Raw genomic sequence first — 60,948 nt, forward strand, 5'->3', positions numbered from 1 at the left:
CTGTATCCCCTCATAATACCTTCTTCCTACTTCTGTATCCCCAGGAGTATCATCTTCCTATCTTCCCCCCAGTAATACCTCTTCCCACTTCCTGTTCCTATGATTTTTTTAAATTACTATAGTTCATAAGTGTGAAATCATACAATACATATTCTTTTTTTGGTTTTTCAAGACAAGGTTTCACTGTAGCTTTGGAGCCTGTCTTGGAACTCACTCTGTAGTTCAGGCTGGCCTTGAACTCACAGAGCTCTGCCTGCATCTGCCGCCTGAGTACTGGGATTAAAGGCATGGACCTGGCACAATACATATTTTTGTATGTGTTTACTAAGCTTGATTAGTTAGTGTTCATGTATTTATGCATTGTAATCTTTAAGAATTGCGTAATGTTCTGCATATATATACACATACATACATATATACGGATGTGGATATGGATATACATATATGTAAATGGGCTTTCTTCTAGCCACCAACCAGTTCCCAAATCATGATATGGAGTCCTTTTATTAGTTTTGAATGCTTGGCCTTACCTTAGATCTTATTTCTTGCTAGCTCTTATAACTTAAATTATAATGTTTCCCGTCATCTACATTTTGCCTTGGGGATTTTTACCTTCCTTCCTTCCTTCCTTCCTTCCTTCTTTCTTTCTTTCTTTCTTTCTTTCTATCTTTCTTTCTTTCTTTCTTTCTTTCTATATGTCTTACTTTCCTGCTTCTCATGTCTGTCTTTCTGGCAGCTGCTTAGTTTCTGGCCCCAAGTATGTCCCTCTCTTTCTCCCATTCTCCTCCTTCTTCTCCTCTCTTCCTAGACTTCTCTCCTATGTAATCTCTCTGTCCCCCAGCCCCACGTAGCCCTCTCTTTCCTGGCTATGGGCCATTCAGCTTCTTAATCAAATCAATCAGGTGCCTTAGGCAGACAAGGTGTAACAAATGCAATACATCTTTACATCATTAATAAATGCAACAGAAACAAATGTAACACACCTTCACATAGTTAAAGCATAAACAACTTTAACACATTTTACATAGTTAAAATAATATTCCACAGCCGGGTGGTGGTGGCGCACGCCTTTAATTCCAGCACTCGGGAGGCAGAGGCAGGTGGATCTCTGTGAGTTCAAGGCCTCCAAAACAATACAGAGAAACCATGTCTCGTAAAAAAACCAAACAATAATAATAATATTCCACAACACATATACGTGCACATGCTGCATGCGCATGCGTGTGTGTGTGTGTGTGTGTGTGTGTGTAGACAGAGTAAACAGAAATTATGGGTGGGCAAGGAGCTCTTCAAGTTCTGTTCTCAGGAAATGCTCGTCTTCGTGTTTGGCTGCAGGGAACAGCAACAATAGGCAGGTGGAAGCAACAGTCTGTGTCACCCCTCACATTTACCATCTACAAAGGACTGAAGTTATCAATGGTCTTTATATCATTAAACACACCACAGCCACTGCTCTGCTAAAGCGTGTTTTCCAGGCTTGAGTAGCAGGACCCTTAGATCTACGTGTTAAAGCTTCATTGTAGGTGTAGTAAGTTGAGATCCTTCAGCTAGCATCACAGCTTCCAAGTAACTCTAGGTATCAGGATTCCTCAGCCCTTGTTGGCAGCCCTGACTGATACATCTACTCCTGTGCCTAAGACTCAGGGAACATGGTAGAAGAGGCAGGCAGAAGGATTATAAGAGCCAGAGGACTGGAATTCTAATATGAGTCTGTGTCTCCTTAAATGACAGGGAAGTTGCACCCATGATACCTAAACAAGACTCAAACAATGGCAATATTAATAAGCATGCCAGCAGGAAAGAGAACAGTTTCACAGGGTCCCATGCTTAAAATAGTTTTTGTTTACCTTTACTAGTTCTTATCAGTGTTTTTTCAGAATGTTCGTTTCCTAAATATAAAAGTGTCTGCTCTGACCAATGATAACCTTGTTCTTTTCTTTTTTTGCAGTCTGATCTTTCTTTTTTCCTTTCTAACTTCTCTGACTAAAATTTGTAGCACTGTGTAGATAGGATGGTGTCTGTGAAACTTGACAGTTTCTGTTTTGTTCTGGCCTAAACTTTGAGTTGTTTCCAACTGAGCATTGTTTACTGTGACGTTTTGTCCATTACTGCTTCCTTAGGGTGTCTTCCTCCTATTCAGAAGTGGAGTGTTTTTCTTGTAAGGGGTGTTGGCTTTGTCAAATGCTTGCTTCCAGTTAGTTGGAATGTGTCATGTCTCTTTGTCCTCTATTTTGTTAACACGGTGCCCCACACTGACTGATGTTCACACGTCAGATCATCTTACTATCCCAAGCGGAATCCCCTCCCCTATCATGTGTCATCCTTCTACCGTCTTGCTGGGTTCAGTTTTCTAGGGAAGACCTGAATATATGTGTATCGGGGAAATGGCCATTAGTTTTCTTCCTCTGTTAAGTCCCTGTCTAGCTTTGTGTCTGGGTGAAGCTACCCTTCTGAAGTGAGTTGGGGGGTGCTTCCTCCTCTTCTGTTCATTGGAAGAATTTAAGAAGGATTGATGTTAATTCTTTCAACATTTGGTGGTATTTCCTGTGAAACCAGCTAGTCTTAACATTTGTTTATCCGAAAGTCTCACTGTCCTTCCAGTTATAAGTATGTTTTGAAATTTTTTTATTTCTTCCAAATTTAACCTTAATAGGCTGTATATTTTCAGAAATTTCTCAGTGTTTTCAAAATTATAGAAGAGTTATAGATTTTTAAAGATTGCATTTATTTTTTGTGTATAAGTGTTTTGTCTGTCTCTATGCATGTGCACCATGGATGTGCCTAACGTCAGGAGAAATGGGATCCCCTGAACTGGAGTTACAGATGGTTGTGAGCCTCCATGTGGGTGCTTAGAATTGAACCTGGGTCCTCTGCCAGAGCAGCCAGTGCTCTTTACTGAAACTCAGAACATAACTGTTTGTAGTCATTCTTCACTGGCCCTGTTTCTGTGACATCAGTTCTAATGTACTCTTTTCTGTTTCTAAGTTTTGTGTTCTCTCTCTCTCTCTCTCCTTTAAAAGGTTTCATTGTTGTTGTTTACATTTCCAGCAAAAGCAACTTACTGTCTTGAGCTTTCTATTGTGTTTATTCTACAATCTATCTCATTGGTCTCTCTCCTAAAGTGTTTTCCCGTCCTTCTGCTTACTTGGCTTTAGTTTGTTCTTTGTCTAGTTCTTTGAGGTGTGAAGTCAGGTGGTTGACTGTCACATCTCCTGCTGGGAGTCTCCCTTTCTATCTCTTTCATTCTGCTCCATACACTTTGGCATGCTATGGTTTCATCTTTATTTGTCTCCAGATAGTTTTACAATTCCCTTTTATTTTCCACCTTGACCCATCAGTTGTTTAAGAGTGCACTATTTAAGTTCTACATATCATGAGATGTTTTTTCCTTCTGCTATTGATTTCTAGTTTTGTTTCACTTCATTGTACAGAAATGGGTTTTCAAAAAAGGTTTGATAATAACAGTAAAGAATATGTCTATGAATTCAAATGGCTTTCTCAAGTCATTATATGTTAACAGCAAAGTCAATATCTACTGTAACCTAAAGCTATCACTCCAAGGGTAGAACACTAGGAGCTATTTAGATCCCATGATGTCTTTTAAAGGAATAAATAAGAAGCAAGTGACTTAAAAGTCAGGAGTTCTCCACTATCAGTTCTCTGGATAGCTTTTTAAAAATTCAGCAAAAAATTAAACTATCACTACATTATTGATTGGTTGATTGACTGATTATTGATACAAGGTCTCTTATAGACCAGGCTGACCTCAAACTTGTTATGTAACTGAGGATGACCTTTAGACTCCTGACCTTCCTTCTGCCAATTCCTGAATGCTGGGACTACAAGCATATGCCACCATGGCCTGAATGCTGGGACTACATGCATATGCCACCATGGCCAGCTTATGTGGCATTTATGATCAAACTAGGACCTCACGCCTGTTAGTCAAGCAGCCTTTCAACTGAGCCATTTTCTCAGGTTATGCTAGATTTGTTTTTGAAAAACACCCAAATATTCTAACAAAACATGAAAAATATTATCTAAAGAAAAATGTAAGCAAACATCATTATGGTATAGGAGCCCTTACTGCTGTGGCTATTGATCCTTCGGAATAGGACCTGGGATCCTGAAGAATGATTGAATTGTGTTTTAGTATTAATAATGACATGTGACTATCACATGATACAGCATAAATATAGAGGAAGAGAAGTAATAGTTATTCTGGGATGACTTAAATTAGAGCATGCAGGTTGTTAGGGTGAGATATGGGGTCTGTAGAAGGTCTATTATAAGTGAGTTAGAGAAGCTCCAGAAGAAACAGGGTGAGGCAAGTAGAAGTCATATCCCATCAAAACCCTGCTGAAGGAACCTGAGGAGACCTTAGTATGAAGATGAAAACACAATGTTTGAAAGACCAATGAGGTTTATACTCTCTATAAGCATAAAGTATAAACTCTCTACTAGACAATGAGATCTAATACTCTCAACTGAAGCTTCCTCTGGGGAGAATAAGAATCAATCAGGAGCTCAATACAGAGCAAATTCTGAGGTGCTTGGGAGATCCTTAATTAGTAAAGTACATGTTTTTGCAAATGTGAGGACCAGAGTTCTATTCCCCAAGATCCTTCTGTTTTTAAAGGTGTAGTGGTGTTTTAATTGGTTTAATGGTGTAGTGGCCTACAATTCCAGTGATGAGATGGCGCACGCCTTTAATCCCAGCACTCGGGAGGCAGAGGCAGGCAGATCTTTGTGAGTTCGAGACCACCCTGGTCTATAAGAGCTAGTTCCAGGACAGCCTCCAAAGCCACAGAGAAACCCTGTTTCGAAAAACAAAAAACAAACAAACAAAAAAAAAAGAAATGACTGGAAGCTTAACCATATCAAAAGCAGAAAATGGAAGGCACCTGAAAAACACCCAAGGTGCTGTTTGACTTACACACACACACACACACACACACACACACACACACACACACCATGATAAAGGGAGAAGGGAAGGGAAGGGAAGGGAAGGGAAGGGAAGGGAAGGGAAGGGAAGGGAAGGGAAGGGAAGGGAAGGGAAGGGAAGGAAAGGAAAACAAGACCCAGAGGACATGAGTTTAGTTCCTAGCCTAACATCTGGCAGCTCACACCCACCTGTAATTCCAGCTCCAGGGGATCTAATTCCCTCTTCTGACTTCATTGGCATGTGCATTCATATGTACATACCCATAACCCCACCCACACTATTAAAAATAAAATCAATCTGAAAGAAATTTTGATTTTTATATTTTTATTGTGAGTTGTTTAGAGTCTAGTCCATCTTATAACATTATAATTTTACTTCTTTTCACTCACAAATACAACCCAAACTTGGTAATTATCCTGAATAAAATATACCAAGTCTTGAGAAGTAGACAATTATGTTTTCTGCCAAGAGAAAGATTCTAGGATGAAGCTTATAAAGTCTTTCTGAGGTCCCTGGAGGGACTCCCCTATTAGACTTCTTAGGTCAGCTAGAATCAGAAGCAAAGTTGATTTTACTCAGTGAGTCTGTGGGCTTTGGATTATGGCTACTAAATCACAGGGGAATCTAAGCAACAGCTGGTTATCAAATCTTAAGGAATTTTTCTAAGCAAGATGACGCTCTCATGGTCCTGAGAATTTTTCCTCTATGCATTACATTTTCTCTGAACAGATCACTTAAGCTATGTGTTTCTGGGCTGCACATTCCTTCAAAGTAAGAATAATGGTGGCTAGAGGGGTGAGTCAAGGGTTAAGAGCACTTCTCACTCTTTCAGAGAACCAGAGTTCAGTTCCCAGAATCCATCTTGGACAAGTCACAACCTGTAGCTCCAGCTCCAGAGGACCTGAAGCTCTCTTCTGGCCTCTGCAGGCATTTCCAAACACACCTGATGTTCACTAACAGACACACTCACAAATACACATAAATAATAAAAGAACATTTAATCCCAGCACTCTGGAGGCAGAGGGAGGTGGTTCTCAGTGAGTTTGAGGCCACTCTGGTCTACAAAGCAAGTTCCAGGACAGGCTCCAAAGGTACAGAGAAATCCTGTCTCAAAAAAACCATAAATAAATAAATAAATAAATAAATGATAGTAGTGATTTGCTATGTAAACATCAAGCTGAGAAGTGGAAACACCCCTTTAAATACATATCCCTCTTCACAGCCTTGTGATAGACAATGCCCAAAAGACAAAAACAAATTAAATGTTCATCAACAAATAAACACAAAAACAAAGTGCAATACATACACAGAAAGAAACTATATTCACTCTTTAAAAGGGAGTACATTCTCATGCATTTGACATGGGTGAACCTTAAAGACATTGTGCTAAGCAAAATAAGCCAGACCCAAATTCACATGAATTTTATTATTTCATTTATATGAGGTGTCTAAAAAGTCACTTTTACAGAAGCAGAAAGTATAGTTGTAGATGTCGGGGGCTCTGAGTCAAGGAAAGTGGTGAGTGGTTATTTAATTAATAGGTTTGCTATTTCTATTTGGGATGAAGAAAATGATCCAAAAATGGATTATAATGATAGTGGTATGGCATAGGACTTCATTTAGCACCAGTCACTTGTAGGATAAAAAATGGTTTGAAGGGTAAATTTTATGCTATGTACATTTAATTACAATTCTCAATATTCATTTATTCATAAATGTAAATGGAAGTTTCTGTCCTGCCGGGTCCAGCAGCCATTTAGTCCCAAATAAACACACAGAGGTTTATATTAACTCTAAACTGTTTGGCTGATGGCTCAGCCTATTGGCTAGCTCTCTCTTAATTGCTAACCTATTTCTACTAATCTATGTATCTTCACATGGTCTTGGCGTACCAGAGAATGCTTGGGTGTCCTACCTTCCTGGTAGCTTCATGGTGTCTCCCTAATTCCCTCTACTGCCTTTCTCTATCCCTGTTTTGATTTCCTGCCTGCCTAAACCCTGCCTTTGCATTGGCCAAAACAGCTTTATTCATCAACCAATAAGAGAAACATATATTCATAGCATACAGAAGGACATCCCTCATCATCTCCTCTTTTCTGTCTAAATAAAAAGGAAGGTTTTTAACTTTAACATTGTAAAAGTATATGTAACAAAACAGTTATCAAGCAAGAACTATAGTTAACAATATTTAGTTCACTAACACTAGGCAAAATTTAAAGAAAATATTCTATCATCTATCCTATCTTTGCGAGTCTAAAGTTTTATATGTAACTTATCTTTTATCATAACTAAGGAAAGCCATAACTATCTGTCTTCAACTCCATCAAAGACCCCAGAAGGTATAGACTCTAGACTATAGACTTACAGACTTCTGTAATGTTGGGGCATCCCTCTTTAGCCTATAGGCTCAGAATGTCTGGCAGAATTTTTGATGAAGTAAGAACCTTGTTCAGCAGTCACTTTTCTTTGTAACCTAATAATTAAGAGAGAGCTAGACAATAAGAAGCCTGAGCCACTGGTCAAACAATTTTAAATTAATATAAACTTCTGTGTATTTATTTGTGACTAATGGCTGTTGGGCCGGGCGGAACAGAAACTTCCATCTACACATAGATTGTGTTGTCTATGTGGTACATTTGAGATTGGAGAGAACAAGAGTAGAGAGGGCTAGAGATGTTTTCTACACCTTAAGAACCTCTAGCAAATGTAGTTTAAGAACATGGCAATCTGACTTTCAATCACGCTGTTAGGTGGGTGGACATCCTCACTGCGATATGCAATTGTCATGTCCCAAGCATCAATAATACCCACATTAAGATCCCTGAAAATGTCTCTTAAAATAAGATTCTGAATGCTGCCATGGAAGTCACTGAATATCTCTGCATTTTCATTTACTTCTCTGATATTTTCGGTTTTAATTATCACCTTGGTGTCCGGGCTTCGTAGGAACAGTCTCTCTATGGCCTTTTTGACGTTGATGGCCCTACGGATGAAAATGTTGATGGGAAAGGGTCTGAAGTGTTGGCCAAAACTAATGACAATTGCTGTGCCGCTGTCTCCTGCCACCTGGTCAATTTCCCGTGGGATATAGTTGTCATCTTTCACTGAGAACAGCTTTTTAGTAACAAAGGGATGGCCGTGTTTTTTCCATTGTACCAAAATATGTCGGTTAGTATCCAGAAGTACATGAGTGTGAAACATTCCAGTTCCATGATCGTCAAAAAATGTTAGAGCTGATGGGAAACAAATCAACAAATCTCTTAACAAAAAGAAGTAGCATATTTTAAAATGTACACAATCTGCAAAACTTTGACCATGATGAGTTTTAACTAAACAATTGCTATTTTTACAAGGCAGAGCATTTCTGTCAAATGACTTAAAACCTTCACAAAATTTTGACATTTGCATCAGAATACATGAATAGAAAAGATAGTGCTAGTATCTATGACTAAATAACTAAAATATAACTTTTATTAAAACTTAAAGCCTGGGGCTAGAAAGGTGACTCAGCAATTAAGAGCCCTGGTTGTTCTTCCAGAGGACCCAGGTTAGATTTCCAGAGTGTGTGTGTGTGTGTGTGTGTGTGTGTGTGTGTGTGTGTGTGTGTGTATTCCATAGAATAAATAAAAAGAATTAATAAAACTTTCATAAAAATAAAAACAGCCTAAACCAAAAGGTTGGCATATTGGAAGTAGTAATAAAATAAAGATCAGAGGAGAACAAAGAATTCTAATTGTTATTACTTAAAACTCCTTAACAGTTGACTGTAATTTCAAACTAAAAATAAAACATACTTTTCACAACTTTATTTAGGTAGTACACCCACTGGCGCAGTGTGGAATCACCCATGAGGTAAATCAGTTTTCTTGTCAAGCAGTTATTTATATCTTTTATGTCACTGAACATATTCTGCTGGCAAAATGTTGAAATCCACTTTCCTTTGAAAGTATAGCCACTGGGGAAAGGAGTCTTCATTCCAATTTGACATTTCCTTTTCTTGGTTTCAATCCCTAGAAATACAAAATAAAAATTCCAGACTCAGTAATTTTTACTATCACAAACTATTTTAAATATTTAAAATACACCCCTCATCCTCCTCTCCCTCTTTTTCTCCCATCCTTGTTTCTTCTCTATGTCTGCCTCCCTTTCTTCTACAAATATTTATTTAATGAAATCATGTTCAAGGGATGAATAAAAAGTTCTCAGTAGGTAGTTCTTTGTAGAGCAAGGATCTGTTTTCTCTTGAGCTTCTGTAGTATTTCCTTGTTCCCAGAGCCATTTAGAGTCGAGACAGCAAACCTAAGTTGGGAAGAAACTGTAAACAGGGCTCAGAAACCCAGATGAATATTTCAACAATTACATTAGCCTTGGTGAAACTTCAAGTCTCCTTATTCTCAAGCTGTTAACTCAAGAAAGAGCTTACATACACTGTTTGTGCCAAAATTATATTCTCTGCTTAATAATAATAACCCTTTTATTCCCTGGTGTCTAAGACTAGACATAATATTCTCACTGTGATCTGCCTTCTGTGGAGAAGTAACAGGACAGTGATCTCCTTGTTCTTAACACTCCACTACTGACACAGCCTAAGTTGTCTTCATCAACTCATACTGTGTGCTCCACCCAGGTAGGTGACTAGTTAGCTTTAACTATCAACTTGACACAGAGTAAAATCACCTGAGAAGGGGAGTCTCAACTGAGGAGTCACTGGGATCTTATTAGCCTGTGGGCACGTCTGTGTAGGATTCCCTTCATTATTAAGTGATATAGGAGGGACCAGTCCACAGTGGGTGCCACCATTCCATGGACAGATGGTCCTGGGCTGTGTATGAAAGCTAGCAAGCAGATTCCGCCATAGCTCAGGCTGTACGTCCTTGGATGAGGAGTGAGTTCCTTGGTCAGGGGTAATACTTTGCAGAATGTTAAGCAGGCCTGATTCCAGGTTCCTACTTTAGTTCCTGCCCTCTCTTCTCTCAAAGATAGACTGGAACCTAGAGGTGTAAGCCAAATGAACCTTCCTCACCTAAGTTGCTTTTGGTCATGGTGTTTGTCACAGGAACAGATGAAACTAGAATAGGAAACTTTATATTTGCTACCTGAAAATCATATTTTCATTATCTACTTCCATCTCTGGGGTTGAGGGAATACGTTTGGGAACTTACATTTACCCATATTAAATTACATATATCAGATATGTTAGTGACTCTAATAATTATTAATGCAGTGATGATGATAATGACAACAACGGGCTGGCATTATTTTGTGAGAAACTTCTGATTTTAATAGACATCACTGTCAAGGCAAAAAATGAGATGTGATCTCATCTATGGTGGCAACTGGAGTTGCCTCGTCTCAGAACTTTCTTTCATATAAAAATTGGTCATGATCAGTATTTATCCCTACTGTACAAATGGACTTTAGGAGCCCATTCCCTATGGAGTGATACTATTTAATCCCAGATGTGCAGAGGAGGGCCTAGGCCCTCCCCAAAATAATGTGACAGACTTTGTTGATCCCCCACGGAAGGTTTCACTGTCCTTGGGGAATAGGTGGGTTGGGGGATTGGTAGAGGGCATGGGGAGATGGGGGAATTGATATGTAAAATGATTGTTTCTAAATAAAAAAGAATAAAAAGAAAAAATTGATCATGGCTAGTGGATGTCCAAGTAGAGAAGTCTCTCTCACAGACTGAACAGCAGATCTGGACCTATGGTTTATTTCCATCTATGCTCTCCCCAAGATTTAGCACAATTACTTCTATACTGTAAGTCCTCCCTTACTGAATATTTGCTGAGTGAATGAAGAGGGGGTAATAGGTCAATATATACCTATTGATTGGTATAGAAGCCATTAGCTTTGCTGAAATTCACTTGAATTCCAAGGCAACAGAATCACTTTATGAGCTAACTTGATACCAGCCACAGAAGTCCATGTGATAACAGGTGAGTCACAGAAATTGCTAGTTCATAGAATCTTAAGGGAAATTATTTGACTGAAAGGGAAAATTAGAATCCAAGGGAGAAATAGCCTGGTTTTTTCAGCTCTTTGGAAATTCTTTAGCACAGTACCAGCACCCAACTGTTGACTTTGGAGGATAGCCCTCAGTGTAAATGCATAGAGTCTGAACATTTTGAGTAGGGACAACTACAATTCCCTAGATTTTTATATCTTAATCATGATGAAATTTGCCATGAAAATATTTTTTGAGTGGTTAAGGGAATTTGATCCTCTTGCAGACAACCTGGGTTCAATTCCAGCAACCACATGACAGCACACAACCATCTTCTAGTTCCAAGAGATCCGATGTCCTCTTCTGGTATTGTACACACATGCATACATGCAGGAAAAACACACAAAGTTGGGCTGGAGAGATGGCTCAGTAGTCAAGAGCACTGGCTGCTCTTCCAGAGGACCTGGGTTCAATTCCTAGCACCCACATGGCAGCTCACAACTGTCTGTAACTCTAGTTACAGGTGATCCAACACCCTCACACAGACACACATGTAGTTAAGACACCAATGCACATAAAACAAAATGAAATCATAAATAAATAAATAAAACATATAAAGTAAAATAAATCTATTTAAAAATTTAAAAATATTTTCCAAACATAAAATCCGATCTTTAAGATACAGCATAGCCAGCACTCAAGAGGCAGATCTCAATGAGATCAAGGCCAACCTGGTCTACAGAATGAGTTCCAGGACAGTCAAGGCTACATAGGTAAAACCTGTCTCAAAAAACAAAACAAGACAAAACAGAGTAGCTCATTTGTCCCAGAAAACAAGAGCTCAAAATGTTTTTAAGGTAGAATCAAGATGTCTCAAAACAAGGCAGTTGTTAATTAGCAAGCTGTGAATACCATACCAAGAGCTCACTGGACTTACTGTTACATGGTGAGACTGTGATGGTCAAATTCTTCACCATTTCAACTGCCATGTTGAACCTTCAAGAAATGAGAAAATAAGTTAGCCTAACATCTGTCCAGATCTTTAAGAATGAGTCTCTGCTTTAGATGGGTTGACGGACTCTTAATTCTCAGCAAGAGACTGCTGTTATTTTTGATACACTTAAGGCATTCTGATGAAATTAATGGGTCATTCTTTTAGGACATGGTTTCTCTGCTGACGGTGAGGAAATCTGCAAATCCATGGTGTCACTTATCTATTTTCAATCAACCAAATCTATCTATGTATCTATGTATCTGTCTAGGTAGCTAGCTCTCTGTCTCCTCAGCCTCTAATTTTAGCTGTCAAGGATGGCCCACTTGATGCTTCATGAATCCCAGGACAGAAATGTGACCCAACATATTTGAAGGCCACAACACTATGTCACAATATCCCAGGTTTTGGCACTTCTGTATAATTGTCTAATGCCAACTACCTTCTTTACCTTTGCCACCTGTAGTAATCCAGGGCCTCACCAACCTTGTTCTGGGATAGCACTTCTCCCATTGAAGAGCCTCACTCTCAGAACTTCTGATTCAGTTCAACTTTAAGAACTTGGTTTTTGGGACTGGAGAGATTGCTCAGTGGTTAAGAGTATTGACCACTCTTCCAGAAGACCCGGGTTCAATTCCCAGGGCCCACAAGGCAGCTCACAACTGCCTAACTCCAAGATCTGACACCCTCACAGAGACATACATATAGGCAAAAACAACAATGTATATAAGGCAAAAATAAATTAAAAAAAATAAAACTTGTTTTTTTTTCACTTCTTGGGTGAAGCTGAAGCTACTGGTTCAAGGATATCACTTTGGCAGCAGTAACCTAAGTTATTATATTACCTTTCTGATCCTTTGGTTGAGCCCAGCCTATTTTATTATCCTATATAAAACCTTTATATGATTTTTCCTCAATGGTCTATAGAATAAAGACCAGGCCACATACAGCCTCCTAAACATATCTACCTCTCCAGCTTCATCCTCACTCCCTTTTCACCTTCCCAAGTCTACCAGGAGTCTGCCTTCCATGGTCTGATATATCTTTGAGAGTGGGAATGAGCTCACTCTCATTTTCTCCAATATTCCAAATGTCTAGCCTAATAAGAACCACCTCCAGGTAACTGATGACTGTATCTCATGAAATCAAGTTTGTTTGAAAAAGAATGAATTTTAGCTTCTGGCAGGTAGGACTCTGCAGAGCCAGAGCTGAGGGAAGGTAGGAATTGCAGAACCAGAGCTGCAGAATCCCACAAAGAAGACAAAGGTGATGTTTTCCAACACTGAAAGGGTGTTGCTCAAATCCCAAGAAAGGGGTTTTCTGGCCAAGTGAGAATAATGTCTATTACAGTCCAGCATGTATTATCCTTCATCTAGCCCAAGGAAGGTTAAATATAGTAAGAGAACAAGACTTGGCCACCTTGTCAATTTGGTTCCAAAGGCCAAATTTGATAGCATCTTAAAATTATGGTTAAAATATATATTGTTTATATAAATTTGTTCATTTCAATGTGTCTTTTTTTAAAAAAAAACCTGTAATATTAGATATAGGCTTGCAAGTCACTTGGGAACTCTGAGACATAACCAGGAGACTGTGCCAGGATGGGTTTTCCTATCTAGGCTTGATGAAGTCTACCTTAAGAGAGCTTGAGATGTACTAAGTGAGAAAGACAGGAATTACACACAAATGACCCCTACTCTGGGAATAAGAGATGGTTCTGGGATAGCCAAGACAAAAAAGAGCTCGTCCTATGTCCTCACGGTCACTTGGCTTTTTAAATTTTCAGTTTGCAATTTTAACTTTTGCTTTATTGTATGTGTGTGTGTGTGTGTGTGTGTGTGTGTGTGTGTGTGTGTGTGTGTGTGTGCTTTGCCTACATGTATGTTTGTGTCCGTGGAGGCCAGCAGATAACATTGGATTCCTGGATCCGAAATTCTAGATGGTTGTAAGCCACCTTGTGGGTGCTGAGACATGAGCCCAAGTCCTCTGATGAGCATTAACTGCTCTTCACCACTGAGTCATCTCTCCAGTCGCATTAATAATCATTTTTTCAAATTAAAAAAATATTTGAGAAGGCCCAGCCTCTTTTAGCTGACCTATAAGATAAAGGTGCGGGTTTTTCCATGCTTTTGGGAGGGGGGGAGTATCAAGTGAAGGTGAGGGAGGGAGAAAAAGGGAGTCTTGTTTAAAGAAAGAGTCAATTGTCACATTTGAACTTGAATTTCCAGGGCTCTATTCTGTCCAGTTTGCTCTCCTGGACACATATCATGAAAACAAGGCCTTCCAACAGCAGCAGTTCCCAGACTATGGACATAAAGGCTCTTAAAATAAGTCATCAGTTCAGCCTGGGAACCACTCGAATCTGGTCTGAGGAACACACATTCAAGTTTCTGAGGGAAAAAAACCCATTCTATCATTTTCAGGTTACATTCACTTGTTCTTTCCTTCAACGCAGTCACGGAGACCCTCTAAGTGTCACTGAACTAAGTCTGTGGCTCTCAGTGGCTCCCTGCCCCACAGGTGACTTCTGGGGTTCGGCCTGCCCTACTAACAGTTCCTGAAGTCCCCAGCATGCTCTGGCCCTGGATGCCCCTCCCTCTCTTGAGAATATTTTCCCCCATGCTCACATGGCTTGCCCCCTTTATTTCATTTGGGTTGCTGCTCTAGACAGGCCTTATTTTATTACTTATTAGTAAAATTTTTATTTGGAAAAGACCAACCTCTTTGGCCAAAAATAAGGTAAAGGGATTTTTTTTCCAGACCTTGATGAGAAAAATAAGAAATGAAGTTGAAAAAGGGTTGAAGGGGAAACGTGATCATGGAGACATGGGGCCCAGAGTCTGACCGGATTATTATTTTAAAATAGTGTCAATGTCACATTTGGGTTTCCTGCTACAGATTCCCTTACTTGTTCATTGTCTTTCTGTCTCACGAGAATGACCATTCCCTAGAACTCTGCGTGGGACACAGAAAGTGCTATTTATAGACTGACTGAATGAATGGATGAATGGACATGGAAAATATATTCCCACAATTCTTGCTTCTCAGAACATGAACAGTATAATGTCATATTGGGAAAGAACAGCACGCTATTGGAAGACAGGACTAGAGCCCTTCTCCTTGTGACACAAAACACTTCCTGGAAACAACAGCAGCTAAGCCAAGGCTTAGAACTGCAAATGGTGAAATAAATATTCAGCTTGACTGGCAGAAAGGAAAACAGCATGAAAGTTAAAGAAGAAGCTATAAACAGGTTAGAGTCTGAGTTCATTCTTAGAGCTGTACAGCCATAGCAACGCTCTTGAGCATAGAAGAGTTAATATATTAATATATATGTATATACATATATATGCATTTTAGAACATGAATGAGAGCACAGAGAGCAGCCCCTGAGATCACTGACACAGTCTAAATGAATTCTGATGAGAGCTCATCCAAGAGAGAGGCAACAGTGACTGACAGAAATGAGTGGGTTCAGGAGACAGTTCAGAGGTACAATTTATAGGATTTAATGATTGGTTGGATTAAAGGGTAGAGTAAATGAGTAATGATCCTACTCATTTAATTAATAGTATGTGGGACAGCATTTCATGATTATGTTACAGGCAATACTGGCACATAAAAAAGAATTACTGAATCTGGAATTACCATTCACCGTGGAAAACAAGATGATTACACTGTGTTAGGCACTTTCCGGCTGTATTCCTTTCAGCCGATGGTCCCAGAGGTAACCCAGAATGCCAGCTAAGCTACCTCTGGAGTTTGGACCTAGTTATAACTTAGTCAACACCAACATGACAGTTTGATTAGTCAAAGTAATGTATTCAACAGTTTGGTCAGATCCAAAGTCTACCTTTTGGTAGCCCTTAATGTTTACCTCCGGAAAAGGAGATGTTCCTTAAGACTGAGGTAGGAGACATTATTATTATTGGTTCTCATGTGCGTCAGGGCCTCGCAGGGAACATGTGTAGGCTTTATGCAGTAGAAGGCTTCATGATCCCGAGCATCCAGGTATTGACACTGCTCAGTATTTGCGTTTAAGGTCAGGCTACATTCAGTGAAGACAGGGGAGGTGCCGTTAAGAAACTGGCCAGTGAAGATGATTCTGTCATAGCCTTGGTTCCTAGCTCTCCAGAGAGCTGACACCCCTTCACTGGGATGCATGAGTAGGATAGACGGGGAGACTGGGCCTTCCCAGAACAGAGTGAAGCTGACAACATAGGTGCCATTGTTGAAGTCTGTCACCTTTCCAGAAGCGCCAGCCTTCAGGGCTGGAGAAAATATCCTGGCCCTCAGGAAGTCCCCACCATACTTCTTCTTGTGACCAAAGTAGTCCTTGGCTACCAGCAGGACATCCAGTTGGTCGCCTATGCAGTATGTGCCCCGAGGGTTGAGGATGGTGGCTCTGCTCTCTTTGGCGCTGGTGGTGGTGTTGAGGTGGGTGAAGGGTCTGGGTGGGATCTGCCGGTTTAGCTTCTCCAGGATCTCTGTGACCATCATCAGGTCTGCCTCTACTGGTGAGGCTGATGTGGTGTTCTGAAGCCGCCTTTCGGAGTGCAACAAATCCTTGAAGATGTGCCATCGTCTCAGGTTGATAGGGTTGTTAATGTGAAGCAAAAACTGAAGTATTGAAAAGAACACATTTACTAACAGCAGTTAAGAAAGCTTGCTTTCAATATAAATTAGGATGACCCATTTTATACCTTTCAGTATGATGAGGTTACCTGTTAGAAATCAATTCTAATTCGCTTTCAGTTAGGGAATGAGAGGAATTGATTTCCACATAGTATGACTACTGCTGCCGGCAGATGCTTTCTTTTGGAATCATTCATTGGCTTAACATTAAGTAGGTATAATAAATATGTATTTCATTGTTGAATCTAAGATTTTAACCTTCCCATCCCTTCATCTATCTTTTCATTGTGAAAAATCTTCTCACTATATTATACAAAATCTGGAAAACAAAGCAAATATTTAAAATTATATTCTTGCCTAAATTTTATTTTACAGCACTGTAGTCTTAACATTTTTTTTGCACCTGGACAATATACTATACCTATTTGATTGCTGAATAATTTTTGTGATATTTATTTTTGTTAACTTTGTTGCAGCCCATCAAGAAAACACCATGAGCCATGGCCCTATGACATTAAACAGCTGAAATATATTTACTTGATATTTTATATAACACTTGGATATTTCCCAGTTTTTCGATGCATATCATTACCTCTTTATGGAGGGTTCCTGGGAATGAAATTACACATTCACACATTATTGAAGTAAGTACCAACCAGTCAATGAAGGTGACATTTTTGACTGCCAAATATGTTCTTTCTTTTTCTGAGACAGGGTTTCTCTGTGTAGCCTTGGCTGTCCTGCAAGTCACTCTATAGACCAGGCTGACTCAAACTCACAGCTATCTGCCTGCCTCTGCCTCCCAGATACCAGGATTAAAGGCATGAGCCACCAAGCCCAGCTGCCAAATATGTCCAAAGGTAAATCTTTAAATTGTCACCAGGAACATGTAAGATGAACTTTCATGCTACACCTGTCTCATCGGTCATTATAGCAAACAAATTAGAAGGTTATAACTAATGACCGTTTTCTAGAATGCCAAGAGAAAGACTTGATTGAATGAAATATTTACTTACCAGTCATTAAATGGCACTGTATGCATATGGATAATGAATTAATGGAAAGAAAATGTAACCCCCAGTTACCCATCCTTTGAGGTTCCAGGAGTCTCTCCTGCCTCCAGAGGCATATATTTACCCAATGGGTCCCCGCGACAGCAGGTTAAAATCTACTGTGTTTGTCCAATGGTTTATTTGAGTTTTGCTTTTTGGTAGCCTCAACGTGTTATTTCATGTTTTCAAATAGTTCTGGTACAAAGTAATTGTGTAAAAATAATTGTATGACATCATGGATATCATAGAATTAGATAGCTGCCTGGTTGAAAGAACCATGCAGACATCATCTTTGATGACTTTGGATGGCAGCATGCTCAGTCAGAGAAGGGGATTATTCTCACATATCTCAGAAGACTAAATCTCCCTCCCAAAAGCCATCAGCTTAAACATTTCTTGGTTAGTTTTGGAGTATTGTCAACACAACTACTTGAAGATTTAACAGATGAAGTCAGAATTTTGCTGCTGTATAGAATTATACTAATTCTAATATCAGTGTGTTTCAAATTTATTTTATTTAAATACTGTTTTACTGGTACGTTTTCTCTTTTAAATTGTCTATTTTCTGCATCTAATTTTTTCATTTAAATTGTAATTCTTTATTTCTCAGTTGATATAAAATTGTCTTATGATAGCCATTTTAACATGTCGTCCCTTCAGGGTTTGGGTTTTGGGGTTTGGTTTTTTTTTTTGACATTTTCAATTTGATATAATAGTTTGTGTATGAAGAGTATCTGAGGCATGCAGAGGTCAGAAGACAACTTCCTGGAGGCAGTTCCCTCATTCCTCTTTCAAGTAGATTTCCTGGGTTGAACTCGGGTCATCCAGTTTGTGCAGCAAGCACCTTTCCCCACTATCTTCTCAATGGCAGTCTCTCAGTTTTACAGAAAATATTGTTCCTTTTCTAAAATTGTTTAACATTTTTAGAAAAAATTAATATTCATATTTGAAGCTTTGAACAACTCTTTCATGATTTGTTTTTAATCTTTGTTCCTTCATAGTTTCATTTTTAAATATTAAATTCTATTTTTAGATATTGGGTTCTTTCAGCCATTTAGATTCAGCTGTGTGTATTAAAAGGTCTATCTGTACTAGCAAGATGGCCAGACAAGTGTAGGCACTTGCTGACAACTGAGTTCGAGCCCCAGAGAGCCCACTGTGCAAGGACAGAACTGTTTCCCACAAGCTGTCATCCCACTGCCGCATGCACAAACACACTAAAATGTAAGAGGCAAAAGGCAATTTGTAAAGTATGCTTGCCAAAATAAGTTTACTCTACTGGCTATTAAAATAAAGATGATATAATATTTTAATCGATCTCAATAATAATATAATTAACTATTGCTAATATTACAAAAGGAAGATGCAAAAATGTTGTTTACAACAATTTTCTCAGGAAGCCAATGTACAGAAAATGACATGTAAACTTACTCTATAAGAAGCAATTTTAAAAAATATACAAAGACCCCATGGACACAGAAAAGAGATTGCAACAAATTTGCCTGGGACAGTTAAGAATGGTTTCCTAGAGAGAGGGAGGTGAAGATTGATTGCTTAAAGTTTACTGAGGTAGCAAAAACATTTAAAAATAATTCACTGTTTTTAATTGGCAAAAGGTATGTGTATGTTGATAATGGATAATGTGATGTTTTGATATATGTATATGCTGAGAGATAATTAAATCAAGAAAACTAACATATCCATCATCTCTCATTTATTGTTTTTGTAAGAACATTTAAAATCTTTCTTAACTATTTCAGTTACACAATATATCATTGTTATCTGGTTACCTGCTAGAAAACTGACTCTCTGGAATGTATTTGTGTAGATACTTTGTACTCTATGACCAAAGTCTCCTCATCCCCATTAGCATCTTGGTTGTAGTCCTGGCTCACAGCCATTCTACTTTCTATATCTAAGTTAGGTTTTTTAAAATTTCTCTTGCGGTAAAGAAGAAGATGAAGAAAACTACCTCAAAGGGGCAGAAAACATATTCAACAAAATCATAGAAGAAACTTTCCCAACTGAAAGAAAGACATGCCAATGAAAATACAAGAAGCCTACAGAACACCAAACCAAATAGAGTGAACCACAAAAGGAAGTCCCCTCGCAACATAACAGTTAAAAAACCCGAACATACAGAATAAAGAAAGGATATTAAGAGCAACAAAGAAAAAGGCCAAAGTAACATACAAAGGCAAACCTATCAGAATCACACCTGACTTCTTCATGGAAACTCTGAAAGCCAGAAGGTCCTGGATAGATACTCTAACAACACTATGAGACCACGAATGCCAGCCCAGACTGCTATACCCAGCAAAGCTTTTTAATCACTATAAATGGAGAAAACAAGATATTCAATAACGAAACCAGATTTAAACAATATGTATCCACTAACCCAGCCCTACAGAAAGTTCTGGAAGGAAAATTCCAACCCAAGGGAGTTAACTACAACCTGAAAATCTTAGGCAGTAGATAGTCCCACCTTACCAACAGCCAAAAGAAAAAAGAGGTGGAAATCCACATATAATTCCACCACAATCAACCATTCCAAAACAAACAAGAATGAGCAATCAATGGTCATTAATATCCCTTAATGGTCTTAACTCACCTATAAAAAGACACAGGCTAAAAGAATGGATTCAACGACAGAACCCATCCTTCTGCTGCATACAAGAAACACACTTCAGCCTCAAAGACAGACATTACCTCAGAGTTAAGGATTAGGAAAAGATTTTCTAATCAAATGGGCCCAAGAAACAAGTGGGGTAGCAATCCTAATACGTAACAAATTAGATTTTAAAATAAAATCAATCAAAAGAGATGAAGGAGGTCATTTCATACTCATCACAGGAGAAATCCACCAAGATGAGGTTTCAGTTCTAAGCATCTATGCCCCAAGTACAAAGGCATTCACATTCATAAAGGAAACATTACTAAAAATCACATATAAAGCCCCACACACTTATAGTGGGAGACTTCAATACCCCACTCTCACCACTAGACAGGGCTACCAGACAGAAACTTAAAAAAAAGCAAAGGAACTAATAAAAGTTATGACCCAATTGGGATAAACAGACATCTATAGAACATTTCATCCACATTAAAAAGAATATACCTTCTTCTCAGCACCACATGGAACCTTCTCAAAAATCGACCACATACTTGGCAACATATCACACCTCAACAGGAAAAAAAATGGAATAACTCCATGCATCTTATCAGACCATCATGCTTTAAAATTAGAATTCAACAACACAAATTGCAGAAAGCCTACAAAATCATGGAAATTGAATAATGCACAATTGCACCATTCTTGGGTCAAAGAATAAATAAAAAAAGAAATTAAAGACTTCCTAGAATTCAATGAGAATGAAGACACAACATACCCAAACATATGGGACACTTTGAAAACAGTGCCACGAGGGAAGTTCATAGCACTAAGTACCCACATGAAGAAACCGGAGAATAGTTACATTAGAGAGTTAACAGCACAACTGAAAGCTCTAGAACAAAAAGAAGCAAACTCACCCAGGAGGAGTAGATGCCAGGAAATAATCAAATTGAGGGCTGAAATCAATAAAGAAGAAACTAGGAAAACAATACAAAAAATTAATGTAAGAGCTCTTTGAAAAAATCAACAAGATAGACAAACCTTTATCCAAACTTACCAGATGGCAGAATGTGAACATGGAAATTAAAAAAAATCACAAATGAAAAGGGGGACATAACAACAGACACTGAGGAAATCCAGAGAATCATCATGTCATACTTTGAAAACCTGTACTCCACACAATTTTCTGGATAGATATCACTTGTCAAAATTAAATCAAGAATAGATAAGCAATTTAAATAGACCTATAACCCCTAATGATATAGAAGCAGTCATCAAAAGTCTCCCAATCAAAAAAAAAGCCCAGGGTCATATGACCTCAGTGCAGAATTATGGTATGGAAAAGAGTACTTTGTATTGGTATGGTTTTTCATTTATTGATACAAATTCAAGGTCAATTTTGTAATATGTATATTTCTCCTCTTGATTAAGTATTGTGTTTATACTAATCTTTTAAAACATAATGCATAACTACAGACTATAGATAGTTACTTATAATAGTCAGAACTTATAGTTAGGTTAGTTAGGTTTTCTAGATATACAGAGATATATTTGAGATAGATAGTCTTCAAACCTTTCAAAGACCTTCAGAAAATGGCATTTAAAATGGTTTAGGGTTTTTCTTGACAATGAGAAATGTCTGCTCATGGCACATCAGTTATATCTGAGAGGAAGATGAGCATCGAAGAAGCTCGTTATGGAGTTTGCTTTCAACATGGCAAGATTAGCCATTTGGGCAAGAAACTGCTCTTGCCTAGACTGTTTGACTGTTGCTGCATAAACTGGACATGCACGGCCAACAGAAAAGTGACGGCTGAACTCAAACAGTCCTTCAGGGTTTGTGCTTCATGGAAGAGTCTGACAGACTTTCTGCAGTAATCAGAAAAATGACTGACGGACTGCCAATGCAGATGTACAGCTTGAAATTTCCTGCTTTTCTGAGAAGTCTTCCAGACACACTGTGGCCTATGGGCTGAAGATGGATGCCCCAACATTACAGAAGAACTTCGGGTGACTGTCCAGGAAGCGAGATGTCTCTCTCAGTCCTAGTGTTTATATATTATGCTTCTGTGGTCTTTGATAGAGTTGAAGACAGATAGTTATAATCATAGTTTTCCTTAGTTATGATAAAAGATAAGCTACATATAAGACTTTAGACTCACAAAGATAGGATAGATGATACTTTCTTTAAATCTTACTAAATGTTAAGGAACAAAATATTGTAACTGTGTTCTTGCTTGATAGCTGTTCTGTTATATGTGATTTGACTATGTTAAAGTTAAGACCTTTCTTTTTATTTAGACAGAAAAGAGGAGATGATGGGAGATGCCATTCTGTAAATCTGTCTCTTATTGGTTGTGGAATAAAGCACTGTTGGCCAATAGGGAAGCAAGACATGTGGGACTAGGATTCCAGGAGGACTCTAGGAAGGAGAAACACAGAGAGTTACAATGTAGCTGCCATAGGGGTAAGAAGTCCAGACCCTTTCTCCGGTAAGAGAAATACTTAGATTAACAATTATGAAGTAAATACTTAAGTCAGAGATAGCCAGTAAGAAATCAAGCAAACAGCCAACAGCTTCATAATTAATACAGTGTCTTGTGTGTTATTTGGGGACTACAACGTGGCAGAGCCCAGGCGACTGGTGGAGAAAAACCAAAGCGGCTGGCAAGGAAAAGGCTTCACTCAACACAGAAATTCAAAGAACACTTATACCAATTCTTCTTAAAGTATTCCACACAATAGAAGTAGAAGAGTCTTTGCCAAACTCTTTCTAGGAGGCTTCAATAACCTTGATACCCAAGCCACATGAAGACACAACTAAGAAAGAGAACTTCAGACCAGCATCCCTCATGAACACCGATGCAAAAATACTCAGTAAAATACTGGCAAATCAGATCTAAGAACACATCAGAAAAATCATCCACCATGACCAATAGGCTTCATCCCAGGTGTGCAGGGATGGTTCAACATACAACAATCCATCAGTGTAATCCACCATATAAACAAGCTGAGAAACAAAAATCACATGATCATCTCACTAGATGCTGAAAAAAACCTTTGACAAAATCCAACATCCCTTCATGATAAAGGTCTTGGAGAGATCAGGAATAACAGGAACTTACCTTAACATAATAAAAGCTATATACAGCAAGCCAACAACCAACATCAAACTAAATAGGCAGAAACTCAACATGATTCCTCTAAAATCAGGAACAAGACAAGGCTGTCCACTCTCTCCATATCTCTTCAATATTGTACTTGAAGTTCTAGCTAGAGCAATACTACAACAAAAAGAGATCAAGGAGATACAAATTGGAAGGAAGAGGTCAAACTTTCACTATTTGCAGATGATATGGTTGTTTACATAAGTGACCCAAAAACTCTATCAGGGAACTCCTTCAGCTGATAAATACTTTCAGAAAAATGGCAGGATACAAGATCAACTCAAGAAAATCAGTAGCCCTACTATATACAGATGATAAACGGGCTGAAAAAGGAATCAGAGAAATATCGCCCTTTACAATAGCCACAAACAACATAAAATACCTTGGGGTAACGCTAACCAAACAAGCAAAAGACCTGTATCACAAGAACTTTGAGTCTTTAAAGAAAGAAATCAAAGAAGACACCAGAAAATGGAAAGATCTCTCATGCTCTTGGATAGGTAGGATCAACATAGTAAAAATGGCAATCTTACCAAAAGCAATATACAGATTTAATGCAATCCCCATTAAAATCCCAGCACAATTCTTCACAGACATTGAAAGAACAATTCTCAACTTTATATGGAAAAACAAAAGACCCAGGATGGCCAAAACAACCCTGTTCAACAAGGCAACATCCAGAGGCATCACCATCCCTGACTTCAAGCTGTATTACAGAGCTATAGTCCTGAAAACAGCTTGGTATTAGCACAGAAATAGACAGATAGACCAATGGAATTGAATTGAACACCCCAACATTAGCCCATACACATATGAACACCTGATCTTTGACAAAGAAGCTAAAATTATACAATGGAAAAAAAAAAGAAATCATCTTCAACAAATGGTCCTGGCATGATTTCACGATGCACAAAACTTAAATCCAAATGGATCAAAGACCTGAACATAAATCCAGCCATACTGAACCTGTTAGAAGAGAAAGTGGGAGGCACCCTTGAATGAATTGGTACAGGAGACCGCTTCCTGAACATAACTCCAATAGCGCAGACACTAAGATCGACAATTAATAAATGAGACTTCCTGAAACTAAGAAGCTTCTGTAAGGCAAAGGACACAGTCAGCAAGACAAAAAGGCACCACACAGGTTGGGAAAAGATATTCACTAACCCCACATCTGACAGAGGGCTGATCTCCAAAATTTACAAAGAACTCAAAACACCATAGGATCCAATCAAAAAGTGGGGTACAGAACTACATAGAAAATTCTCAGTAGAGGATTCTAAAATGGCTGAGAGACACTTGAGAAAGCACTCAACATCCCTAGCCATCCGGGAAATGCAAATCAAAACAACTCTGAGATACCATCTTACTCCTGTTAGAATGGCTAAAATCAAAAACTCCAATGACAGTTATGCTGAACCTTTACAGCTTATGCGGAGAAAGGGGAACACTTGTTCACCGCTGGTGGAAGTGGAAACTTGTACAGCCACTTTGGAAATCAGTATAGAGATTCCTCAGGAAAATGGGAATCAGTCTACCACAAGACCCAGCAATTCCACTCTTAGGCATATAATCAAAAGATGCACATTCATACAACAAGGATTTCTGTTCAACTATGTTCATAACAGCATTATTTGTAATAGCCAGAACCTGGAAGCAACCTAGATGCCCCTCAGCTGAAGAGTGGAAGAAAACATGTGGTACATTTACACAATGGAGTACTATTCAGCAGAAAAAAAAAACCAATGGAATCTTGAAATTTGCAGCCAAATGGATGGCACTAGAAGAAACCATCCTGAGTGAGGTAACCCAATCACAAAAAGAGAAACATGGTATGTACTCACTCATTTATGGATTTTAGAGATGAATCAGGGGAGTGCCAGCATACAATCCCATTGCCAGAGAGTCTGGGAAACAGAACCTTCGTCCAGCGACTGATTAAAGCAGATAAACACTGAACTAAACTCTTGGAATCCAGTGTCAGAAAGGGAGAACTGATGGGCAAAGGAGTTAAGACTGGGCTGGTTTAACCCACAGAAACAGTTGACCTGAACAAGGGGGAGCTCTTGGACCCCAGATTAATGGCTGTGTGGAAAGCATGGGACTGCCCCAGACCCCTGAATGTGGGTGTCAGTGAGGAGGCCTAGGTAAGCAATGGGGCCTTGGGTGGTATTTATCCCTGGTGTACAAATAGACTTTGAGTGCCCATCCCACAATAAGGGATGCTCTCTCAGCCTGGACCCTTGAAGAAGGGCCTAGACCCTACCCTAGATGTCATGGCAGACTCTGGAGATCCACCAATGAAGGCCTCACCCTCCCTGGGGATTGGAGTGGAGATTGGGTGGGGGACTTGGGGGCCTTTTGGGGAGGGATAGGGAGGAGGTGATGGAGAGGGAGCTGGGATTGACACGTGAAACAAACTTGTTTCTAACTTAAATTTTTAAAAAGAAGAGAAAATTTTCACTTACAAAGTGAGATGAGACAGTGTTTGTCTTTCTAGATCTGTCTTGTTTCACTTGGCATGTCTCCCATTTTTAAGGGGTGTGTGTGTGTGTGTGTGTGTGTGTGTGTGTGTGTGTGTGTGTAATATATAGGCTTATGGATGTTTAGGTTGACATTGGCTGTTATGAAATTACCCAAAAGTGTAATTGCTGAATCACATAGTAATTCTATTTTTAATTTTGAAAGATTTACTTTAGTTTTAATTATTTGTAGCATATATGAATGAGCTCAGATGCCCCTGGAAGCCAGAAGAGTGTTGAATCCTTTAGAGCTAGAGTTACATCTGATTATGAGTTGCCCAATGTGTGTGGTGGGAGCCTAGCTCAAGTCCTCTGCAAGAGCAGCAAATAACTTTAATCATTATACCATCTCTCCAGCCCCTATTTTAAGTTTTTAAGGAATCTTCATAGTTCCGATCATGTGTGAGCTAGCTTATCATCTCACAAATAGTACACAAGATTCCTCTTGTGCCTCATCCTCACCTTCACCCAACTTTAATCCTTTGTATAATGACCAATATAATCATAGTTTTAATTGATGTTCTTCTGATGATTACATGTGTTGAGGGTTTATCTGCCTGTTTGTCATTCATTTTTTTTCCTTTTAAAGAGCTCTAGTCCTGCACTCTATGCATTTTCTAATAGCATGGCTTATTTTCTTGCACTGAGTTTGAGTTTCTTATACATGTAGTTATGATCCTTTCTATCCAATGTACAGCTTGCAAATATTTCCCCACTTTGTACACTACTTCTGTGTTCTGTGAATTGTTTCTTTGGCTTCATAGATGTACGGTGCCATCCCATTTGTCTTAGCTTTGCTCCTATTTCATATTCCTTTGGAGTTATATACAAAAATATTTGCCAATAACAATATCAAGAAACTCCCCCTGTTGCTCCTAGTGTTGTATAACTTCAAATCTGGCCTCTAAGTCATTGCTTCACTTTGCATGCATTTTGTGCATGATGCTGAAAGAGGTCCACTTACATTCTTATGCATAGATTTCGAGTTTTCCCGACACTGTACTTCTTCCACTGTATGTTCTTGGCATTTTTATAAGAGAACAATTGGCAATAAATGTATGGATTTGTTTCTGCTTCCTATTCTATTTTGATGACTTATTTTGTTGTAGATTTAAGAACAGATGCTTAAATGTTCCCAGCTTTTGTTATCTCAGATACTTCAGGGATTTTAATGATACTTGCAAATTTTACAGATTTTTATATGTCTATCAAAATATCTTTGGAATTCTGATAGGTATTAAAATTACATTGAATTTGTACATTGTTTTCGGTCATATGGAAACTTTAACATTCATTCTATTTTTCTATTCGTTGTACCTTCTTCAGCTCCTTTCATTAATGATTTACAGTTTTTAGTTTGCTCATCTTTTATCTATGTAGTTTAATATAGCCTTAAATATGTCATTGTTTCTGATGCTTCTGCACATGAGATTGTTGTCTTGATTTCTTTACTGAATAGTTTGTAGTTCATACATAGCAATGTTGCTGGTTCTTATATGTTCCTTTGTACCTTTTGTTTCAAAGATCCTAAACTGTTTCACACAGCTCAATACATCTGCCTTAAGCAGACCAATCACTACGTAATCTCCCCCTTTATTATTTTATCACCCTGTTTCCTATTAGTTAATCATTTTTAAGAATTTGACTCCTAATCTTCATCACTAAAGGTTCTGATATTCTCCAGGTAGACTATTTGTTGGGGGAAAGACCTGTGCATTTGTCAATAAAGTACTGCTGGCCAATAGGGAATCTAGATAGGTGGGACTAGGAGTCCAGGAGGACTCGGTAGGAGAAACACAGGAGTCAAGATGTAACGCCATGGGGTAGGAAGCCCGGAACTATTCTCTGGTAAGAGACAGACTTAGATTAACAATTATGGGGTAATTATTTAAGTCAGAGCTAGCCAGTAAGAAACAAGCAAGGCCAACAGCTTCATAATTAATATAGCCTCCTGTGTGTTTATTTGGAACTGATGCGACACTAGAACCAGGCTCGCAGGAAGGCTTCTCTCAAGGAAAAAGCTTCTCTTTACTACAGTACCCATAGCTGTAGATCCTTCAGTGCCTACATGTCTTTGTGTCTAACCCTTTTAGACCTATAGCAATACTACTATTAGAAATCTTTTTCTGTTCTCTTCCATAACTTAAATCTAGCTGTATATTTTCCTTTCTATCTTATATTTCCTTCTATTATATCCATAATATTACTTCCATAAGATTTTAAATCTATTCAAATATCTCTACATACATGAAATTCAGAGAACAACTTTAGGGAATTAGTTTCTCTTCTCTCCATGTGGGTCTTTGGGATGGAACTCACATCATCAGGTTTGGCAAAAGAAACCTTTACACTGATTGAGTCATCCCACTTGTCTTTAGGTATCTCCAATATTTGAACACCTTATCTCCTTTAACCACTATCATATTCTTTTGCTCACTCCACCCTCCCACAAGTTGAGTGTCATGAGAGTTCTCTGCCACCACCCATTCTTTGACTTAGGGCTCACTTTTTATCTCATTAACAACAGTTTGTTCTTACTCTACAGCTCACCTGTGTCTCAGATTTCCACAAATTCAACTGTCTTTAGAGTCTAATGTTTAAAGATTATTTTTTAATCATGTATTTTTCAGCAGCAGACTTGCATATTCAATTGTGTATCAAAGGAACACCTCTACTTGGGTGACTTTAAAAGACCCTAAAGGTAAACATTCATATCTAAATGTATCTTTTGCCCTCCAATATTATTCCTTCTACTTTACCTCAATAAATGATATCACCATCTGTGAAGTTATACAAACCTCATACATAGTGCCTGATTAGTCCCAAATCTTCACTTGCCACAGTCAATCAAATTTACTATCAATTCATTAATTGCTCAATGAGCTGGTCCTTTTTGAAGCTACAGTGCCATTAAAAGATAATGAATGCCTATGCCTTCAAAGCTATTCTTTCTTCCCTTTTGTTCCCCCAACAAAGCCATATTGGGAAAACAGTGCACCAGCTAAAGTCACCAAGTCACCCTGACTTGTGTGTGTGTGTGTGTGTGTGTGTGTGTGTGTGTAAATATTCTGTACATATTCATGTATGCATACATATGTAGATGCAGGTGCATGTGAAGGGTAGAAGGTAATGTCAAGGGTCTCCCTCAATTGCTCTTCGCCTTACTCTTTGAAACAGTCTCTCTGTCTCCCTGAAACACACAGACTTCTCCAGCTCTGGTATTACAAGTGCATGTTGTCACACCATGCTTCTTTTTCTTTTTTTAAAAATGAGTTTTGAGGAACCAAACTCAGGTCCTCATGTTTGCATGGTAAGCACTTTACCAACCATATATCACATCTCCCTAGCCCTCTGACCTTTGAAGAAGCCTTGGATTAAGCATGCCAACAGATGTTCATATCTACCCTTTCCTTTCTAAACACATGATCTATATCTTTATATGAGCTTGCTCAGTAATGTGCCCAGCCTTACCTGTGATATCCTATAGAAATGTGTTTATGGTTCCCTTATAAAATCCTCATGATTATTTTATTGAGAGAGAGCATTGCTTTGCAAATAGCCTGCTGCTTCCCTTATCTGCTGCAAATATATTGAATTTACTCTCTTGTTTCTTTTTGGCTTTTTACTCACCTACATGCAGATCTACCGCATTTGATTGCAGAATTAATGACCAGATAGGATCATTTGCTTGAAGGCCCTTGGGCTTTTGCTACTCAGTTCCTTTTAGGAGGGACCAGTGAGCAATGACACTTCATCCTAGGCATGCTTTCTTCCTTTCTGGAACCAGATCCTCAGCCTATAAGGGAAAGCCCTGTTTTGGAGACTAATTCAGTCTCTTTGCAAATGCTACAGTTCGGGAAAATTCTTAAGCCACCCTGAAACTTTTGTTCAGAAGTTTCCTTGGCCCAACAAGTAGTGTTGGAACCATTCACCTACTAATGGAGCCATGGTAACAGGACTGAGAAGGACTAGGTGGTTAAAATGTGTACAACTATACATAGGGGTCTGGGGAACTTTGAGAAAACTCTGTCCCCATAGGGGTCTGCTTGGAGACACCTGGCATAGGAAGCCTCAGAGCAGATCTGGGAAATCAAAAAGAATCTGTCTTGGTCACTGACCATTGAAATTTAGGGAGACTGAAGGCATTTCCATCCTGAAGACCTGATGAGGTAAAAGGACACCAAGGAGATTATGGTAATTCTACTTTCTTTAAGTTTGGTTTTTAATTTTACAATTAAAATATTGTGAAATCCTTTAACTCCCTCTTGAGAAGCCCATGCCCAACTGGGGTGTGTGCTCTTGTGCCCAAATTCTGAACCCCCAAATCACCAAGAAGCCCATTTCAATGCAAAAGCAAAGAGTCTGTTATTGTAGTTGTTTAACGAGCTAACCCCATTAGCTCAGGCCCTTCACCCCGCCACCATGGCGAATGGCTGAAGACCCCAAGCAACCTCGAGGCAGGGATCTTAAAGGGCAGCATAAGGGGAGTGTCTAGGGGTACGAAACAGTCTCAGAATTGGTGCGCTTCCAGGTTTGGGTGACCCGCCTTGTGTTGATTGGTCAACTGGTTGTTATGGCCCATAGGCCCTCCCAGGGCGGTTGCTATGTTCTGCATGTCACTGTTGTGCTTGTCCTTAAAGCACAGCCCTGCCAGCTAACTTCTGATTGGTTCCTTGCCACGAGGATGGCATCTGACCTCCTAGTGACCAGGACAGCAGCGGCAAGGTCATGCAAGCACATGTTAGCCTATTATGGCTGCTAAAATAGGGGACTGGTCACTACAGTGCTATTCCCCTTTCTGGTAATTCCTGGGCTGAAACACCATTCTGCTTCATACTGACTCATCCCCAAATTCTTTTCTGCTGTAAAGCCATGGATTCTGACTTTGTCTAAAATAGAGGTCTCTGAAAAGAACCCAGTGTGTAGGAGGCTGCAGGTTGGGGCTGTGGCTCCTGCCCCCTGCATCTTTCCCAGTGACCCACACGAACACTAACTCTAAAGCACGATTGTGAGGTTCCTTGACTCCCTCTCCCACTCTGCTATGCTCTGCATTTTGGGTTTGCATCTTATGTTGCTTCCTTTGCTTTTGTTTTCTGAAACTAGGACACCCTTGAGAGCTACCCTAAGAACCTGTAGGGGGAGTGGAGAAAACCCACTGTGAGTGAAGTCCTGATCGAATGTATATTTTGACATGGCCTTAGCCTGGCCTGTAGAGGATTCTAAAACTAATTGACCTATGGTAATTGATAAAGCCATCACTTACATTGGCCAGGCTCAAGAGGGATGGTAAAGATTTCCTTGGGAGTATGAGTGTTTATGAGAGACTGGTTGATGTGTACAAAGACTAGCAACCACAGCTTCCTCCTCCTGGGTTTTTGCAACCTGAGAACTGATCTACAGAGATCTTCTACCAAGACAAGCTAACCCCTCTCCCATGCTCTACCTAATAAACATGCTATACCAATAGCAGTAAGAGTCGTGGTAATGGCAGCAGTGAGAGAGGCCTACCTGATCCCAGCTTCATTGTGTGGTGTCTATATGTCTGTCCTTTCTTCATTCCCACAGTGCCCCTAGCCAGGGTTCCTGGGCCCAAGCCACATGGAATGTGGCAAGAGCTGATCCTTGACATTATAAGCAACTCTCTTCCACATATGATTGATAACTCCTCAAGAATTTTTCCATGTATCCAGCTCTGGGTGATACCCAGGTGAGTGAACCTAATCAGGCAGGGTGTTCTAGAATCCAAAACCCTTTAGGGATAGCTGATTTGTGTTTGACATTCTCCAGCCTCTCTCTTGACCCAGAAAACATCCCCATTGCTGTTCAAGTTTTGTCCTCTTCCTGGACACCAGATTTTCATCTCACTTCGGGTTGCATTGTGGACCCAAGTGAAGGGTCAATACCCTTTCCTAAAGGCAGTTTCTAAGGCCTATTTCAAGGGGGCTCAAATCCTTAACAAAGAATTCATTAAAATCTGTTCTCAAGAGAAAACAGAAGTTTCTCCAAACCGCTATCGTGTTTTACCAACCCTTAGATATTTAAGGTGCAATGCTCAAGCCTCTTGTGTTTCCACTTCCTGTTTTCATCGGAATATAAAGTTACATTATACTAAAAGGTTTGCTCAGTTCTGTAACAAAAAAAGTTAAGACAGACAAAAAGGAAACATAGAATGAGAAAAGATATATAAAAAGTTGTAAGTATGAAATATATTTTTGTGTAAAAAATGCATGTAGATGGAAGAGTGTGAGGTAGTAAACTAGTTTTGTTCTAAAGTAAAGAACTGTTCCAAAAGGAAACAGAAGGAATTAAGAGCAAAACCAGAAATCTTAAGCATACTGCAGAAGGTCCAAAAAAGTTGCCAAAAAGATACATGAAAAAAATTTAAAGTACAATTGTGTGCATGGTTGAGTTACTATAAATAAATGTTATTTTTAGAAGTTGTCAAGTTGGGTTTTACCAATACTTAATACATTTCATCAGTCAATCCACCCTGACATTGAGAAGAGGATACAAAAGCAAACAGTGAGATCTCCACATACATGCAGGTAGTCAACTTTTCATTTTGGCCTTTGGCATTTTCAACATAGTGATTAAAATAAAGACAGTCCAAACAGCCCACAGCAAATGATTACAGGCAAGAGAGGAAGCCAGTCAACAGGCTTGGCCCTGGGGAGGAGTACATTTCTCTGGGCGGGTAAGAACTTAGCTCTCCAAAGAGAGCCCACAGAAGCAGAAGAGGATGCTAAAGGGATTGCCACAGCTGTGGGGAAACAAGTGATAGAAAAAATAACTGTCCTCAGTGGGGTGCAGAGGGTGGGAGAGACAGAAAGAGCCTTGACCCCTCTGAAAACGGGAGGAGGAAAACCACTATGAGGGAGGATGTCTTTCATTCCAAAGCCAGCTGCCCTCAAAGCCTGAAGCTTCACAAGTTTTACTAGAAAGGCTCCAAAAATGCTAATTTCTTCTCATTGCTGGCTTACAAAATGTATCTTTGTAATAATAAATGTTGATATCTATACTTCAAAGACAAAGGAGTTATTGTCAGACTGGGGACTTCAGAATTTCTCTTCGTGTAACAGAGATCTCAGCTGGACTGGATAATTAAGATACCGAGGGTAAAACAATATCAGCTACAGTAGTGCTCCTGAGGCTTCAGAAAGAGTCCTAATGATCCTTCCCCCAAATTCAATGTGAGCCCATCTTATACAGAAACACCCATTCATGGGTGACAGCTAATAAAAAGGACATAGAAGAAGGAAGTCTGCTCTCTCTTTGCCTCTTTGCTCCTTCTCTGGTAGCCAGTCTGATGGTGGATGTCCTTCTGTATATATGTTTCTCTTATTGGTTGATGAATTAAACAGTGTTTGGCCAATAGAGGCAGGGAGATAGGCAGGACTAGGAGATAAGGAGAATTCTGTGGAAAGCAAGCAGAGAGAGGCTACCTGAGGGAGACCCCACGTAGCTGAGGAAGGAGTAACAGGTCCTGGCCCTTCTCCAGTAGGATAAGACCATGTGGAATAGAAATAGGTTAATAATTAAGAGAGAGCTAGCCAATAAGAAGCCCTAGACATCAGCCAACAGCCTTATAATTAATAGAGCATCTCTGTGTGTTCTTTTGGGGCTAAAGCAACTGAGGGACCTGAAGGGACAGAACCTCTGTCTACACCAGTGCTTTCTTTCACTGGCATTAGAGCCCATCGCCTCATGATTCTAGCATATACAGAACACCAGCTGAGACATCCAGCCTCGTGGACTGAATAAGTACTCGATTCTTGAACCTTCCATTGGTAAGCAGCCATTGTTAGACTAGCTGGATCATAGTCTATAAACCATTCTAATAAATACCCTTTCTAGACAGACAGACAGACAGACAGACAGACAGATAAATTCTATTAAGTTCTGTTTCTCTGGAGAACCCTGACTAATGCTCCAAGGTACCATTTTGTTCTTTTGTTTTGAGAGAAGTTATTGTTATATACCCCAGTCTGGTCCCAAATTCACTATGTAGCTGTGGTGGGATTTAAAGAAAATTGTCCCCAAAGGGAGGACCCCTGTTAGGAGGTGTGGCTTTATTGGGGTATATGTGGCCTTATTAGGGGACATATGTCACTGTGGGGGCAAGCTTTGAGTTCTCCTATGCTCCAGTTACTCCCAGTGTCACAGTTCCCTGCCTGCTGCCTTCTGATCAAGATGTCTCCAGCACCATGTCTGCCTGCACGTCACCATGCTCCCTGCCATGATGATAATGGTCTGCACCTCTGAACTGTAAACTGCCACCTCCACTGTTTTCCTTTGTAATAGCTGTTATGGTCACGGTGTCTCTTTACAGCAACAGAAGCCCTATCGAAAACAGTAGCCAAAGCTGGTCTCAGATTCATTACAAAGCTCAGAGAAGTCTTAAGGGCATAATCTTGGCTCAGCCTCCCAAGTGTTGGAATCATAGGTTTGTACCACATCACTCAGTTAGTAGGACTCCTCTGCTTAAGAGAAGAAAGAATCTTCCTTTGTTAAAAAAAAAAAAAGACTATATGGGACTGGAGAGATGGCTCAGGGTTAAGAGCACAGACTGCTTTTCCAGAGTTCCTGAGTTCAATTCCCAGCAACCACATGGTGACTCACAACCATTTATAATGAGATCTGGTGCCCTCTTCTGTCATGCAGGCAGAACGCTGTATACATAATAAATCTTTTTTTTTTAAAGGCTGTATACACCTTCAGAGCTGTTTATTTCCATTTCAGCTAGAACAGCTTAGAGATGCTTATGAGAAATCAGCCAGGATCACCAAATGGATCTGACTTTTTCTTAAAGGCAATGTCGGGTAAACATGGTTTATTACAAAGTTAAACTGGGAAAGCGCGGAAGTGTTTGTGTCCACCATCTTTCCTTTTCAGAACACAAGATCTAGGACTGTACATTGAGCATGCTCAGGAATTTACATCTTAAAACTGGGCAGTCCAAGAATGTTCCTGTTTCTGCATAGACTTTTAAGTATAGGCTTCCTGAATAGGATCCTTTCATGTCCATCTTTCAGAAAGAACACTGCTTTGCAAACGATGCCCTTATCCTCCTTACTTGCCGCAGGTATATCTTTCTCTCCCCTTTTAAGGATGGGTTGTACTTTTGGACTGCATAATTGCTGAAGTGTGAGCCTATGGCACTTGATTACAGATTGTCTTAAACTGACTGACTTTTCTCCTTCCTCATTGTTAGTGCCTTCTCTCAAATCATGGTTACTTCTCACCTGTGTCAGAGCACTGAAAAACCTGTCTTTGTTACTGACAAGTTATTAATTGAACATCTGATATGTCTCTGGCATGGGGCTATGACAACAAGTAAGTACATACCAAAATCCTTCTTATCCTAGAGGTTATCATACGGTAAGTGAAAATGGATAGAGAACAAACAACGGATGGAATGAATTTTTGGTAAATTCTAGAGTATGGTAGCAAGTGAAAAGTACTGCAAAAAGGAAGTCAAGCAGAGCAAGAGAAATACGAAGAGGTGGAGGCGGGCTGTGCTGGTGTCAAGAAGATAACAACTGAACAGTCAGATGAAGATGATTAGGGGGAAGAGGAAATGGGGAGTCAAAGTAAATAAGACTGCAGAGAGGGAAAATCCAAGCAACGCTAAGTGGACTATACAAAGAATACCTCCATGATGGAAGGAAAGTATTGAAACAGATATAGTTAGATTTCAGCCTCTAAGGCCATAGGAAGAGATAATCTTGAGGCAGATGGTAATGCCAAGCGTTGTGCAACGAGTATAGAGATCCTTCTTATGGTGCCTTGCTAGGGTGATATGCTATGAATATGCACTTCTTGCACTTTCAGAGTAGCATTCAAGTGAAGCCCCTACCCTCCCTGGGAGATTCTGTAATAGAAAACCATTCTTACCTCTGTGTGGTCTTTTGAGGCCATGAAGACTAACCAGAAAACTAAGACAAATAGCATCATCAGGAGCAGTTTCCGGGCTGAAGCATTTGGAAACAAAGCGAGCAGTGTCCTAGGAATGAGGAGGGCAGCAGAAGTCATCACACGTTAAACAAAAACTGGCCTGGACACCTCTGAGAGTTTTCCTGGCTCCTGGATTGTTTCCACAGTGGGCTCTCACGCTCCTGGAATTTGCCAAATCACCACTGGAATCAGATAGGGAGTTTTTCCTTGGGGCAGGGGAGGAAACAGGCGGATAGACAGCTGCACGTTTCTGACTCAAGAGAGGTCCTGGGGCTGTGTGAGAACCGGTCTGAAAGCTTTTCTCATTTCCAAGTCAAGTCATTTGCACGAAGCACCTCCTCCCTGAAATTGTTTTATACCCATGCACTCTGATGAGTATCTTTCTCCCAGGTTCAGTAATAGTTATTCCATTTCTTAAGGCAGCTTCCTTCTACCTCAGATTTTATCTTATTTTTTATTATTTATTTATTGGCTTTTTTTCAAGACAGGGTTTCTCTGTGTAGTCTTGGTTGTCCTGGAACTCACTCTGTAGACCAGGCTGAACTTGAACTACAGAAATCTACTGTCTCTGCCTCCCTAGTGCTGAGACTAAAGGCTGTGTCTTCACTACCAGGCTAGGTTTTTGTTTTCATTTTCCTTTTTATATTACTGAAGGGTCCAGGAACATAGAAATATAAAACTGTAAGCCCAAACACATTTTGAAAAAAAAATATAAAAGCTGGCAGCCACTGTTAACCTTTAACAACCTTTTCTGCCTTAAGAGCAGACACCATGACAGCCACTGTGTACAGAGGTAACCTTAGAGTTTTCTTCCGCCTCCCAGCTCCCCAGTTAGGCAGGTACAGCAGACAACTCTATGAGACCCTCTGCAATGTATTCCCTTAATTTTTAACTGTCCTCCTACGTGAGACTACTCTTGGTCTTGCTTTCTTTCAAGGAAAGCAAAAAGAAAAATGACTGTATTAGCCATAGGCTTTCACAAGCATATTAAGTTAACGTCCTAACATCCTATAAGCAAGAGTTGCCAAACTTAAAGTGGAATGTGACTTTATGCCTGACCTCTAAGCTATAAAATCTCTTTGATCCAACACTAGCTCCCACTGCCACAGCTTCAGAAGCCAGAACTCTAACTGTGGTCTCAGCTAGCTGATAATCTTTTTGTGCGGATCCCCCACCCCCACCCCCGGACTCAACAATGTCTCAATAGTTGATCAACAATTTCTCCCAAAGAACAAAAGTTTCTGAAAAACTCAGTGTTGTGTTGCCAAAGTTTTCATCTTACCTTTTGTTTTTTTCAAATCCGGAATCCCGAAAGTATGAGGCAAAGTACTAAATTCTGACAGTGTTCCTCAAACATGCTTTTTTTTTTTTTTTTTTTTTTTTTGGTTTTTGGTTTTTTGGAGACAGTGTTTCTCTGTATTGCTTTGGAGGTTGTCCTGGAACTCACTCTGTAGACCAGGCTGATCTTGATCTCACAGAAATCCACCTGTCTCTGCCTCCCGAATGCTGGGAGTTAAGGTGGCCACCACCAGCGCAAACATGCTTTTTATTAAAGTCACAGTGGGCCAAAGGATCTCAGTTCAGTACATCTCCACATATGCACACATACTATTCACATAGAGTTGATGCAAATCAACACTTAATCCTTACTATGCATGAAGTAGTAGTATTCCTTAGCTATTCTATTTGGTTCCATGCATTCTTTCCCACATCAAGGTATGTTCATGCCCGTATCACTTGATTTTGCAATCCCCTGCAGCAAAATCCCAGCTGGTCTGCAGTCCTTCCGTTTGTACCCCCCTCCTACCCTGTAGTCAAGCCAAACAGGAAGACTGGAGAATACACACCTATGACTGAGCACCCTCCTCATGATCTTATGTTCTGATACGACGTTTAGAGCTCCAGAGAGGCTCCCCGGTGCACGGGCTCTTTACATTCCTTTCAGCGTTGGAGTCTCTATATAAAGCTTCAGTGATCAAAAGCTGACTGACCTTCAATTTGTAGGCACAGTGCCATACAGAGATTGCCAGTCTTAGTAACCTGTTCACCACAGATGGGGAGGAAGCTCTGAGGTTTGCTTTTACAAAGGTCATGATGGCAGGGTATGAGCTGTCAGGGTTTTGTCAGCTTGTGGCAGCCTGGGCTTCCCTCACCTCAGCTGTCCAGTCTGTCTATAGCCCCTCACCACCCACTTAGCAGAGGTAGGTATCTGAAGCATTGGAAAGAAGAAAAAGAAATCCTTGGGCCATGGGTCTGCCTAAGACCTATGTGCCTGGTTCTTAGCAGTATTTCAAGAGTTTGTAAACTCCTCTCCTGGATTCTAAACTATCATCGATATCAAACATTCCAACAATTTCAGTAAAATCTGAGACTACAACTAGAGCTGATCTCAATCCCATGGTGACATGATGCCAAAGATGCTAAGCAGCTACACAGTGCTAACTGTCAGGGTACATTCTAGCACCACAGGGCATGGACCAAATGTGTATACACACTTTGCTCTTCAGAAGGGTAATCTGCAGATGGACTTTTCTTTTGGCCACCAGCTCTCTCTTTCTCTCTCTTTCTCTCTCTCTCTCTCTCTCTCTCTCTCTCTCTCTCTCTCTCTCTCTCTCACAGACACACGCACACACACACACACACACACACACACAGAGAGAGAGAGAGAGAGAGAGAGAGAGAGAGAGAGAGAGAGAGAGAGAGAGAGACTTATTATTAATTTTAAAAGCTTGGCCTATAGCTTAGACTTGCCCCATTAGCTTTTATCATTCAAATTAACCCATTTATCTATGTGTTGCCATGTGACTTGTGACTTTTATCTCCCCTCCTGCATGTCTTGCTCCCTCTGTATCTGACTGAGTCCTCTCTGTCCCCAGAAGTCCCACATAACCTCTTCCTGACTAGCTATTGGCCATTTAGATCTTTATTAAACCAATCACAGTGACACATCTTCACACAGTGTAGAGGAAAATTATGCAACATTTTCCCCTATTTATCTAAATAAAAAGGAAAGGTTTTAACTCTAACACAGTAATATTATATACAGTAAGAACAACTATCAGGTATTGTCCAAATAAAAAGGGTAGATTTTAACTTTAATGAAGTAAAACTATATACAATAAGAACATTTTCAAATAGGAATTATGTTTACAATGTCCAACCCCACATGTATTTGGCAAATTTGGAGAAAGTACTGTTATTATCTATCCTATCTTAGTGAGTCCAAAGTTTTATACCTAAACCATTTTTTATCATAACTTGTATTACCAACCTAAAATTTTTTTATCTTAAATATCTGGCAGACTTTTCTGTGAAACAGTAATTTTGATGGACTGTCCTACCTTGTCTTGAAAAAATTTGTCAGCTGTCTTCTTTTGTGTCCTGCTCATCCAATTTAGAGAATATTCTGTCAGAAGGTGAGGCAAGGGCAGTTTCTTTGCCCAGTGACTAACTCTGCCACAAATAAAAGCAAACTCCATATGGAGGTTCTTAGATGTCCATCATCCTCTTCTGAAGTAAACTAGTGCTGCCAAGAACAGGCGTGTCTCACTGTCATGGAAAGCCTTCCATTATTGAAACATTTTAAATGCCATATTCTGTAGGTCTTTGAAGTGTTTGAAGACCACCTATTTATCTAAGCTCTGTCTCTGACCTTGAAAATACACCTAACATGACTATAATTTTGTTGTAAGTGAATAACTACTAACCTGCATTCCTTTATCATCCTAAATATTTGTAATAATAATTTTCAAGAACTAGAAATAAATGAGCTGCATAGGGCAATTCCATAAGCAAGAGTAAAGTATGTTCTAACAAAAATAACCTTAAATTTGTATTCATATACAAAATTCAATACCATGTTAAATATTTGAAACTAATGGTTCAAAAGTAGACTCAAAAATCCATCCTTTTATTCCATAATTTCTATACTATATCCTCCTTTTTCCCTTCAGAAAGTGATCCCTGAATCTAATATCTTTCATTTAGCTTTCTCTCTGACCATGACCAGTAACAACTTGTGACCAAGACTCAAAATGATGACAAACATCCATAACCCATTAAATATCCAAAGACAACCAACTCCACTTCTTGGGAATGTGGGTGTAATGCTCTCTAGACTGTTTCCTGTTGTCTAGTCGTGATGGCATCTTTGGTGGCCTCTGAGAAAATTAGGATAGTGGTCAAGTCCTGGGAGAGCTAGCTGTAACATTTGTTGTACAGTCTTTGTGCAATGAGAAAGCACAAGGCTTATCTGCAGTCCTGGATAGAATAGTCTGTGAAGCTGGACTGTCTCAGACAGCAGCCTTGAAACTGTTTTGTGCTGGGAGCCTTTATCATTTATTACAGAAGTAGCAATTAATATTCTAGGTATCAACTCCAGAATATTTGTTGCTACAAATTTGGCTGTATGTAGAATATATACTGGGCACTTTATATTCTCAAATAGGCCTCAGAGAAAGGAATTACTTCTCACCTGGCTGAGTAAGAGCTGCAGCCTCCAGATCTCGCACTACATAGCCTTAGTTCTTTCCTTTGATATAGCTCTTTAATGAGTTAACATTATGTGTTGCAAGTCACATCCCCACTGAGACTTCAGTCTGCCAGGACATTTTGCAAGTCACATGCAGGCTAGAGATGTGAGGCACCTGCTTTTCTCAAGACCCTACCCACCTTCTTGGTTCTGAGAGATATGCATGCCCTATTGTCAGAGATGTTAAATGTGCCTGTGGATATAAAAACTAGAAGCCTTGTGGGATAGGAGAACTTTTAGAAGAAGAAACTTTTGAAGACTTCCTAGAAGGACCTCAAGAGAATTTTTAGAAGAAATTTTTAGATCCTAAGAGAACTTTTAAAGAAAAAACATTTGAGAGAGAGCTTTTAGAGAGAATTCTTAAAGAGAGCTTTTGAGACAGAACTTTTAGAGAAATATATTTCTTGAACAATAAAGACCCATGTGAAATAACACATGTGTGAGCCAGTTTATTTTCTTTGGCCATCAGGTCAGGGGAAGAACATTTCTTGAAGAATAAACACCCATGTGAAATAACACATGTGTGAGCCAGTTTATTTCCTTTGGCTATCATGTCAGGACTTTTTAGCTATCTCTATCTGCCTGCTGTAAGCCTCCTCTCTGAACCCCCGATAATTTTGGATGCAGAATTCTGAGGAAACTGCAGCAGAGGCACTCTGAGAGGCTGGATCACTAGGCTACTTGTTTTCACTGGTGTCTGGTCCTGTAGCTCTGAAAACACACAAACTTCCAAAGGTAACACATATATCTGCATTAACACAAGTATGGACTGTGCATTTCACACAAGCCAGTCAAAGAAGTTCTTTTGCTTTATGTTTGAACAGGTAAAATACATGTCACCAATCATGCAGTTTTTCTAGGTTTATGTCTTTATGTCTATAGCTGGTATTTCCAGGGGGTCTTCCTGAATTGAACCTGATCTCTATCAACCTTGAAGGAATCCACAACCTTTTGACTTCTGTCAAAACAAAAACATAACCTCTTCCTCAAGACAATACATTTTCTTACTTCAACTTTAAAGTTAAGGCATTTCTAAAGTATCTAGGCTGATTTAATTCAGCAGTCCCTCGTATAATCCTGTGTCTCTTAGCAGCTGTTGTTCTCTCATCAATAATCATAAAATTTAAAGTCAATAAAATACCATATAGGATCCACAGTCCCTGTGTATTTTCCCTCTTTAGTGGCTTATCCTTGTTATTTTATTTTATATCCTTTTTACATTACTTTTTTATGACTTCCTACACCCATTTCCTTTTCTTTTTTAAGCCTACACACATTTTTTTTAAACACAGTGTAACGGTTTAGAGGGTTTTTCCATCTGGATCTGTCTTTACTGAGCGCCTACAACATTCTCTGACTGCATGAGACAAATCTTAAACTGCCATGTCCGCTACCGTGTGACTTGTCTTAGCACATGGTACTGGCACTGGCACGTGGGGCTGGTGGCTGGCTTCTGACTCCAGCACACAGTCAGCAGCCAGTAGCCACACCTCTGTATGCTGCTGAGCACCAGCCCACCTGAGAGACTGCAGAACTAGGAAGCTGTATCAGGTTCCTTGTCCAGAACTTTTCTTGGCCTTCTTAGGCCCTGCGACATATATAGATGGATTTTTCTTTGGGTTGCCAGCTCACAGAAAAATGACAAAGAGACTTATTACTAATGATGAAAGCTCAGCCTATATATTTTAGGCTTGTCCCACTAGCTCTTATCATTTAAATTTACCCATTTATTAATCTATGTGTTGCCATGTGACTTGTGGCTTTTACCTCCCTTCCTGCATGTCTTGCCCCCTTTGTGTATGGCTGGTGACCCCACCTTTCTTCCTCTCTGAGTCCTCTCTGTCCCCAGAAGTCCCACCTAATCTCTTCCTGCTTAGCTACTGGCTTTTTAGCTCTTTATTTAACCAGTTATGGTGACACATCTTCACACAGTAATTCACATCTGAATCTTCTTGTATAAAGATATATATGTAGATACAGATATGTACATGCATTCGTGTGTTTAACCTATATGTATAGTTATAAATGCATATAGACTTCGTTTATTTGCACCTGTGCCAATTCTTCCAGGCATGTGACCATGTAACTGATATATGTCATGGCTATGATTACAGCACAATGGAAATATGTGCAGAGGTTCAGAAGATAATTTGGGGAAATGAAGAAAAGCCATCAATCCTGCCAGTCTTCCCCACCCCATGTTCTCATTCACTGTCACATGCTGTATGAAGTATGAGAACTTCAGCCATATATCACATAATGCATTGCAGCCAGCAATGGGCAGTTTCTAAAGATAGTCTCATAATATTCTATCATCTAACAATGCCATACCTGTCTTCATTTGTATAAGTGCATACTATGATGTTCACACAGCGACAGAATCACCCAGCGTCATGCTTCTCAGAACACCACCCCATTTTTAAGTGAAGAATAACTTGTATGACAGTGGACCCAGGACTCTTGTTGCCAGCTTCACTGCAGTATGGTTGACAACGATGTACACTGTACAAGGTCATGATACATATATACATGATTAACTGAGGGCTAAAAGACATTAAGATATTCTCATAGTTCATTTCATCAATGTGATAAGAGCACTTAAGACCTATTCTCATGGGCTCAGGCTTCACAATATTCATAGTACAGTCTTTGGCTAGCATGCACAAGGCCCTGACTTTAATCCCTAACACTAAAAAACAAAACAACAAAAAAAGGTACAGACCTATTGTGCTAGTAATGCTCGAGTATACGATACGTCATTATTAACTACAGTCACCTTGTTGTACAGTAGATCTCTAGAATTCGTCCATCCTGTCTTGCTGAAGTCCTGTATCCTGTGGACACCATCAACTCTTAGCAATCACTACCTTCTTTACTGCTGTGAATCTGACATATACCTAAGAGTAGGTAGTCTGTCTTTCTGGACTTAGCATGCTCCACTCAACACATTGTCTTCCAGGTTCACTCAAGTTATTGCAAGTGATATGATTTTCTTCCTTTTGAAGGGTAAACATGCACTGCCATATGTATATAACAATTTAATTCATTGGCAGGCACGTATGCAATTTCTCCATCTTAGCTCTATTGAATAGTGCTGCAGGGACCCTAAGAAGGCAGATGTCTCTTTAGAATATTAACTGTGTTGCCTTTGAATACATAGAAAGCAACAGAATTGCTGAGCCATAAGTAGCTGCTTTTCTTTTCTTCTTCTTCCTCTTCTTCTTCTTCCTCTTCTCCTTCTTCTTCTTCTTCCTTCTTCTTCTTCCTTCCTCTTCTTCTTCTTCTTCTTCCTTCTTCTTCTTCTTCCTTCCTCTTCTTCTTCTTCTTCCTCTTCTTCTTCTTCTTCTTCTTCTTCCTTCCTCTTCTTCTTCTTCTTCTTCCTCTTCTTCTTCCTCTTCCTCTTCTTCTTCCTCTTCCTCTTCTTCTTCTTCCTCTTCCTCTTCCTCTTCCTCTTCCTCTTCCTCTTCCTCTTCCTCTTCCTCTTCCTCTTCTTCTTCTTCTTCTTCTTCTTCTTCTTCTTCTTCTTCTTCTTCTTCTTCTTCTTCTTCTTCTTCTTCTTTTTTGAGGAATTGCCATACTGCTTTCCTACCAGTGGCTGCACAGAATTCTCCCTCCTCCCTGACTGCAACAGTTATCCTCTGTCTTTCCTACAGAGGCCATTATGACGGAGTCAGTGCCTAATCGTACCTCTTCATCAGTTGTTTGACATTATTTCTTGTCTAATATTTGGCAGACTTCAGCAATGAAGCCTCAGAGCCCTAGGCGTTTGTTTGCTGAGAGATATTTTTATCTGCTTTTTATGTATATGAGTATTTTGTCTGTATGTATGTCTGTACTCCACGTGATTACAGTGCCCACAGAGGCCAGAAGAGGAGATCAGGTCCCTGGAACCAGAGTTACAAATGGATAGGGGTGGACATGTGGGTACTGGGAATAAAACCAGGGTCTCTAGAGGAGCAGCCAATGTTATTAACCCCTGAGCCCTCTCTCCGGTCCCTGTGGGGAGGTTTTGCTGTTTAAGCACCTCACCTAAAGCAGCTTTATTCAGATGTTCTACTATTTTGTAATTCGATTTTGGTAGCTTGTGTGTTTCCAGAACTTTGTCTATTTCTTAGACAATGTCAAACTTGCTGACATATAATTGTTCACAATAATCACTACTATGGTATTTCTATTTTCTCTGTTGAAATGTCTCTTTTTCTTTTATGATTATTGAATACATCTCCTTTCTCTGCATTTCACTATTGCCTGTCTCTGTAACTGGCCTGTTTGGGATGGGTGGTCAAGCTTAAGCTGTTGAAACCACACAGGCTTTGACCCTAAGATCTTCAATTTTCATCAGCAGGAACGGGAAGCAGATTAACAAGAGAAGTCCATTACTCTCCTTCAGCCTGAAGTCTCACTATAATGCTCTTAGGGACAGATTCTAATGAAAAAACAAACAAACCAAAAGAAAAAATAACAAAATAAAACAAAAACAACAAAAAAAAAAAAACAGATGAAGTCCTCACAGTCCACACTCCAAAATCACAAGGTAGGTTTTAGCCTGGCATGAAGGGGATTAGCTTAATAATAGGCATGCTACCTACCTGCTTGGATTCACTCAGGATTTGTTTGTTTGTTTATACTTGCAGTTCTGTAGATCGAATTTAGAGCCTTGCAATGTGCTGGGAACGAATTCTATTCCAGAGTTACACTCCCCGCCCAGCCCAACCCCACCCCCACACAGCCCCGTTATCATTTCTTGGGGGGGGGGGCATGTGTAGGTAATACATGTGCATATGTGTGTATCTCAATGTGTGTGTGTGTGTGTGTGTGTGTGTCCCTCGGTTGTTCTCCACTTTATTGAGGCAGACTCTCTCAGTATAAGCAGGAGCTCATCACTTTTGTTAATCTAGCTACCCAGCTTGCCTGAGGTTCCCTGGCTGCTGCCTCCCCTGAGGGTCAGGATTACAATGCCTACATGTTTTTTCATGGGTCTGCGGATCAAATTTCAGTTCTTATGTTTACATACAATGTGCCTTACCCATTGGACCATTTCCCCAGCCCTCAACTGTCATTTCTTTTTTTATTAATCTATTTTTTACATTCCAATCCCAGTTCCTCTTTCAACTGTCATTTCTAAGACATCTTTCAGAATCCCCTACTATCTCATTCGAGGATTTTTTTTTTTTTTGCTTGCCCAGAGAACCTATCTTAATTTTCTTCACATCACCACAGTTTTTGTGTTCATCTATTCTTGTCTATGTAACATTAAAGCAAGAACTGTATCTTTTATTTTTTTATATCATCTGTGTATCTAAATGTGCAATTTTGTGATTTAAAACATGTCACAATGTGTGTGGTTAAGAATTCAGAATTGGCTTGGTTAAATAGCTTTGCCTCAGTGTAGTTCATGAGATACCTGCGAAACTGAAGATGGCCTCTTCCCTTAGCCCTTGTGCAAGGGGACCTGTTTCTAAAATGACCCTTTCATATGGCTGATGTCAGTAGTTGTGGTTCTTGGCTGTATGTTAGCAAAGGACATCAGTTGCTTGTGCTGTTATGGATCCCTCCACGGGCTGTGGGAACATCTTTATGATGACATAACAGGCTTCTTCCAAAGTGAACATCCAAGAACAAAGCCAGGGGACACTGCAGTTCTTTTAGAACTGACCCACACACTTCAGCCCCATCAGATTTTACTGGTTAGAAGCTTTACTCAAGAGGAGAGATGCAACTGTAGAGGAGTTCAGAGAACTTAGGAATAGCTCATTTGTAGCATGTTTTAATTATGAAATGATTTCCAACTGAACTGCCATTTGGAAGTATCAGAATTATGCTTCAAATTGTTTCAGAAGAAATATGTTTAGTTATTAAATGTGACTTTATTATAAAACTCTGTTTTATATGTGACACTCTTGTGTTTTTTTTTTCATTTATAAAGTAAGAATAAATTAGAAGAGTTCAGAAAGATGCCTTCAGGTTCCTAAAAAAAACAAAACAAAACAAAACAAAACAAAAAAAGCCATCCCAGCACTCTTACTCAGTCACAATCTAGCATCATGTAAATTGTCTTTGATATTTAAATACCTCACTGGACCTTATGGTCATCAAAGCACGTGTAGAGTAGAGCAATACCAGGCATGTAACAAATGCTCAGCAAAATTGTATTGAACAAATGAAAGGATAAAGAGGGAATAGACTGCAGATGAGAGCCCAGCTGTCCTTTCTCTGTCTTTCTAAGGGGTGACCTGTATGGTGGTGTGTAGGGGCATGTCTTACATCTAGAGGTACTGTTGAAGAAAGTACCAGTACACAAATAAGGGTGTTCTTGGCTGTTTATTGTGGGAAATTACTTACATGAGAAACCGAAAACCCAGGTTAGTCTCTGCAGCCTTTCGAGACCCAACCAGAACCCCGAAAGAGAAAGAGTTCCCCTCTTCTCAGTCCTGTATTCCACACGCCTGTATGCACCTGTGGCCATGCCCAAAATGTGTGTGGTCAGCACCACAGGTACCTAGATCTCTCCCTACAAGGGACAAAGTGAATGAAAGGCAGTGTTTGCTTGTACTTTGGTGCTCTTGCCTATTATGATTTAAATAATGATTTAGTTCCACCTGAGACTTAAATACAAGAAAGCATAAACATAGAAAGAGTATTTCAAGATAAGTTGGTGTTATCCTAGATTCATATGGAATTTTTTAGATGCAGATACCAGCAATGTTAGTCTTCAAGACTGCTTCAGAGACTAACTGCTTAGACCATGGCTGAGTTTTCAGCTCGTGAAACTCAAGTGTAATGTGGTCCTGTGGTGTAAGGCCCTTGTTATAACCCAAATACTGATACTGGCTTTTGTTTGTTAATGTTTTTGTAACTGAGGAAAGTCTTGGCTGCTGGTGCTGGCTCTCAGAAACTCTCAGTCATAAGGGCTGTAGTCTTATCAGTTGTTGAGCTATGAATGAATTCATTATTTGGTAGCATTATTGAGACAAGGAGCCTAATTGGAGGAAGAAGGTCTCAGGGGATTTGCCTTAAAGGGAGTATCTTGTCACTAGAGTTTGGAGAGCTCACTCCTGCTTATCCTCATTTACAATCCCTCCCTCCCTCCCCCCCCACACACAGATGTGTTGAGGTGATCCACCATGTGGTGTCCCCACTATGATGCTCTTTCTTCCTGCCATAATGTAAAAACAACAGGGCCAGAAAAACATGGACTGAAGCCATGAATCAAAATAAACCTTTCTCTTTAGAGGTTGATTTCCTTTCCTAGGACATCAGCCGCAAAAACAAAAAGTTGGCTGACACAAGCGTATAAATGCTTTTAAAAGAGGTACAGTACAGTGTGCTTCAGTTGTGGTACTAACATGGTTGGGGGACCTTTTGCTTGAAACTTCACAGATGATAACATTTTGAAATGAATCAGTCTAATCTGTAGCTCTGTTTTTTTTTTTGGTAATGATTAAATTGAATTACCATGAGAAGAAGAAAAATTCTCACTTCAAAAATAAGAGCAGTTACAGAGATGTGGGACTTCCATTGTTGAGGAAAAAAAAAATAAAAGGAACACAGTTCAGTTGAGCCAGGGACATTGTAGAGTTGAGGATGCGTCTGTCCAGAAAAGTGACATTATGTAAAGGGATGATGAGTCTGTTGCAAGGCAGTCAAGATAGACAGACCGCACAAAGCAAGAGTGGGGCTGGCAAGACGGCTCCGTGGATAAAGGCGCTTTCTACCAAGACTTAAGACCTGAGTTTTGGTCCCTGGAACCTGCATAAAGAAAGACAGAACCTCCTTTCATTTGTCCTCTGATTGACATGCTGCTGTGACATGCACACACGTATGTGTGCTAATACATGCACACACATAACATATGAGTGTTACATACATACACACATACATATTATACAAACACACATATAAAATTGGAGAAATACGTCAAGACCCAGAGAAGGAGAAGGGTCCCATGAAAGAGTGGAATGGCTGTCTGAAGAGGTGGAGAGAATTTCAGAAGTCTGGAAAATACCTCTGGAACCAAAGAGTCATAGGTTGAGTGGCTCCTCCTGAGATGCAGGATAGTGTGTCTAAGGCAAAGGCATTAGAGTGAGGAAGCTGTGAGTTCCTCTCCTGACCCTGTCACTTGCTCAGTCTCCTTGCTTGTAAAATAAAAGTCACAATGCGGGCATGCATGCAGGGTTGTCACATTCATAAATGTTTCAGTTCAAGCCAAGGTCTAAGTGCATAGTAAGGGATCAATAAATGATAGATTGGTCTAGTTCTGGCCTCTTTCCATGAGGAACTTCTATCTATCCTTCCCAGTCCAACTCTTGAAGTTCCTGGATTTTGACCTCCACTTCATCCCTGGATATCTGCCACCTACACACTGTGTCAAGTGATGCCAAATATAATTTTTTCTCTTCTACTACCCTGTCTCCCACCTACGCTGACTCTAGCAGTCAGTCCTGGTTCTTCATGTTCTGTCCTGATACTTGATGTCACTTATGTGGGCTTCAGAGAAGCTGCAGAAGTCATTCTGAAAGAACACGTCTCTCTCATGATTTCAGATTCTCAAATTTTCTGAGTTTTTCACCTTTAAACAGATTTTTTAAAATTTTATGTATTTATCTTATGCACGTGGGTGCTTTGCTTGCATTCATGTCTATGCACCACTTGGGTGCCTAGTGTCTTTGGAAGGTAAGAGAGGACATTGGATCCCCTGGAACCAGAGTGACAGGTGGTTGTGAGCCACCATGTTGGTGCTAAGAATTGAACCGGAAGCCTCTGGAGGAGCAGCCAGTGCTGTTAGCCACTGAGCCATCCTCCAGCTCTAAGATTTCATTTTTAACACCAATACATCAAGTACTGATTGATCAGTATTGGACAAAGCTTATCTGCTGGAAGGATAGAAACCACAACATTTTGAATTTTGGACAGTTTCTGAATATGCATCATTGTTTGTTAGCCAATTAAGAATAAACAATTGGGGACACCTGAAGGAGAAGATGTAATTATATCACTAGACTCAAGATAGATGATAAATGGGTATTTATTGGGGAACAATTGCACAGAAAAATACAAAGAACTGCTGGAGCGTTTCCCTGCTCTTCACACCAGATCTGCTGACCCACCAGAAAAAAAAAAAAAAGCGAAAGGAAAGCCACACCTCAAGCTCCTCTCTTTCCATTCATCCTTCTGAAGCCACCCCCAAAAGGGTGTGGCCACTGTTACAGGTCCACAGACCAGATGCCTACAGACACTGTTAGGGGAAAATGGCATCACAATTCTTCCAGTTTTTAATCTTTAACTCTGTGTATTTATTTTGTGTGCATATGGGGGTGAGAAGACAACTTGTGGGAGTCAGTTCTCTCCTTCCACCATGTGGGTCCCGGGGATCAAACAGATTGTCAGGCTGGGCAGCAAGCACCTTTGCCCACTGAGCCGTTTCCCTCACCCTGTTTTGTTTGTTGAGACAGGATCTCATGTATCCCAAGCTAATCATACTTCCTATGTGGTGGAGGCTGGCCTCTTGTTCCTCCTGCCTCTACCTCCTCAGTGCTGGGGTTACAAGTATGCACGATCATGCTTGATTCAAACTGTTCATCATATAATTGAACAAGAGAATGTTTTAGAGATGTGCGAATAATTTTTAAATTCTATCACAAATAGACATTTTTAAATATTTTCAAAGATGATGTCATGATCATAAAAGAAAAGGAAAAATAGTAGCAAAGCCACTGCTTGAATTTTCTACGAAACCGTAGTTTAAGTTTTGTTTGGAAGACGGGACTGTAAAATGCTAGATGATGTCATGAGTTGAACTGCATACATAGTCATGTGGGTTTCATTTTAAGGAATTTGTGTTTCTAGAGTCCTTTTCCTCAGTGTTCTCTAAATCAACTTACAGGGAGAAAGTGTGGAAAATGTCACTGTGTCCAGGTTTTTTTTTAAGTTAAATAATTGAGGTGCAATTTATAGGAAGCTAAATTTGACATTTCACTATAGTTTTATAACTCTTTACAAGAATGCAGCCACCCTCACAGTTAAAGATATAGAACAGTCCATTACCAATCACTTTGTGACAAACTCCTGTCCCTATCCCCAGCTCCTGGCAACCCCCTCATTGACTTTTTTATTTTCTATTTTAGCTCATGATCTTTTCCTTAGCATCTAGTGACTGGGATCCCTACTGTTTACTACTTGCCTGTCTTTTTACTGCTTATTATTTCTTCCTCAGGGTGTGTCCCAGTTGCTTACCCATTTAGAGGAATTTAGAATTGTTTGCTGTTTGAGGGAATTACACATATAACTCCTGTAGCATTCATGTACAGGGTTTTAGCTAAACTAAAATTTGTATTTCTCTAACTGTTACTACTGTGTGACAAGTCTATTTTTAACACCATTTACACCGCAAGAAACTCAAAACACTGCTCAAAGTCTCTATGCCCGTTTTCCTGTTTTCACCCCCCTCCAACCCTCACTCACTCTCTCTGCTCCCCCTTCTAAGCACTTTACCACAGACTTTCCCTGCTCTTGGTTCTCTGGGACAGACTCTCCATATGCACCCCAGACTGGCTTCATGCTCACAATCCTCCCACCTCTGCCTCCTGAGAGCTGGGATTCAAAGTTTATGCCAGCATGCAGACTAATATTCTAATAGATAAACAATCTCACTTTGACTCCCATAATGAAAGTAGACACTGAGCATCCTTTGAAATCAATTCTTAGTGTACTAAATAACAGATTCCATTATTACATTTTATACATGTATGTGCACATATTAGCCCTTCAACTACTCTCTCTTGTCCCTCCCTCTTAAAACTGGTTTCCTTCTTCCATGTGCAAATAGTTCTTCTGTTTTGGGAGGGGTGTGTGTGTGTGTGTGTGCGCGCAAGCGTGTGCTGTACACATGAGAGAAAACATATAATGATTTTCCATCTCTGTCTTCTCCTTTTATTCCCTCTCTTACCTCTTCAGTTCTCCTTTCATAATCCTCCTTCCATCTTGATATCTTGTTATTATGTGTATCATATTGCTATGTATATCTTCTTTGATGAAATATTTTTAAGTATTTCCATTTTTCAAACTTGGGTCATTTCATTATTGTTGAGTGTTTGGAAGTATACACATCTTCAGGTCTTGGCAGTAATTTTAAAAAGGGAATTTTAGTTGGTTTTTGTTTTTGAAACAAGTCCTCAAGCATCCAGCCTAGCCTTGAATTTTCTATGTGGGGCCTTGAACATCTGATACTCCTGTCTACATTTCCCATCGCTCCCACATTATTCAGTGCTGGGGCTTGAACCCAGGACTTCATGCATGCTAGGCAAGTCTTCTACCAACAGCATTACATTCCCAACCCCAAAGCTTTTATGTCTGTTAAGGCCCAATAATTTTTAAATATTAATAGTGTCATATCAAAGAAATTGTTGCATAATCCAATATCACAAAGGTTTTCTTCCAGGCTTGCTACTAAAGTTGTTTTATTTTTATTTTGAATTTAAATTTATGGTACATTTTGAGTCAATTTTTCTGTATCGGTAAACATAGGTCTGTAGTAACCAGTCCCCCATTTTAGCAGCCATGACAGGCTATCATGTGCTTACATGACCTTGCCACTCCTGTCCTGATTACTAGGAGGTCAGATGCCATCTTCATGGCAAGGAGCCAATCAGAAGTTAGCTTTATGGCTCTGGGTGTGCTTTATGGACACGTGCACAATAGTGACAAGCAGAGCATAGCAACTGCCCTGGGAGGGCCTATGGGCCATAACAACCAGGGCAGGTCAGCCCAACCTGCAAGCGCACCAATCCTGAGACTATTTCATACCCCTAGACATTTCCCTTATGCTGCCCTTTAAGATCCCTACCTCGAGGTTCCTGGGGTCTTTTCTCCAGCCATCCACCATGGTGGAGGGATAAAGGGCCCCAAGCTAATGGGTCTAACTCATTAAATAACTTCAATAAAATGCTCTTTGCTTTTGCATCGAAATGGGCCTCTTGGTGATTTGGGGGTTCAGAATTTGGGCACAACATTTGGGGGCTCGTCTGGGATCCCCAAAATCCGCCACAACACCCCCTTTTGCTGAGTCACAATGGCGACACGTCAGGTGAATTTCTGTTTTTGCCTGGGCAAGCTTTCAAGTTCTACTTTCTGTCTCTGGCTGTTGAAACTTTAGTCTTGTTTCTGGTTGTTTAAGGTCTGATCTCTGTGAAGCCTGCACTCTGCTTGCAGTTCAGCAGTTCGGAGGGTCCAATGTATTAGAATTGGGTTCCCCGAGGGAGAGGCTGAAGGGTCTATGTGTTTCATCTCTAGCTGGCTGGGAGACTGACTGGCTGGGCAGATTTGTTATCTGATTTGCTGCAATTCTTAGCCTGCTAGTGTTGTGCTGTTTTGGCAGATCCTGAGCTGCATATTTTGTGTCCGTTTTTGTGATTTTGCATTTCTGTTGGGTATGCTAGCGAGATATGTAAGTAGGCCTATAAGGAATCAGGGACTTCCCCTCTGTTCTGGGCAGAGGTTCGGGTGGCAGCCAACCTCTACAGTCTGTAGGAGGGGGACCCGATGAAGGGGACTCACAGAAAAGGGGTCTAGAGTCGTCAAGTCTGTAGGAAGGGGACTTGGTCAGGGGACAAGTCACCCCATTTGGTGGACCATCTGACTGAAGGTTCTTGCAAGATTCTGTAGATTCTGAAGAGGGCCCTAGTCTGTCTGGTCTGTTTGTAATGTGCTATATGGTTGTTAAGCCTTTGTTTGTCCTGACTCTGGCACCCAGGAGTTCCAATGGAATAACTGCCGTTCTGGACTCCAGCTGGGTGCTTTTCTGATAGGTTGGTCCTGTGGCTATGGGCTTTGGCCAAGCCCAGCCAGATGCTGGCCCATCTTATCTCTCTCTCTCTCTCTCTCTCTCTCTCTCTCTCTCTCTCTCTCTCTCTCTCTCTCTCTCTGTCCTGAACCACCTGCACATGTTGCGTAGGTCAGGGGTCTTCTGTTGCTGCCCTGAGCACGTGGCTTGCAGGGCAGGAGTCCCTCCTCCCTTGTGCCATAGGTTAGAGTGTGCTGTGGCAGGGTCTCATGTCCCCCACCCCCACCCCACACGAGGTGAGGCAGCTGCTCTGAATTCCAACTGCTGCTGTAACCCTCATAACTGAGGCTGGCTGGTGCAGGCTCTCTCTCCATCCTCAACTGCCTGCCTGTAAAGGTGTGCAGGATGTAAGGATGGGGTTCTCTCTCTCTCTCTCTCTCTCTCTCTCTCTCTCTCTCTCTCTCTCTCTCTCTCTCTCTCTCTCTCTGCCCCACACACATAGTATGCTGGTGAAGGAGCTATCTGCCAGCTTTCCCCTCCACCAGAGCTTCCTGCCCAAGCACACAGCACCAGGGCAGGTAAGCCATTTTGCCAGATTGGTCTTTCCGCAGAAATGGAACAGTCTTAAAATTATCATAACCACAAGAGGAAAGGGGAAATGTAAACTGTTTGCTGTGGTGTTTCATGTCTACAAATGCTAAATTTTAAAAACTGGTGATATAAGTTAAAATTTTTATCATATTAAGTTAATTCTGTTTAAAAAGTTCTGTTTATTTCTCAAAAGAAAGTTATGTATGCTTGTTTTGTTAAAAAGTTCTATCTGTGTTTTCTGGCATAATCTAAGTTTTGTTACAAGCATAAAGCTAAAACAGAAATGGTGCAGGTCACCACCATTTTGTAGTCAGTCACATGGCAGGCTGGCCACATGGCTGGCTGGTAGCCATTTTGCTGAACTTAAAAAAGATACTTGGACCACGATCTTCACTGAAGGTGACCATGTGAAACTTATGAGGTACCATCCTAGAAACAAGGTTTTTTTTTTATTAAGATTTAAAATGTTAATGCTTCTACACACAGAAATGCTGAGCTTTGTAGTTCAATAGTCACCCAAATGAAAATGGTTTTAAAGGCCTAAAGGGTATTTTGACTTTTAGTATTACAAAAAGACATTAAGGGATTATAAATTTCTTTTTAAGAACAGTTTAAAATGTTTAAACTTATAAAGTTATAAGATATTTATGCTTTTAAAATGTTTTCATTGTTGATATTTATACTTCAAGAGCTTCAATTTAAAGTAATTGTTGTTAAAGCTAAACCTGACAATGCAAAGTTCTAGTTTTATAAAAGCTGCTAACTTAATGTAAGATGTTAAAAAATACAAGTTAATAGAGTTTATGCTTTCAACAGTTAGGCTTAAGGCAGACAAACCTCTAATGCTTCAGAGACCTGCAGAACATGGCATTTAAAATGTTAATTTGAAAGTTTATAATATCAGACAGACTGCCAGATCCTGACAGTGATCCAAAGTCTCCAAAGAAGATTATGAGGCACCCTGGTTCCTCACCTGGATTATGACGATGCTGACCAGTGAGCAAGATGCTCAAATGTGACACCTGCCTGCCAGGATGTGGCCCAGACTATGGACAAAGCTGCTGGACATTGGAAAACTGATTGCACCCTCTTTGCCTAGACAAAACAATGTCCCTCTTCCAAAGAGAGAAAGAAAACTCTCACCCTACAGGCCTGGCAAAGATTGGTGCTGTTCTTTGATACTTGTGCCTCCAACACTAATAAAAGAGACTTAGGTATGGCTGTATATGGACTGGGACCTGTCACTTTTTTAATAGATTCAGAAACTGTATAAGATTTATCCTTCTCAGATTTCTGAAAGTATTAATGGTTGTCAGCTTGACAACATCAGGCAGCCAAATCCACAAGACTATAGTCAGCTTGGTAGCTCATTTTATTTATGAAAAAACCAAGTCTTAATGTGGCTCCTCAATAAAGATCTAAGGATATAAAAACATAAAAGTTTTAAAGATATAAAATATCTTTATATATATCTTTATATAAAGTTCAAAGCTTACTTTACAGTCAATAAAGTTCTGATAAGCTGATTGAGCAATGACTATCTACTGCTCAATCACAAGTTCAAGGTTTTTAGACTTACTTTGGTTGTCATCTAAGTATAAACTTAAAGGGCTTTCCATCAGGTCAAAGACACCTCTGTCCAATCCATATTTGGCTCCCTGGACAGAAGACAAATGTCCACTTGTAGCCCAAATCTGTAGTTTTTTCTAGGATTCAAAAATACAATGTGGATTTCAATGCAGATTGATAATGGTAATGTATCTATAACCTTTGTATCCTTTTGTATAATAAAATTTACATAGACTTCAGAGGATCAAAAGTCATACATTTTGGAATCACTTCACACAGGTCAAAAGGACTCCAGATAAGTACAGACTGTGTTATCTTGAAGATGGGATTATTCTCCCCTGGTCTTGGGATTCCTGCTCTTCCTGATCACTAAAACTATGGTTCTAAAGAGTTCCAATTAAATACATGAGTTTTAACTTCTGTCCCCAGTTTAAACATGTCTTAGACAGGTTTCCACCTCTGGCAGATACACCTGAGCATCAGTTGCTGACTACAGTCTACTCTAAAGACTGCAAGCCCTGCACTTGCTATGGATGTGAACCAGTCCAGCCAATGTGGACACCCCCTGTCTCTTCAACAGAGTCTGCCAATCCGCTGCTCCTGATGGATAACCCATTTCCTGAATTACCTTTTTGCTTTTGGCTAGCATTTCAGCCTTCTTGGGTCCCCTAACTGCGTCCCAAAGTCAGCAGGAAGTAGAATGGAAAAGAATATGTCACCCCCTTTTCCCTGGTTGAGATGCTAAGTCAAAAGAAAACTCCCTTACATAGGAGACAATATGATAGCAAATGCAAATGCCACTCCCTCAGAAAAATTTGTCTGCCAATGGCAAGGTCTGTTAACACCCCTTTGAGGCCCTAAACAGCAGGACTCAGGATTGAGTCCTTTCATGGGTACTTAGAGAAGGGGAGAATGTAATGACCAGTCCCCCATTTTATCAGCCATGACAGGCTACCATGTGCTTTCATGACCTTACTTCTCCTGTCCTGGTCACTAGGAGGCCAGATGCCCTCCTCCTGGCAAGGAACCAATCAGAAGTTAGCTGGCAGGGCTGTGCTTTATGACTCTGGGTGTACTTTACAGACAAGTGCATAACAGTGACATGCAGAGCATAGCAACTGCCCTGGGAGGGCCTATGGGCCATAACAACCAGTTGACCAATTAACACAGGGTAGGCCATCCAAACCTGGAAGTGCACCAACCCTCAGAATGTTTCATACCCCTAGACATTCCCCTTACACTGCCCTTTAAGATCTCAGCTTCATGGGTTCTTGGGGTCTTTTCTCCAGCCATTCACCATGATGGAGGGATGAAGGGCCTGAGCTAATGGGTTTAGCTCGTTAAACAACTACGATAAAAGACTCTTTGCTTTTGCATTGAAATGGGCCTCTTGTTAACTTTGGGGTTCAGAATTTGGGCACAACAGATCAAGATTAATTTATTTTACATATACATGCCTAATTTTCCAGTGTATTTTCATGTTTCTACTGTTATCAAGCAGATGTGCACGAGTATCTGCTTGTTTTATTGATTCCTGTCTGTCTCTCTGCCGATGCCATAATGGCCTAGTTGCTACAGCTGGATGGAAAGTCCTGAGATCAGGTGCCTGAGCCTGTACAGCAGGTCCCTGAAGGGCCTCCGCCAATTCACGCTGTCCAAATCAGGCATTCAGAATACCTGAGGCTTATGAGTGGTGACTCAGGCTTATGAGTGGTGAGGTTCTGGAGTCAAGGAAAGGTGTGGACAATTCAAGATAAGGACTCGTCCCTTCTGGAGCCAAGTTACACTCAATAACCCAACTGGCCCTAAGAAATAAAACCCAGGGTGGCAGGCTATGATGTGACAGGGCATGCCTGTGCTCATGACCAGGCTCAAGCAGCTTGCCAGAGTGTGAGGTGAGTGGCTTATTTCAGGCCCTGGACTCACTGCCTATCTGGGAGACAGAGTCACTTTGTCTGGCTTAGTACACATTAGAAAACACAGTAATTGTCTCAGGAATAGTATAGGCATGTATGTGTATGTAGACTCCATAATTTGAGTACAAGCATGTGATGTTAGTGGCTGTCTTCTTTCTCAGCACCCTGGGGGCAAAGACCTTTTCAGAGTTCACCAACATGTTTTCTTGTGTCTCAAAACTGAACCTTCTACTTTCCTTGCCTTTCTACCTGAACCTGATACTCAAGCTATTTGTTTCTATAACGAAGCAAATTTGCTGGGTTTTATATTGAATTTTACTGAGTCTGTAGGCTAATCTGGGCAGAACTGATGTCATGCCAACATTGAACCTCACCACTCATAAGCCTGTCCCATTTACTTATGCCTCTTGTGCCTCCTGTGATAACATACAGGGCTTGTATGTTTTACTGGCTTTTGCCACGCTTTTTACTGCTACTCTGAAACACTGTACTTTTAACTTCAATTTTAAATTGATGGTTGGCAAAACAGAAGTAAAACTTAATACTAACTTTAATCTTTTTGACATTAAATGGTGTTGGTAGTTTTGGGTTTCTTTTTGTTTGGTTGTCTTCTTTGCTTTTTTTTTTAACGAATTCTTTGGGCTTTTATGTAAACAGTGATGCTGTCTGTGAGGAAAAACAATTGTTTCTCTTTTCCCCCAAGTTTGTCTTTTATTTCATTTCAAGTCTTTTTATTCTTATATTAATTTTTGGTTGTGAGCCTCGCCTTTAACGGCTGAGCTATCCCTCCAGTCCTTATTCTTATCTTACACATTGCATCTGACTGCAGTTTCTCCTCCCTCCACACCTCCTGACACCCCCACACCTCCCCTTTCCCCAGATGCACTCCTCCTCCCTTTCCCTTCAGAAAAGGGCAGGCCTCCCAAACATGACATATCAAGTCGTAATAAGCCTAGGCACTTCCCCTCATATTAAGCTGGACAAGGCAACCCAGTAGGAGGAAAAGGGTTGGAAAAGCAGGCAAAAGAATCAGAGAATGTCCCTGCTCCCACTGTTAGGAGCCCCACAAGAACACCAAGCTACACAACCACAACATATATGCATGGGATCTAGCTCAGACCCATACCGGCTCCCTGGTTATTGTTCAGTCTCTGTGAGCCCCCACAAGCCCTGGTTAGTTGATTCTGTGGATTTTCTTGTGGCCCCCTTGGCTCCTCTAGCTCCTACAATCCTTCCTCACTGTCTTCTGCAGGATTCTCTGAGCTCCATCTAATGTTTGACTGTGGATCTCTGTATCTGCTCCTTACTTCTTCATTTCTTAGTAAGACTTTGGATAAGATACTGGCTAAAAGAAGCCAAAGCAACACTGCTGATTTTGTCCTAGTTCTGGTGGAATGGGTTCAGTCTTTTACCTACGTACACGTGACATTTAAAACGAGCTTAAGTTAAGAACATTTCTTTCTATGCCTAGTATATCTCAAGTTTTTAACATGAGGAATACTAAATTGTGTCAAATAGTGTTTTATTTCTCCTGAGCTTGTTATATGAAGTATGGAGATTTCACTAACTCATTTTCTAACACTGAACAAGACTTGATTCTAGGATAAGCCACACTCCAGTTACGTTTTGCGTCGCTATGGCAGAATACCTTACAAAAGCCTTGTATGGGAGGAAGGTTTACACAGACCTGTAGTTTAGAAGGAATACAGTCCACCACGGTGGGGAGGGCATAATGGCAGGAGCTGAGGCAGCTGTCTCTATCACATCCACAGTCAACACTAAGGCTGATGCTCAGCTTCCTTCCTCCTGTTGATTTAGTCCAGGACCCCAGCCCATGACAGGGTGCCCCTCACATTCAGAGAAAGTCTTCCCTCTTTAGCTAAATCTTTCTGGAAACACTCCTGCGGAGGTGTGTTTCCATGGTGATTCTAAATATAGTCAAGTTGGCAGTGAAGATCAAGCATCATGATTATCTGACCCATACCTTTTTGAATTGCATTCACTAACCCTTTCTTGAGGGTTATGTTAGTTACTTTTCCATTAATGTGACCAAATTCCTGATAGAAACAATTTAAGGGAATGAAGACTTATTTTAACTCATGGTTTTATTGGGTTTCACCCACAGCCATTTGGCTCCATACAACTGGGTTTATGGTGAGGTAGAATATCAAAGAAACAGGAGCATGTGTTGATGATAAGAAGGGGCCAGGGCAAATACGGTTACTCATCAGAAACCCATTTCCTTCCAACAGTTCCAGCTCCTATCTCTCACCACCTATCAGTAATCTATTATATTATGAATCTTAATAATTCATCTCAGGGCTAATCCATTGATGAGGTCAGAGTCCTCAGAAACCAATGAGTTTCCCCTCTTTGTCTTACTTCTCCAGGTTTTCCTCTCCAAACCCTCTCCCAGACCCTGACAAACATTGCCAACTACAGAGAACTCAAGCATGTGAGGTTCACTAAAACCCCCCCATCAAATAACTTGTATATATGGTCTTCTCTGGTGGAGTTCCATAAGCTTCAGAACCCTCAACAGTGTCTGGAAGCAACCATGAATCAGAAGATTGACATCTGATATGGGCCATCAATGATGACTCCTCACCCCTTCCAGTCATCCCTCCACTCCTACCAGCAAATTTAAGGGAAAACTGGCAACATCAAATCAGTGGTCACATGACTTGTTATAAAGTTTGATTGCATAATTGGTGGAACTTATCACAGGCCCCCCACTCAACATCCCTTTCTCATTAGTATCTCAGAGCCAAGGCCATGAAAGAACACCTGTTGTCTACCTTCCCCATTGAGGCTCCCACCCAGGAGGTCTCCAGCAATCACTATGCTTTCACTTGTAAACACCTTTGCTGGCCTTCCACACCAGTCTATACAAAAGCCTCTCAACTCTCCAGGGTCAGGTCCAAAAGAGATTCAGGACAAATGGATAACCGTGGTGCCTATTAGCATACCAAAGTGCATGCTGGTCTCCAGGCTCCCTCAGCACCCGTGGCTCTCCTCGCCCCTCCCTCTAACCTAAACTTGTACAGCTACTGGGCCTCCCTTCCCAGCTTCTCATTCTTATGTAACCCTGCCATTTCTCATTTCTGCCAGGCACTCTCTTGTCATCGTCCCTCCCCCCCCCCCCCCCCGTCCTCTCTTTTGTCTTTCCCTCTTTCTCTTCCTCTCTCAGTCCCCCACTCTCTCTCATCTCTCTCACGGCCGCATTCGGTCTACTAATTTCTTCCTCTGCTTTGGACCCTTCCAGATGTCCCAGCTGTGCACTCTCTCGTGTCTACGATAAAACCCTTCCCCTGAACCTTACCTTAGAGCAGCCATGTCCTCACTCTATATATATAGCAGGCCTCCAGGACATCACCAGGCTTGTGTTTTGCATCTGTTTCCTTATGGATGTTTGCAGGTGGAACGATCTTTCCGAGTAAAGTTGTTATCACATACCCCCAAACCCCAGCGTTAGGAAGTTTCGATCAGTCGCATTTCAAGCCAACTTCCTGCCTCTCCCCAGCCTGGTTTCCTGTATGTCTTTAAGGCAATTACAGCTCTTTTTCTTCTGCATTTCCTCAGTCACAGTATGAGTATTTATAGTGTCTAGGAGTCACAGTGCTTGCTGCGCCCTGCTCCCCCAAGCCCCACCCCCTGAACCCCGAGCATAAGTGCTTGCTTTTAGGCATAAGGGTACTGGGAGGGCCTGGTGCTTTTCTTCTCAAAGCAG

General features: G+C 40.3%; 1 protein-coding gene across 2 annotated transcripts; it reads right to left on the reverse strand.

Moving 5' to 3' along the window:
- Window positions 1-7,160: 7,160 nt before the first annotated feature.
- On the reverse strand, window positions 7,161-60,743 carry LOC101832618 (NXPE family member 2). 2 transcript variants are annotated; one of them, XM_005069283.4, is made up of 6 exons: window positions 60,541-60,743; window positions 35,774-35,882; window positions 15,767-16,509; window positions 11,836-11,894; window positions 8,743-8,958; window positions 7,161-8,181 (listed from the first exon to the last, which is right to left on the reverse strand). In XM_005069283.4, the coding sequence occupies exons 1-6, from the start codon at window positions 60,552-60,554 to the stop codon at window positions 7,646-7,648; spliced, it is 1,677 nt and encodes a 558-aa protein (XP_005069340.2). In that variant the 5' UTR covers window positions 60,555-60,743; the 3' UTR covers window positions 7,161-7,645. The 2 variants fall into 2 exon arrangements, with proteins under 2 accessions (XP_005069340.2, XP_021082436.1); XM_021226777.2 differs by lacking the exon at window positions 35,774-35,882 and having other exon boundaries at window positions 60,541-60,740.
- Between the last annotated feature and the right edge of the window lie 205 nt (window positions 60,744-60,948).

The sequence above is a fragment of the Mesocricetus auratus genome, unplaced genomic scaffold (assembly GCF_017639785.1).
Source record: "Mesocricetus auratus isolate SY011 unplaced genomic scaffold, BCM_Maur_2.0 Super-Scaffold_100022, whole genome shotgun sequence".
Classification (NCBI taxonomy): Eukaryota; Metazoa; Chordata; class Mammalia; order Rodentia; family Cricetidae; genus Mesocricetus; species Mesocricetus auratus.

Bases quoted from the DNA above. Each gene is read 5' to 3' on its own strand.
- LOC101832618 (XM_005069283.4), bottom strand. The intron at 16,510-35,773 runs GTAAGAATGGTT...TCAATACTTCAG, and splicing joins CCTCAAAAGACCACACAGAG to TTTTTGCTTCACATTAACAA. The intron at 8,182-8,742 runs GTATGTTTTATT...GTTTCCCATCAG, and splicing joins CCTAAATAAAGTTGTGAAAA to CTCTAACATTTTTTGACGAT.